We start from the raw sequence: 72,089 nt of genomic DNA, 5'->3' as shown, positions 1-72,089 counted from the left end.
TTAAAACTATTTTCCGATCTGAAATAGTCTGCTTCCCTCTCTCTGCTTATTCCTGAGTCATCATCACGGGTTATCAATCTTAAGATTGATTTACGGCAGATCTCCAATCTATATCCTGTCCCAACATGCCAATCTCTTCATTCCCTCATAGCTCCTCTTAATCTCATAGAAAATCGCGCTCCACTTATTCAAATTTAAATCTCACATTACAGTTTCATTTAACGTACAAATAAACTAAAAAGAGACACGCGCTATTAAGTTTTACGCCGTGAAATTCCCCCTTCGACGATGGGAAAGAATACCACTCTGGGACTTTCACTCTGAATTCCATAGGCACGGCATGAGTTTCAAAAAACAGATTTTCAACTCGGAATCAAAGATGAAAATATTTGGAGAAATCTGGATTGTGCCAATAAAATTCAGGGTGGAATTCAAAATATGTTTTTCTGGCTCATCTTTCATGAAGTGTTTCTTCTCATCCGAGGGTGTTGAGCAAGCAGCTTACTGTGGGCGGTCCTTCGTATGGAATGTGACCCTTGTGTGGACCGCCCAGACAATTTCATCGTTAGGATCGACTAACAAACACGGGAAACAAAGGAGAGTAAGAGACTTAAAATGAATCGTAACGTCGCATTTTCCAGATGCTTGGAGAACGAGATGAGACAATAGACGAAAATTACATATGTTTTTGAAGCAGCGCGAAAGATGAATTAAGAGGGAGAATGAAAAGTGAATAGGTGTGGGGAAGCAAAATATAGTATATTGCCGTGAAACAGTTTTCCTGAGAGATAGACGGATGGCTCAAATTTTTATCTTTTACTAAAATTGAGTGTCAGGGTTCTCAATAGCATAGACTGTTTGTTTGGTTTTCGGGTCTATACTTTTTGTATTGATTTCAACGCAAGGTCCATATTAGCCCTACTTAGTCCATATTAGCGCCCCGTATTAGCCCTACTCACTTATGAGTTGGCTGACTCTAATTCAGAGGAATCACTTTCAATTACTTCCTATAATAATCATTACCTATGAACTGAGTGGAAAATTAATCATTTGCTAATCATCCCTCATGCAGATTAAATCTCTAGCATAAATTGGAAGGATGTCTCTTTAGTATTGATGTTAAAAATGTATCATTACACCCATCGTACAAGGGCAGGTAAGATCACGTCAGTAAAATTAGAAAGATTAAGTGCAGAAGAGATAGATTTAAGATGTCATTTTTTCTACGAACGATACGGTATCGGAATGACGTTGCCCGACCGCGGTAAGGGTAAAAATATTCGGATCGAAATTATTCTGGTGTGCATTCACCCCCTGCCACACCCTAGTGGTGACTGCAGGGTACTAAAAATACTAAAATACTCATACTAACTATGAAGACCATTAACGATGCCTTTGATTTAGTGACTCCTGCAATTCAATACCAGATACGTAGTTCCGTAAAACAGTAATCCAAAAGATATGAAACTGTCTCTGACACCTTTTTGCATCAGATAAAATAACCTCGATTTAGAATGTGAGACTCCCAGCAATGCTTTTCCTCGTGTAAGATAGTCTCAAATGAGCAGTTCGGGCAGGGTTAGTCATGCGGGTAACCTGCCTGTCCACACGCTTGCTAACCCAAGACCAGTCGCGGGTCGCACGTGAACTCTAGTTGCTCAGTCTTGGGTATTTCAAAATCCTTGGGAGACACGGACTAACGGAAGAAATGGTAATGCTAAAAAATCACAACTCATTTAAGTGTAAATGATATCCTTTCATAACTTGACCATCACCGAATCTTCAACGGAATAACTTAATTGGGTAAAAGAGTATACTTCATGAAAAAAATTCACTATAGAATCTGAATGAGGCACTTTAGCATTACAATAGAGCTTTCATGACGATATTTTGCGGAATTCATTTGAATCAAATTTCGGGAATACACAAACATATGAAGGATGAGAAAAACCAGCGAGGCTAGCGGGTGGAGCAATGAGAAATGCGGTCGGAGAGGTCATGGCCTGTATTTCCTTTCCGCCAGCAGCCGTGAAACATCATTAGCGTGTGTTACAGGAAAACATAATCACTTCAGTCCCGCAGTCACCATTGTGGTTTATGCATACGCAATCCCTGGGAGAGAACGGGTCTACTTTCGACGAAAAGCTCGAAGGGGTCACGGTCTTCATCGTCCCGAGCGAGGCATCGCCGCCCTTGCCATCCGCAACGCACGCTTAAGAGTTGAGGAGAGAGGACTGCAGGAGGCGTTTTACAAATCCCAGGATTGAACCAGTGGCTTCGATAGATGGATGATCGGAAAATATGTGTACGTGTTAAACCGGGAGCCACCACAGGGGTGTGTGGCATGGGGTGTTAGGTCGCCAGCCATAAGTTCCAGCCAGCATAAAAAGATAGTATTCATTAGAAGGATACTGGAATTTTAATGAGAGGGTCAAGTAGTTTTGTTATTTCACGTTAGTTAGGCACCACCTAGAGCATGCTGTAAGTGTAAGGGGTTCTCATGAAGTAGGCTTATTTTGGAACTGGATGGAGTGTAACGTAGAGCAGTTAGGTTCGTGAAAAGTTGCTACCAACAAGGTGGCAGTGTCACGACACTATTGGAAGAATTAAGTTGGGAGCCACTAGTTGACCATAGGATTAAATACAGTTTAAATTAATTGCATACATTTGAGCAGGTCACTAATTCGAGAATGTTAAAGAAAATTACAGGCCTCGACTTATTCCGATAGATCAGGTCACCGACATAAAATTAAGGAGATAGATAGTAGAACGGATAGATTTAAAATGTCGTTTTTTCCTCGTACCATTAGAGACCACAGAAGACATGATGGAAATCATGTGGGAGATATTTAGTATTGGCAGTGCATTTATTTTGTCGATATCCTAAATGTTATTTTTTTATTTAATAGACCCATCCTTTTAACAGTTCTACGGCATGATTTGAATACACGTATCCTGTTATTGAATATTGTCGCATATAAGTACTTGATTTCGTGTGATTAACATTTTTCGGGTGCATGATCATATTAATATTTTTGTAGAGGTGGCATGAATGGGATTTTGTATAGACGGCTAGTGACCTAACACCCCCCGCCACACATCCTTGCGGCAGCTAACAGGGTATTTAGTGGATGTAGAGCAATTGACTCCAGGTGCTATTCGGGAAGTTCAAGTCGCCGAGTCTTTTTCCAGCTCTTTTGGTCTCTTTGCGCGAGCGAGATATGACTCTTATCCTCAATGCTACTACGCATATATTCCTAACGTGCTTTCCCCATGTTAGGCCCGATGTTAATGCCACGGCCAGGCATTTCACTTAGTCCGCCAATCTTATGTATACACATCCTATGATGTAGCTGTAAACTTGTAAAGTTTTATTTTCCCAAAAATTCACCATTGTATATTTTTCATATTTAATCGGAGGTCCCACTCCTGACACCAAGCACAAATATTTTTGATATCGTTTGAAAGACCCCCACAGCCCGATTTATCACATGTAGAACATATTAATTCGCCATTTAACTAATGTTGGATGGTGAGTTTACATAGCTTCAGCAACATTAACTCTAATAAAGAGCATCCTCTAGCCGTAATAATGTGAGGCTCTCTCCAGCGATCTTAGCAGTATTAGCTCTTGGTGCAAGGAGCGTGGTCTGTAACAAAATCTGAAAAAAATGCTCAGTATTACAATTCTAGGAACATGCAACTATACACCCTTACACCTAAATACTATTCGAAAAAAAATCTCAAGAAGAATTGTTATTTCGTATTGGTTAGACCTTGGTCTTGAATATTCAGTTTTTGAGGTCTTGAATATGTAGATTTTGAGGCGCTGCACAAGACACAATTTCGGAATCAGACATCATAGAGGGAAGGAAAGCTGTCCCTTTCGTGAAGAGCATTGACGAGAGACGAGGAAGCGTCACATTAGTTTTGGATAGCAAGGGTTAGGAGGCACTGGGAGCACGAAGATTATATATGTACAAAACTTTAAATAAATAATAATCATTTGAGTTTAACACTGAACCAAAATTAAACATTTTGATCCCAAATTATTCTTGAAGCCGAGTTCACAACGAAAAACTGGGGAAATTAAGTGACGAACGGAACGATTGATGGAATCATTTTCCCCATGTACCATTCGTGACAAGAGTGTAACTAAAATTAAGTTGTAAATTAACTACATACCATGTATTACGAAGCATGAATATTGATGATACTCATACAAAAGTTGCTAAATTTACCATAACCGTCAAAACAATTAGCAGCAAGTAATATAGCAAGAAATAATGAGCTCTACGGCCTCTCAATAAAGAAGAAAGGGGAAGAAAACTCCAATGGCCATCCTTACGGCCATTGGAGTTTTCTTCCCCTTTCTTCTTCAGCAAGTAATATGTATACAGTTCATAACATAATTGTAATGCCACAATATGAATCATTGCTCGGATCAAAATTAGTCTGGTGTGTACTCACTTCCTGCCACACACCTTAACGGTGGCTAGCAGGGTGCTAAAAATACAAATTATTCCATTTCATAATACCATCATGTATAGTTCTTTCTCTACAAAAAGTCAAATGATAAAAACTACTAAAATACACTAAGCTACAAATGGTGGTTTCTCTTTGTTGGAATGCTAAATGGAAGAAAAAATAACACAATATATATAAACGATGATTCTAAGGAGTGAATAATAACATCCCAAGATAAATCATTCATGAAATAAACTTCTTAAAGGATCGAAGTCTGTTTGGCGCCAGTTCTATATCACACGATAATGTAAACCCATATTTCACCCCATTACTACTTTAACCAAATAAGAACAAAACTGCATGCCATTTTCAAGTATTACTTCGCCCATGTGGAAGGATCAAAGGGAAATCTAATAAAATTCACATTGCCCCTACCATTTTCGGCATTATTACGATGCCTAAATATGGCCCAATGAGATTCCACGAGGGATGCGTTTAAGACGATGATGTCAATAGCACCGAATGAATTCAAAAGATTAATTAACAAATGGATTCCACCAATACTACCATGTGTTCGCAAACTAGCCATGGAATTTGAAATAATCCAGTGACCTCACAGTTCGACCTCGTCACAGGGCGACGACGAATGGGCGCCACGATCTGGCATGTCTTTGAGAATGTACCGGAAGACATTCCGCGGGAGCGAGTTCATGGAGACATGAATATTTTGACAAAGAGGAGAATAAGGAGAATAAAGAGGAGCCGTACGCCAATTTATTCGCAAGTAATCAAATTTGTTAAAGAAAAGCAATACTTTTATCATCAGTGCTTGAGCCACTTGGTTTAGTTATCCCCCAGGTTATCTAGTAAAATAAAAATTATGCAAAAAGTAGTTTGGTGTATAATCGCCCCCTGCCACACACTCTAGGGGAGGTTTACATGGTCTCATGTATGTACGTATGCATGCAAATTTCATTCACCAGCGATTTTAACGTCAAGCACAGAGATATTGATGTTACAGGCCGACAATGCAACTTTTCCGACAATCTCTCCTGCAGTAATATTTTGTGAACATTTCCCACGCTGTCGTGCTTAAATTCTTGTGACTTTCTTCCGGAAGATTTAGCTCTGGCAACTACTCCCAAGGATGCGAGTGCGTTTCACCGAGTTTTTTTTCAATAACGCGGTCGACTTTCTTTTATATCGTAACAACTTTTAAGCGATAAAGTGGCTCATGCTTAACTATGCACGCTTATTTGTATTCACACTAGCTTACTACTTTACTTAAAACATAATTAGAATTTTCACGAATCGGGGATTATCGTCTTACCCTTCATCGATCTAATGGTCCATTATTCGGCAAAGTAACCCTTATCTAAACTGCCGATTACTCTTTTGCCATTCTCGCTTTTGAGTGGATATACTGCAGATTTATTTCCCTGAACTTCTCTATCATAGGAACAAAATGTTTTGGGATTATCGTTTAAATTTTCAGTAATTTTTTTCCTTTCGAATTCATTTAATGCTTTCTGTGATTCCTTCTTGGAATTCACATCAGATATCTTATAATCTTAAGTGGCTAGAGATATCATCCCTTACATTTTTCAACTTAGCGTGATATAGCCTTTGACGACTTTCTAACATCCACGTTATACTATCTACGTTTCGCGTTATTTCATAAATTTACTTGGAATGAACCCGTTGACTGCTGAGGTCGCGATGCCAAGAAAGTGATTTCCAGTATCCTTCGTATTTCAGGGTTCACTATCCTTCAAAAAATTTGCAAATGAACTGTAACACGCACTTAAAGCCATTTTAGTCACCTTTTTTAAATTATTAAATTTTTCATTTGAGTTTTTGTTTAGTTTTATTTATTTTGTACACAGAGCCACCACTACGGCGTGCGGCAGCGGGTGAATATACACCAAACTAACCGTGAAGCAGAACACCTCTCCATCCTAGCGGGGTCGGACAAACGTTTTTTTATTCTGATCCCTTGCCGTTCGTAGGAATGACAGGAAAAATGACATATAAATCTATTTGTTCTGCACTTTATCTCTCGACTTTTATTGATATGATATTTCCAACCGTGAAACGATGGGGTTAATAACGCTTTTTCATCATCACTGCTAAAGAGACATCCTTCTAATTTATGCGAGAGATTTCTTTGATTTATAGCATTTTCCTGGGACGTATCCACAATATTAAGAGCAGCTAGGCTTGGAATCACTTACGGAGTGAATGTTCAAGTATAGATTAAATCTATTGAGTAAATTTGAAGGAGGTCTCTTTAGCAGTGATGTTGAAAGTGTATTATTACACCCATAGTATTACAGTGGGAGAGATCATGTCCATAAAATTATAGATATTAAGTGTAGAACAGATTTAAGATGTGATTTTTTCCGCGAGCGATTAGGGATCAGAATAATATTGCCCGACCGCGGTAGGGGGAAAAGTATTCGGGTCAAAAATAGCCTGTTCACCCTAGCGGTGGATTGAAGGGTACTATAAAATACAAAATACAAATACAAAACTCCAAAAGTTACTTCTACTGCCTTAAAGGGTACACCAGCCATGACTTCTCTTTGCACCCGACCATTCAGAAAGTCTTAAAACCAGCCCAGTATATTTTTATCTATGCCATGCGTTTCTAGCTTTGTGAGTAGTTTACTATGAGATACTTGGTCCGACCGCGGTTGGGTTGAAAATATTCGGGTCAAAATTAGTCTGGTGTGTATTCACCCCCACTCCACACACTCCAGCGGTGGCTTGCAGGGTACTAAAAAATACAAAAGACAAATACTTTGTCGAAAGACTTTTCGAAATCCAGAAAAACCGCATGCATAACCGCATAGCAAGATGCACACACACACACACATACATACATACATACATACATATATATATATTTTTTTTTTTTCGAGTTTCAGAAGCAATGCCAGCGCATACAATTTAAAATATTTATTGACCAATAATACCACCACTTATGAATTTTGAGCACAAGATAGCAAAACTTGCATGTAGTGATAATTTAAAGCCTCCCCTTAATAATGGGTGTTATGAGTGTTCGTTTTGAGGAATACGTGCATGTTCAGCGAAGAAATCAGATACACTCGTTTATCTTTGCCGATAATATCTTCCAAGATCTACTTAGATTCTTATTTTTAAAATTTAATGCCCATAACCTCAAATCTACATGTAGCACTTATGTGCTTGGAGGCCACACAGGCCGATCAATGAATAAAATTAGTGCTGCATTGACGCTGACTGATTCAGCAGTTACTTAGTTATCATATGTTTCAACTGGTTTCAACTGTCATTACGCATACACAATTAACAAGAGGCAGATCGACCCTCAGTCGTATTAAGTTATTATTGACGTTTGACATTGACAATTACTCGTCATTGTTGTACGCTGTAAGTACATTGGTTGTTCAGCGTTGTGCGCGAATATATGGAATCGCTCTGATTTGATTCCACTTGAGATAATGAAGGCATCACATAAAAAATCGCAAGACTTAAAAATAGGGTGCGGGGAGTAGAGAAAATTTAATAAGGAGACAATGTGCGAGAGAAGGCTAACAAATGGCCTTTGGCGACCCACTTCCTTACGTAATTCGAGGGATGGGTGAAGTAGTCGCGCTTGTGTATTCAATGCGGCTGAACTTTTAAAATTGCGTGCTGTGCATGGAAGAAATTGGGTTGAATTTTGACTTTCACCCCACCAGGCTGAAAGAACGCACACCTACTGGAAACCTGTCCCTACTTTCAGTCGCGTGACAAAAAAGGGGAAAGAAAGCGTCACTGTGCTTGGAGAAGACGTGGATAACGTCGCTCGGTCGCTCCATGACACCGCAAAAGCGGTTAACGACGACATGCTCAAGACGCGAGGAAAATGCGATGGATGCTGGATGCAAGTTCCAGTTATGATTCGCCTCTCTTCGTCAAACTTGGTGAGGATAGATGTATGACCATACTGCTTGAAAAATGTACATATAAGTGGTTTAATATGTCAATTTCCCAAGAAAAGTGGGAGATCAGAATAATTGTCAACATAATCACTCATAAACTCTTTTCCATGCTAAGGAACCTACCGTAAAGAAATTAATACATCATATATTTATTGAACAACTCAACTACGGGAAGATCGTCCAGCAATTGCGCAGTAGTATTTAAAAGTCAAATGGAGTAGTGCATGTAAGCTGTTTTAAAAATAATTTCATGCATTTTACTACTGCATCAGTAATTAACATATAAATAACATACAACTTTGATGCCGCATGCCAGGTTGGAGTCACCCCATACCAAACACCCTAGTAATATCCTATCCTATCTAAATCATACCTTGCAAGTCAAAGCTAGGGTGTACGGTACAGGGGGTGATTATACGAAGACCGTACAATTATCGTACAACAGGCAGGTAACATTGCAAATTAAGCTTTTCTTTCAAGTGAGCTATAATTTTCTGAGCATGCGAGAGGAGTTATAGGGAATAAAAGGACAAATGATGCGTTGCAGAGTATCACGCATATAATAATGGGTATAATAAAGTGATTCAGAGTGTGCATAATCGCTGATTGTACTAAATGCTGATGATCTAATACCATGCCACACTCCATCATGGAGACTTGCAGGGTAAAGTTAGATAACTTCTAGGGTATGCAAAGTGGATACAATTGAAGTAGCTGTCGAAATGGCTGGGCAAGTATTCGTATTCCATGACGTTTAAATCGAAAATAGGTTCAGCTCGATCTCAGAATTGAAGTCACGGAACCCAGATGCACATGTCACCACCATCAGCGGTTGACTGTTCGAGTTAAAAAGTCACATATGTTCACGCATTAATGACAAGTGATGACGAGTTTTTTTAGGTATGTGTAGATATTTGGGCCTTCAAGTCACCGCTAGGGTGTGAGGCAGGGGGTGAATACACAACAGACTAATTTTGACCCGAATATGGCCATACCGTGGTCGGACAATGTTATCCTAATCCCTTATCTTTCGTGGAAAAAATGACATTTTCTACTTAATACCCCGCAAGCCACCACAAGGGCGTGTGGCGGGGTATTAAGTAGAACAGATAGATCTTAAATCTACCTGTTCTTCACTTAATCTCTTTGATTTTATTGACATGATTTCGCCTATCGTAGCACGATGGGGGTAATAATACATTTTCAATATCCTTCCAACACCCATCCGTGCGTCGTTCGTGAACAGAGGTAGTGTGTGAAAATACGGTTTTTAAGCACTCTACGATAGGTTGTTATTAATGCTTGAAACATGCTCCGATTTTTATTTTGGATTAAATCTAAGGCGCCACTTTTTGAAAATATACAAAATCCGCTGTCTCCCGTATCATTTAAATAATGGTGGATAGGCCCTGCTATGTTAAGACGAAAACAACTCTTGTTGCCCTCGGCGTCCCTGACATGACTGCAACTCTCAAAATTGATCACCTGGGTCTTAGAAAACCTGCGCATAACGCGGGGCTTGAATCTTGTGTTTAAACAGACCCAACGGTCGAACATTAATGAGGGATCAGAATGCTACGGATGGTGGCTAACGGTCTCGGTGCTTTCTCGTACCAAACGACAAGCAGGGCTGCTGCAGCGAATTCCAGACATCCCGTGCAGGCATCGCGGTGCATCGGGCATTGTGCACGATGCCGTAGACCATCCGGTGCAGTAACTTGGGAACGACATCGATATCATCCCATGACTCCTCCTTCCCTCAACTCCCGAATTGCCATCCATCACCCACCTTGGGCCACTCACCTCCTGTGGCCTGAGGTATGTCTTAAATACAGTCGTAGGATTCCGATCACGGTCGGGTAAGAAGCTCGCAGAAATCGCTCGGCTGAATAATTGATGCCGCGAATATATTCTGTATGTGAAAAGGATGAAAAAAGGGAAAAAATATTGAGTGCAAAATTGTCAAATAACGTGCAAATTTGTATACATATTGGAGGAAGACTTAATTCAAAACAAATGTTAATTCCCCTTATAAATTAGTTATTTTTTATGCAAAAAAGGGATTAAAAATGAACAACAAACATTTATATGACAGACCTCCACCATAAAAAGACAGGCCATGTAGAATTAAAAAGTAAGAAGGGAAAATTCTACTATTTCATGATCATGCAAGTCATGGCCTCCGCCCCTAAAGTCACAGGCAGAGAATATGACATGTTATTGTTCCTATATTACTACCTCAGCTCAAATAAATTATTAAACATATTTATTGCTCTATGATAGTTGGATTTTTTAGTAATTTGAAAGTAGTCTGAGCTCAGTGATAATTTTAAAGGGTTCCATACTTCGGAATTTGATGCATTTTAATACTTTCAGCCACAACTATTACTCTTATCTGCATTCATATCTTACCATGCAAGCCATCAAGAGGGCTGGCAGGGGGCGTTAGACCACCAGCTATTAGAGGAATTGTTGATTAATGGCACGCGGTAATTTCAAATCGTCGCACGTTATGTTTCCCACCGTTATTCTATTCGCATATAGTACCCTGTAAGCCACCGCTAGGGTCTGTGTTAGGGGTAATGATTAAGAACTTTGCGAGAGGACAATACTTCCTTATGTTTTGACCGTTTCGGCAGTCAATTTTCCTTGTAATGTGTCGGTGTGATCTCACATACAATATGGTGCTAAAATTATTCTTTCAATTTCTAATTTTTATTCGTTGCTTATGTTTCCCACCATTGCCGTCACATATCACAAGAGTGATATATCATTCCGTACGTATCTATCTGTCCGGCAGTCATTTTCCCGTAGCTTCTCACAGTGTTCCCACCTTCGAACGTAAAGCGATACAAAGAATTATTCTTTCTGTGTCAGTGCTAACCTCGCATTATTTCTAGTAACCCTAAAAGCGTAATGAAAGTAGTATATATAATCACCTCAGGAATAACTCATTGTATTCGTAAACTCCCAGCATTTTTTAAATTCAGTAATTGTACACATTCTTGTGTTGCAAGTAATGAAATCACATGAAGCGAGGACGAAGGTCATTATTTCTTGGCACATCTAGGGCCTCTCAAAACAATCGCGGCTGCGAATCCGGTCACCGCGGCGTGGGCTCCGCTGTTCCGCCCCCTTTGCCGGTTGACCCCACCACCACCCCCATCCCCCAGGCGAAGGAACGACAACCCCAGGCTCTCCCTCCGCACCCCTGAGTCGGAAATGACGCCCGCAAGTTTTCATCCAAGGGAATTTCCTCGCGCGTCCAGCATTGCGAGAAAGTTCCGCCCCTCCCCCGCCCCCTTCCCGCCTGGCTACGCTACTCTCCCCTTTCCTCCTTCCCCCACCCTCCGCCGTGCGTCCCATCGAAAGTCCTTGTAAAGATTCAAAAGCGACGGTTGATACGGGAAAAAGAGAGAGAGAGAGGGAGGGAGAAAAAAACAACAAATGAAAGTCGTTTCTCATTTCCCAGCGTCCGAAAGGGAACACATTCTTGCTGTGGAAGGCAGGCGCGGCGATGGATTTGCTTTCTAAAACGGAACACTTTTGGAACAATTCCCGCGGATGTTTTTGGCCGGCGGGAGGAAAAAACACTAGCAATGGGATAAAAGGACTCAGCAGAATTTAGAAAAATGTAAGCAGACGTTTGAACGTCGCTGAGAGCTTCGCCTTTTATTTTTTTGTTAGATATAATTATTAGTTAGGTTATCATGATCTTCATTATTTGAATCGTTTTTCATTTTTATATTTTAACTAATAATTAAGAATCACTTAATTTTTTATGCTGAATGGGTGCTGTTTAATCACCCCCCGTCACACACTCCACCGTGGCTTTCAGGGTATCATGTAGGTATAAACGATAAAACCATAAACACAGTAATCAAGCCGGAGGTCGGTTTGGTAGGTGGTGGCAGAGTTCACCCAGTACTAGGCCCGGCAGCGTGTGAAATTCACACATCAGGGTAGGGGGGCCAGTTCCCTGTGCTGGTTTTGGTTTCCCATGAAGATCTGGTACCCAAAAAAATCACGTAGATGGAGCTGCAGGTGCCCAGAGAGGCTTTCCCGGGAATCGAACCCGGGCCCTCCAGTCAGTAGTCCAACGCTCTATCCTCTGGACTACCGCGACCCACCATTTAGATATAATAGAGCTTTAATTCTTCCTTGAACTGTCGAATCCGGCATGTAGTGCTTATGAGGGCCGCCACACCCTACTCTATCACGTTTCCGAACCCTATTGGAATATTTCATTTCAAGGTGTCCACACCCATCACCGCAGACTAACTTCGACACACTGTGTGAACAATTTACGCGTCCCGAAACGCGCAGCCTACTCCGCGATGCATCTATGACTGTCCAACGTTCATTTTCTCTCACCCTTAGGCTGGCACATACGATACCACAGCCAATTTAATTATTTATAACATTACATTTCATGGAGTAAGTCTGTATTGAAATTCATTATCTAGGAAATTGATTAAATTCGTGTGTTGTGAAGCAGAATAATTGATAAATTGTGTGTGCCAATGAAAAGGTAAACTTTCTCTGCTTTGCTGTAGGCGCAATAAATATTGTATACTTTCAATGGGCCTTAATCGTTAGTTCTGACTCCCGAGAATATTATAAGAGTAAGATTTGCAAGGAAGGTTATTTATAAAATTTGTATATTGGATTCATCAACCTTCATTTTTAGCACTAAGCAGCAACATAACCTTTACGATTTATTTATTCAATTACTTGGATTGCCTTCGTTAGATAAATTTGAATTTCACTCTAGCTAGAGATATAGAGATAAACCGTCGTTCGATATAATAAACAAATATATGCATGATCTATAATATACACAAATCAGCATTATTTATAGTATTACGAACACCAAACTGTAAAGTTTACGTGATACTAAGATAAAGTGCACCGATGCACTGATTACTCTTCTGTGCACACCGCTCTCCTTCGTTCAGGAGCCTCTTAAGCATTTCATATGATGAATCCTTTGATCAGAAAATTTAATCTCTGGATTCAAAAGGCCGCACCAGTTTTGCAAAACTAAACTCAAACAATAATGTAAGTCAGTGATTAGTGTACGATATAGTTGTTTTGAATGCAACTAATGCACAAAAGAACCTTCCGTTCCTGTTTAAAATCGTTACTGATTTTCCGCCCTTTAATGACCAAATATTTTTTATAAAACAGCGATAAGTTACTTTTAGTTATTTAGTGACCTGCAAGCCAACGCTAGCGTGTGTGGCAGGGCGTGGTTACACACCAGACTAATTTTGACCCGAAACACTTTTTCACCCTAGCATGGATATTTTTACGAATATTTTTACCCCTACCGCAGTCGGACAACGTTATTCTGATCCCTTTTCGTCCGTGGAAAAAATGACATCACAAACATATCTGGTCTACTCTTAATCTCTCTAAATTTTACTGACAAGATCTAGCCTACCGTAATACGATGGGGTCATTAATACATTTTCAACATCAAAGTTAAATAATAGGCTCATGGTCTAGTCTTAACGGATAAGTAGTGAAAACTTGACATTGAAAACTGGTGAGCTAGTAATTAACTAAACATCATGTCTTCAGCGGCTTGAACATTTCCCTGATAATAAATAATTCTTTCCATAGGATTTCATCCCACTATGACTTAAAATTTGATTAAACAGTGAGTCATAGGTCACAATCGTGACGATAATAAAAGCAACTCTTTAGATAAATCCGCATAAAAGATCTAGTATCAATGCTGATTAAATTGATAGCAATTGAAATATCTTACAGTAGAAAGTACATTTTCTACAATTACTTTGGTGAAAAAGTAAGGAATGAAGATGACACTCCCTTAGCAACGCCCCCCGGTGGCTCAAAACCCTTCCACTCCAGGGTCACCCCGATCCCGTGATCGAGGAAACCTTGTGCGCCTTGATCAGTGAATTGGAATCAGGCACGTGCTGCTTGGAGTGCAATGACCTCCATCGCGAGCGAAAACAAGCTTCGGAGGTTTTTCCGCCACGTTATTGAATGACTACTGAAATTGGAACGAAACCCAACGACGTTTTTAAAGCCGATCGGCACGATTTTATTGTCCGCCTGTTCTGGCCTTTCGCTCCAATGGCTGCGTGGTTTCCCTTTTATCGAGAGATGATAATGTGCTCTAAAGAGGGAAACTTCACGTTAGTCATCTCGAAGAAAAGAGGAATTTAAATGAGTTTAAGATTGAGAATTGATGATTTTTCATCAAAAATTCCGTATTAAATTTTGTAGGAGGAATGCAATAACTTTGAAGCATACCTCCCTCACGATCCCTAACTCAAAACCTCTCCAGGCTGAAACATACTACCTTGATCAAAACGTTCCCGGAATAACCACCGTGTGGCGCTCCCATCGTTCCGAATTGAGTTCTGTTTTTTTTGTTAAATTGGTACATCTGTTGTTGATATTCCCTTTAAATCTTAGTGTCATAACTTGACATTTGCAAAAGTTACGTAGCCAAGAGTACATCTATCTCTGTGTGTGTTGGCGATTTTTTACAATTGCAGAAATGGATTTAAATTTGCAACAACGAACTTGTATTAAATTTTGCGTAAAAAACGGATTTAGTGGCGCACGGACGTTGGAAATGTTGGAAAAGTGTTTCGGCAACGATTCTCTAAAAAAAACGGTCGTTTACCAGTGGCACGAGCGGTTCAGAAGTGGTCGTGAGTCAATCGAAGATGATGAACGCAGTGGCAGACCATCGACATCGAAAGTCGGTGAAAAAATTGATAAAGTAAAAGAAATGTTGGTCAATAACCGCAAATTAACCATCAGAGAAATAGCGGAGGACTTGAACATTGCCTATGGATCCGCCCAAGACATTGTGGTTAATGATTTGGGTTTCCGTCGTGTAGCAGCAAAGTTGGTGCCAAAAGACCTCAATTTCATGCAAAAAAGAGACCGTGTTGACGTCGCAAAAGACATGATTTGCGAGGCTGAATCCGATCCCACATTCATCAAAAGGATCATTACTGGAGACGAGACGTGGGTTTATGAGTACGACACGCAATCCAGACATCAGGCAAGTGAATGGCGTTCACCAAATGAGCCGAGACCAAAAAAACCACGTCGTTTTCAGTCAAAAAAGAAGGCAATGCTGACGGTTTTCATGGATTACAACGGTGTAGTGCATCATGAATTTTTGCCAGAAGGCCAGACAGTAAACAAAGAGTATTATTTGGGCGTTATGAGACGTTTACGTGAAGCAATTCGCCGAAAGAGACCAGAAATGTGGGCAGAAAACTCGTGGATTTTGCACCATGATAACGCACCGTCGCACAGTGCTATCATTATTCGTAATTTTTTGACGAAAAATGCAACAAATACCATCCAACAGCCACCGAATTCACCTGATTTGGCTCCCTGTGACTTCTTTCTGTTCAATCGAGTTAAAAAACCATTACGGGGAACGCGTTTTAGCAGCCGAGAGGAAGTAATGGAAAAATCGCAGGAAGCACTGATGGACATACCGAAAACCGAATATAAAAAATGTTTCGAGGATTGGATCAAGCGCTGGCATAAGTGTGTTGCAGTCGATGGGGATTACTTTGAAGGGGACAATATAGATTTAGATGAATAAACTTGTATTTTTAATTTTCTGAATAAATTCCGGGAAATTTTTGATCAAGGTAGTATTATACCAGGAATATAGATTTGTAAAACGTTGTTATGATAAACTGAATAGCGTATCAAAAATATCAGAGGAGCTAGGATTACTCATAAAGCGAATGTTAAAGTATAGATTAAATCTATTGCATAAATTGGAAGGATATCTCTTTAACAGTGATGCTGAAAATGTATTATTACCCCCTTCGTAATATAGTAGGCGAGATCATGTCAATAAAATTAGAGAGATTAAGTGTAGAACAGATAGATTTAAGATGTTATTTTTTCCAAGAACGATAAGGGATCGGAATAACGTTGTCCGACCGCTGTAGGGGTAAAAATATTCGGGTCAAAATTCGTCTGGTGTGTTTTTACCCCCTGCCACACACCCTAGCGGTAGCTTGCAGGGTACCAAAAATACTTCAGTAACCAAAAGTCTTTTCTTTCGCAATTATGATTTCCTGAGCAGGCTTACTGAAGTCAGTCGACCCACCCATTAGGACTGATTTAAGAAGGATACGAGAAGTGCTAGGTTGAGGATAAACGACACATTTTCGCTATTTTTATCAAGAAAATCACAGTCACGATACCTACATTAACAAAAATGTTTTTAAACAAGCCAGACTTGTGAAGGGAATTTTAATAAATTAAAAATTGAAGGATTATTGGCTCGCTAATACGATTCACCCGCCGGGAATATATCACTTTACTTTTTACATACATTTGTTAATGACATTGCCAAGCGCCACTGTAGTGTAAAAATAGACATGATAAAAAATATGTGGCAGATGTCCTATTGAATCCAAGAATTTTGAGGTCTTCATCGCCACCAATATATTCGAGTTGAAAATGTAGTGATATGTATATGAGATTTTTAAAGCACAACCACTTCCTTTCTGAATATAAACCAGACCCAGTTTTTTCGTATGTAATCGAAGGGTTTTTACTCAAGAGTTGATTGAACGCATACCATAGAGTAACTTATATTTACCCCATTGGATACATTTTTCACAGCTGATCATCTAAATATCAAAATGCTGACGTATTTATTTCAATACAAGATGCATCCCTTTGATTCTCCCTGTCCTTTACAATGGTGAAATTCCTCTTGTAAACGTTCCACAATATTCAGCAGGCGAAGACATGAGTCTCTCGAGGAGAGTAGTTAAAGGGTTTTTGCCCCGATAAATGAAAATAAGCTAATACTTTACGGTCTCCTCTTATAGAAATGACACCGAATCAAGTGTTCAGTGATGTATTTATACACGTATGAACCAACTTCTGCACCTCCGCAAAAGAAAAATTCTTCAACTTTTTCAATCGTTTTCAGCATTACTTTTATTTTTAATATCATCTTTATTTGCTTCGTCTGCTACACTATCTCCGTTTTTTTCTCTGTTAAATTTAACTCCTATCCCCTTCTCTAGATGGGTTAGGATCACCTTTCAGAATGTTTTTCCCAAGTCGATGAATAGTCCTCAAAGAATACCTACCGTCTTCGCCCACTCTGGGGGATTTTATTGATTCACTCCCAGTTGCGGTACTTTTAACTTGAGCTGAGGAAGTAAACGTTAAAAGTTAACTCCGTGAAGTTTAAAGTATTATATTTGTAACAGCGTAACGTGCTTTCAAGCCTGATAAAATAAATTTAAGAAATTTTAATTGTTTGAATTAACTTTTATGTTCATCCTAAACTTTATCGAAATATGGCTTTTTAAATTTTCCATTTCCCAAAGAAAAATTGGACCAGTAGAGAATCTCACGAAAGGTTATATTTCACTAAATAAGGTGGAAGTACAGGAATTTCACGGAGTAAAAATAATTTGCCTTGTCCGGGATGATCCTGGTCAAAATAAAAATTTTCACCGTGAAATTTCTGCATCTGGGTGCCAATCATCTAATGACGCCGTTAAAGTGATTGTCGCGGCACATCCCACGCAGTTCTTAAAAAGACAGAAGTGAATTGTTGAAGTCTTTTGACTTCCTCTATTCCTGCCTCACATCGGTATCAACCTACAATTATTCTAATGACGACCTCTTTACTTCTTTTCGAATTAGCTTATATTGAGTCACATTTTACGTTATTTTTCTGATACTACATACACATCACACAAAAAAGTTTTGCGAAAGATAATCTATCAAATAAGGAGAAACTCAAAAATCAACTTTTATTTAACTTAGCGCATATCGTTGTAATCCAAGGTTAATTCCAACATGACCATATTCATTAAACGTATCTTCCGAACTCAAAGACGCGCGCGCCTCTCCTGGCCATTGGCGAGGAGGAAAGAGAGAGTCTCCTTCCGACGCTGGATGGCTATCCGATCGATCCCTGAAGTACGCCTCACCGTCTTCGGCCTCCGGAACGAATCCTCAGATTGGACACACTGCGCTGCGCTTCGACACTGCCCCCTCCTCTCGAACGAATAACCCCCTCCCTGTGTCCCTCCTTTCCCTCCCCCCGCTCGACGATGCCCCCACGGGCGCCGTCCGATTCCCAAGGATCGAGGGCGAAAACGGGGAAAAAGCAACAACTCCTTCCACTCACTTTCTTGCAGCCTCTCACCGTTTCCCAGCGCTTGGCTTTCACAGAGAGCTGATCTCAGTCGCAGGAAGTTGTTGTGAATCCCTGGGCACAGGGGTCCATCAAAGTGGCAAATAATGAAAGGAGGTCGCGAATCCGCACCCCCACTCCTCCCCTCTCACCCCCTCCTCACCTTCCGCCACTTCACCCCCGCAATTGAAGTTTAATAACGGCGCCAACGCCGACTTTCCTGATGACTCACTGTCGCTCCTATGGCTGCCAACAATGAGACAGAATCCGCTCTTTTTGCTCCTCGCGAAATGACGTTCTACTCATAACGTAGAGGTCATGAATTGCAGCATTTCAATTCTGCAGCACTGCATCAGTACTGAGCGTATTGCAGAATCAGTGTGGAATTTATTGATTCAAAATAATTCAAATAAAATGAATGCTAAGTTATGACACAAAGATAAAAATTAATTTTGGTGGGCATAAACTAGATCAGAAAAAACGGTTTGCTTACGTAGGAAGTGTATCGTAAAAGAAAAGAGTAGGAAAAGTGGCTAGGAAATTAAAATAATAATCGCATGTTTAAAGAAGCTTAGACAGCAGTAGACTGCGAAGGAAGAGAGAATTCTGGGTAAGCGTGGTGGGGGTTGGGTAAGAGTAGCCAAGCTTGATGGAATTAAAGTAGGCAAAAAGTACGTGGTATCTTGGGCTACTGTAATAATTTAAGTACTTCAGGGCGGCACTATCGACGTGTCGCCCTGAAGAATTAGAAATAGTCTTAACAGAAAAAGTTCCGAATGAATATGGACAACAGCGGTGAGTTTGTACTCAATTTATGTGGGCTTTTCCGTTCGAGTAGTTTGAAAATCCACCACATGTGATTAGACTGAGGTCATTTGAATTGCTTCATTTGTGACTTTTCCATCCGTTAACTTCACTTCCTCCAATCTACCACAGCTATGACCTTCCTCGATATCCTAGTGCATGCATGTAGACACACATCACTTTGAAAATGATCAAAAAGTGTTCAGGGAACCTCAAAACATCCGTTGAAATCCCGCAGTAGAATATTTTTTCATGAAAACAACACTTCTCCCTGGAGACTCTACGTGAGGGGAAAGTAAAATTCAGATTTTAGTTTGCTACAAAATACGGCGGTGGAAGGGAATGGAGAGGTGTGGCGGTCCACTCGGCTCTCTGGCGGTGGCCGGCATCTCCGGTAGAAGGGGCCAGCCGGGTGGGGGGGGGCGTGAGAGAAGGGCAAAAGGGGAGGGAAGGGCGGGTGGGAAGAGAGGAGTCCATTAGCAGAGCACAGAGGCCGGTAGCGCGCGTTGAAGTCTCCGACGGAATTCCCAGTTTTCTCCTGCGTCTCCCCCTCCACTCCTCTCTACACCCTTTATCTCTCGACTCTCTGGCGCGACGCCGATTTGGCTGACTCCCAGGCGCTGCGTGATGGGGTCCCCTCGGCCCGTGTCTTATCTTCCACGGTCTTCTTTTTCGCCTCCAGAAAGGCACGGGTGAGATCACCCTAGGGAGCTGCGTTGGAGGGAATTCGGAATCGAGATCCATTGATCGCACCTGAAGAAACGCAACATCGACGATGACCACTCCAAGTGGAGCGTAGGAAATCACAGGAAGGGATCTATATCTACATCTGACCCGCAAGTTACTACGAGGCGTGTGATAGGGGTAGTTAGGTCAACAGCCATCATAGTGGGGTTTTGGGATTTTCGATAATTACAAATTGTCAGTCATTAGGTATGTTTAGCACTATTGTAGTCGTGAATTGAGAGAGTGATTTTGATTCTTTACGCAACCCTCTGTTAAGCAGTCGATTTCCCTTAGCGCCTCACGGAGGTCTCGCCTACGAAAGTAGTGCTGCACTAGGATCATTTTATATGTGCCAATGCTAAACTGGAATGACATATATTTATCTAAAACTTTAAGAGATGCATATAATCTTTTTTATTCTAGAGTCTCCAACACAAAAGTTTAGTTAAAGGGTTAAAACATCCTCCCAGCCCAGGAATTTCAGGTTCAGGGTAAAGTTCAGGAATTGGTCGTTCATTGCATTTGGTCGTCATTCCATTGGTGCAGTCACCAGTGGATTGATTTAAACACGCCGATGGCCCGGCTCGAGATTCCAAAGATGTCCTATTTGACAATGTTCATACTTGGATGTCACGTGGAACATCCAATAACATCAAGTGCATATTCTGTCGTCGTTAGAAAGAAACGCTGAATTATACGCCACTCAGCGCCGTTCTTAGACACGATAGACTGTTTTTAACGCTAATATTCTCTCCATTCTAACGTCAACCCTTAAAAAAATTCAACAACATCATAGTGAGTTAATAGTGCTAGGAGATTTTTGGATGCTCTCCAAGGTTCCCAAGCTTAAGTCTCTTACCTATCCCCCTGAATTCTAATGCGTGAATTCTCACACCACGGCGTTCAGTACTAGGAGAACTATGCTCTCTCCAATTACTCTAACGTTCGGGTTGCTTGCGACATAGTATTTGCCATATATTCGCTACAAATATTGCTAATATTCCTATTTGAAATAATAATAATGTTTTAATCCACTCGTTAGTCTGTAGTATTTCTTCTTTTTTTCTTTATTTTACTCGAACTTCGTGGCGACATCTTCTTTCCTTCTTATTTAGCTTCGTGTTAATTCCTGAATATCTACTCTAATGACAAAGGATACTAACTAATCTTCTAATTAATTTTCTAATGCTTCTAGTTCATGTATGAAGTAATTGTTCATATCTGCAACCAAATGTGACTTTGATATCAGGCTTATATGCTTAATAACGGGGCTGTATAACCTTTTTAACACTCTCTTTTACAGTTTTACGAACTGACACGCAAGTTTGGAGTCAATATTGCCACGTCTATAAGAAATAGTTACAAATCTTGTCAGTTGTAAGGAGATATACAATTAAAGCGAGTATTATAACCATTAGTCAGAAATGATCAATCATTTCTTTAATTCGATGCACTTCAGGGACATATTGCAAGACGTAACACATTCCTAAATTTCCAATTCCAGGAAGCCTTCCAAGACCTTATTCTTTTGTCTCTAAGAAAATGAATTTTCTCGTACACGGGAATGGGGCCTAGCTGACTGAAGGCTATTGCCAAAAGCGGCGAAAATTGAAGAGATATAATCACTCCCTGAAATGAAACTCAACGATGCGCGATCTGCACGCAAAGCTGCTATCACCCATCCCATCTCGTGCCAGACCAGCAAGAACTTTCGAAATCTACAGGTGCATTTATTAATTTTCAATAACTTTGAAAATTGTCAGTCAGGTTCATTTCTGGCGTATGAGGAACATTCAACTAGGCCAAAATATCTATCATTTTCATCACGGGAACATAATGGTTCATTATGTCAGGTGTCTGGTCAACTTTTAAATTCTTCTTTAAATTTTAATACAATTTTGGAAATCCTATTTATATAGTTTAGTAGTTGAATCAATGCATTAGTTTTACTTATGTTTTTATAAACAAGAAACATGATACTGAACATTACCAGGCTTTCTTGCTTTAAAGTGCATTATCAAATACGCATCAGAATATAACATTAGAACAAGGATGAAAAAGTGCTGGAGTGTATGAAACTTCGTGCGATTCCTAAATTAGTTCCTTCAATTCCTTTAATGGCATAAAAAATAATCAATTGAGGCAATGGATCTTTCTGTTTTCTCACACAGCACACAAACTCCTGATACACATTCTACTCTGTGTGGCAAATCTGAGAATTTACCAGCTCGTACGAGACATATCGTAATTGAAACATTATATTATAACAATACTAACAATAATAAGCGGCCCAAGACTGACTGTAAAGCGGTTTTTTATTCCCCTCCTAGATAATGAGTCCAGATTTGCCCAAAAATAGTATGCGATTTTTCGGGTACCAGGTCTTTCTGGGAAACCATAACCGGCACGGAAAGGAACTGGCCCCCCTACCCTGCTGTGTGAATTTCACATGCCATCGGGCTTAGCACTGGGTGAACTTTACCATCACCTACCAAACCGGCCTTCGGGTTGATTACTGTGTTTATGGTTTATGTAGTTTCAATGTATAATCTCTTCTGCCTATGATCAAAACTTTTACTTGTGCACTAGGCATTCGAGAGAATAATCCAGGACTATGCATTGGAAACTAATATTGAATAAGAATCAGTTTTTGTGACGAAAATAGCCAAAAATTAGTGCCTACTTTAATTATTCACTTAAGTAGCCACATTTCTTCAATCACACGATTCAATGGGTTCAAATTATTCCATGAATTCTCGAGGCAGTCAATGACCACAAAAAATGTTCTCACTTTCCCCTTACTTTCACCGAATCATCGCCCAATATAACTATTAGGCTTCATACTCGTGATCCAGGAAATTCACGCTTGTTCCTTGTAATTGTAAAACCTGTTCACAAAATCATTAGTGCGCTCATTATAGGAAAGGCTTGAAGAAAATAATAGGACGATTGCTAAGATGAGAAGCACATTTTGTGTGTGAACGTGACTGGCGCGAAAGACATGCAATGACGTGGTGGTTATGACAAAAGGGAGCGGGTCCTTGAAATAACTTCAAAATAGGGTTTTTTGACCTTGTGCGCCCAGATAAGGAACGGTGTGAAGGTTATACATTCAATTATTGTGGAAAAATACCGAGAGAAAAATGTATAGAGAGCGAAACTGAAAAAAAAACAAATTTTGCATCTCTTTACGTCTCTCCGGTTGAAGATCTCAATATAGAGTCAACTGTCATAAATGCATTCGCCTTAAGTGCTCTGTGAATAGATTATCGATCCAGCGCACCGTACGCAGTACCTACAGAGTCAATGACGTTTATTTCGGCATTACTATGGAAACCCATGATCCAGTCATTGAATTCGAACGTAGGGGTTTTACTTCTTACTTTGAAGCGTTATAATGTGCCTGCAGTGAATCCAACCCTTGGTCTCCCGATTGACTTTCCTCCGCATGGCCAATACTTATGTATTATCTTTGGTAATCATAGCCCATCCATTTCAGTATTCATTAATTTTATCATCCAAGTAACTGGACATAAGAAACGATTCAAATTCAGAGATTTGTATTTTTTGTAATGCAAATTTTCTACTAGCAGAAAAACTGCAAGTAGAAAAGAGTGTTTGCAATAGATATGGGGTGTTGCATGTGACCTCCTCATGTTTTCCAACACGTGATATTTTGGATTCCACTTTCATTAGCCTGGAAAGGAGAAATGCTTGGCAAGGTGTGAAATCTATTCCGTCTGGTTGGACAGCGCACTCCTCAGACGAAAGTAAAATCCGCCCGTTATAATCGGTGGATATAATTAAGCCATAACACTTCTCGGAAATCGGGCCAGAAAATCTTTTCGCGTGGAATAATCGCGATGCTCCTTTTTCTCTCCGTTGCCCTTTAAACATCCTCGCCTTCGGAAGCGCTCTCTCGAGTCCAATTCGCGAGCACTGCTCACCCAGGTGCGAACTTATCGTTATTTTACAGCGTGACCGGATTCACAATACTATGGGCCACATATTTGCGAATAATATGTACGTCTATTCATTTAATCTGTCCCTTCGCAACCACCTGCTGCAATCCCTTGGCTCTCTGACTTACTGCCGATTATTCATCAAACCTGATATGATCACCTTCCGGTTGGTTATATCTACTAAAATTACTTTTATTAAGCAAAGTGACAACCTCAGAAGAAGGGAAAACCCTATAAAATTGGAGGAAGAGTTAGAAATATTGAAATAGGGTTAAATTCCCTCAAGTAAAAAATGTGACGCGAAACTATTACGGCACTAATCTTATTTTTTCAAGATAATTTCCAAGAGAACACAAACGTCTAAAACCTATCAATTTATTGGACTTTGAAGTCTTCGTCTCCGTTCCATTAATTTGAGAGTATAATTTGAAATTAATTGTCAAGGAGCTGTGAAATGTAGTTTCGTTATCGTTTAACAAGGGAGGGGTGAGAGTCTGGGTAGCGAGGGCACTCAAATTTCGGGACTCCCTTTTATCTCTCAAGGTCGTAAAGGTTACGAATATTTACGAAATTCCCTTCTGGCCACTTAACTTGCTCCATTCTCCAAGAAGAGGTAGCCATTATAAGGATCAGGTTTCGAAACTACGAATTTAAAATATATAGCTCATATTTATATGTGAATTAAACAGTTTTTGCCCCCGGCATAGCTACCGCTTCGGTCGGTCTGCCCCTGGCCGCCCCTCCCCTTCCCCGCGTAACTTTGGTCACTTCGCCGCACCAGGGCTCTCGGCATGAATGAAACGTCAGTCACTTATTCTTGGCACTTGCATTTCTTGAACCGTTTCCCTCACTCTACCGGATTCCATGAATGGAGCGACCACAGGTACCTACGCTCATCGACATCTACCCTGCCATCGCAGGGTATTCCACAAAATAGAATAGCTGTGTTTAGAAGTTTTGAAATAATTGAAAATTCATGCAATACAGGCAATACCAGTAAAAATTATGAATATAGCACAAGCAATCTAAGGAAATCACGTACCCCATATGGACATACCCTATGCTATAAAGACTTCAAGAGTCGCCTAAATTATAATTTCACGCCATTCAAGTTTAAAGTAGCGGGTATACAATTAGATTAGGGTGCCTAACAACTAATTTACGATTTATTTCCTGGTTGACTTCGATAACAACAATCTTGATTCCTCATCTTTCGCGAGAAAAACGGCATTTAAACTCTAACAACTTTACAGTTTCCACATGCTCTTTGTTGCCATTCCGCCCTCGAAATGAGAGCGCGGAAGACAGAGGTCAGCCATAAGACTTGCGTACTGCCTTTCTGGTTTTAATACGGCCATCTGCATCAAATTTCGCTATTTCTTTGCTCGAGGTTTTTCGATTTATCACCTCATTTTTTTTGGATGCGGTCTATTCGTCAAAAGATGGTGAAGAGGACTCTTGGGTCATCTCCGACCTCGAGTGAAGAATAAGGAATAGTTTTGGACAACGACTTATTATGTATATTATAGTCGTCATTGCATCTAACCTTGGCCTGAGGTACTTAATCAATAATAAATTCAATACATACGAGGGGTGTTCACCAAAAAATTGATCATGCACGTACAATATTTCTTCGCATAATTTATTCCGAAAAAATATAATTTAATGTTATTTTGTCAACTTAATTTTGTAATACATATGAGGTGAAATGTGCTTAAAAATTGGTGTCAAATGTGTTGACGCACATCAAGGGTAGCCGTTACAAATTGAAAATTGTTCAGTTCTCCCAAAATAACGATGGAGATAGCACGCGACGAGCAATGCGTTGCATTGAACGTTTTCTTTCGCATTAATAATTCCTCTGCGGAGGCTCATGGCAATTAGTAGACGCATGGATATGATGTTATTTCCTACAGCACACTTAGAAGATGGTTTTAAATGCTTAAAAATGGGGTAAATGAATTTCAGAGGAAGGTGGACCCGGAGCTGCAGCCAATTCTCTTGCGGAAGTAAACATTAACGCCGCTGCTGCCATTGCGAGATAAGGTCGTCCAATAGCGTTAAGAGCACTCTCGGAAATGTTGAAAACGTCATTGGATACCATCCGCATGTTGGTAATAGGAAAATTTCACATGTGGGCGATAGGGTCCACGCCTGTTCATAAGAGAACAACGGGACGTTCACGTAGAAAGAAAGCGATGTGGAGAAATCTACGGCTTCAATGACATCAAAAAAATTCGAAGTAGTGGCTTCTGCTGGGTGGGTAAGTTATGGTCATATTTTTCGAAGCTCAGGAAATGGTATATCAGCATGTCGTATCAGCACTCACAACTCTAAAAGGAGCATATTCTATGGATTTACCGACACTTATCCGAAGAGCATATCAATCGCAGGAGGCCACATATCTAAAAGCAAGAGGCTAGATTTTGCACCACGATATTGCATAGGCGCCTGCATCGCGAATGATGTTGCTGAATGCCTCGCGAAAATCAATGTGAAGTGGTCACCTAATCGCCTCCATTGCCTGGCCACATTTGACTTTTTCCTGATTCCCAACGCCAAGATACATCTCGCCATCAGAAGCAGTTTTGAATGCGGCTGAGGTAATTTTTTAGAACATCAAAAAATGGCTTCCAGCTTGTTTGCGAAGACGTAAAATGGCGAGAAAAGTATATTGCATCCAATGGGGATTAACTTGTAAAGGATTTCCAAAATTTGAAGGATGAGGAAAGGTTTGTTGTTGAAGAAGTTATGAATATTTGTTGTTGAACTGACTTAGTAATAACTATACCTCCCCCTCACCTCTCCTGTAGAAAAAGCTTCTAAGTGTTAATGCCTCTCCGGCAGAATGGCGCCCATTAACTATTATCAGCGTTCCTATGGAAACCAGGTCGCGGTGAGAGTTATTTCCCTCTTGGGAGGTGCAAGCATGTCTGCGGTAGAGTGAGGGAGGCCCGCGCCGCTCTCCCCACCCCCATTCCCCCTCACGCCCTCCCTCCGTTCCATCTCCCTCTCTTCTTCTACTACTCATTCTCGACCTCTCACAACAATATTTACTTTTGATCGATTAAATAAAAAACTTAGAGAAAAGAAAATTTTTAAAATGAATTCTCCTATGTGAACAGCGCGTAATGGCCGAAGGTAATAGGGGTTAATGAGGGAAACTAACGAAAATCTAAGCCTGAATTATACTTGCGTTAAAACCTACGCACATTAACACATATGGTCACCGAATTGGTACCATGGAGTGCAGTTCGCTTCGAAAGCAGGGCAATATCTATCCTATGGACGGTTTGAAGTTCAACCAAGAAACATTTAGGTTTTTAAAATGTCGTTAATAAATAAAGTAACTGGAAAGCATGGATACTAGCGATGATATAATACAATATCACATTCCGCTGATTACCTTCGGCGTAATTATCTGCCAATTTCACTTTAAGGAGACTGCAATTTCGGAATTTAATATTGGAATGAAGAAATATTCAATACAATATGAAAACTTTGACATATTTACTTCAGGCTAAATATGTTAATTCCCGATAGCACGTGGCGCTGTGAGAAGGAAATTTTCAGTTTGACGGCCTTGAGGAAATTAGCGATTTTGGAAATCCATTCTTGTGACAGAAACTAAAATACAAAGAACTGACACATTTCCCTCTTTCGCGAGCAGTAAGAAAAAACAATCGGGAGCAAGTCTGGATACGCATTCGTTCTTTCTAATCCGAAACTTGTTTTCGAGAAATGTTTTCCAGTTCCCAAATGGGAAATGCCCGAGGGGAGAGGACATGCATGCACTCGCTCACTTCCCGGCTCTCGTCCACAGATAACATTCGACGGCAGCCACGGCTAGGAAGAAGGGGGGGGGGGCGCACGGAATACGTTTTCCAAGAAGCTACGTCGAATTCGGTTTCGCCAAGTTCCTTGGTGGGAGCTTGGATGACGTCACCCGCACCTCAGCTCGTTCTAACCCGGCACGCGCGAGCGGTTACTCCGCAGGCATCGCCCGGTTTCCGCGAAGTCCAGCTGAGTGAGACTCCCATTTCCCCTTCTGAACAGAGATATCCAAAATAAGATATCGAACCCTCGTACACCTTATTTTCCCAGAATGTTGACTTTGCATTTTTTTCTGATATACAATTCAGAATTTCCATCCTGTTTTCTGAAAATAATAATATTATTTGGAGATTTTAAATCCATCAGTAGTTTTGTTTTCATCCGAAGCTTTAACTTTGGAAAAACATTAACGTTCGCCGTGATGTAGTAGATAATTATTAAGGACGATAATCGAGTCAATAGTTAGGCATAGCGAATAGAATATTAACCTGTGAACACTTCAGACTTTTATCTGGATGCTGCTGAGTTAGAGCTTGTGTTCCTGGGTGAGTCAATATTTACATTGATTGTTTCTGTTGAGTTTACCTTTCTTCTAAAAAGGGTAAATTTTAGAGAATGAAAATATTTTTCTGAAAATTAAATAACTTTGGATATATTTCATAAGCATAAAGGCTACCTTTAACATTTTTCTCAAACTAAGGAAGCCGATAGTAATTTTAAAATGTTGATTAAAAAATAAATACCATTTTATATGGAGTGACGATATATTTCCCTCATACTTTGTGAAATACGCTTCAGAAAAATGCCTTAATTAAGGAAATAACACAATTTCTACGGCGTTATTTGGCGAAAATCCTTCATGAAGACACTTCGTTTTTCTCCATTAAAAAGTTTTATTTACGATCTAAGTTAGGAGAACTAGTAAACGGTTTAAATTTAAACGGTGAACATACGAAAAGAACTCTTACAGAATTACTAGATAAGATAATGATAAGTCAAAGGAAACTATTGAAAACTATTACGGAAATTCATTTGTAAATAATATTTCCTCTCCGGATTGTACGTTGCCCCCAGTTTAATCAAGCACAATTTAAGTACGTCTAAGCAGAATTCGTCGACTGCAACCACCATCCCTGGAAAATCGAGAATAGTAAATTCAAGAGTTTTTAATGAATCACATTAAAATCACTCTACGATGGAATTTTTAAAAGCTCAGTAATTTTTAGGATTGATACATTTCATCCATACAAAATTCCATCATTCTGGAAATTACGTTTCCCAATGGAATCTCTACGTGTTACACCGTTTGTCACTGCGAATGAGCATGCGCCATTTTTATAATGACAAGTACAGAAAACTACCAACTATGTCTCCTACATATGATCGTATTCATTCAGATCAAATCAAATTTAAATCCTCCTGTTTCGTGTTTCAGTTCGTGTTTCAAATTGTTCTCTCTCAGTTCTACGTGGCCGAGATACTGGCTATTTGAAGCAATTAGCAACTTTCCCTTCGGTAGAAATCTTTTAAATTCAGTCCAACTTACGAAGTTAATTCAACCTCCCCTCGATAGTACCCGAGGGAATTCGAAATCAGCCACCTCACGCAAACACACGCAGAGATAATTCTTCGGAATCTTCTCTCTGTTTTTGCCTCCGACCCAGACACCGTCTACCACAGGCACGCCCGCCTCTCGACTCCACAGAGCTCAAAAATATCCCCACAGGATAACATCCCTCTTGGCCTGAGAGGAGTTGGATATGGGTGGGCCACTAATGTACGCATAATTAGCCCTCGGGTCTACGGAAGTGGGAACGGAACCTTTGCAACACAACAAAAGTCAACTTCAGAGACAGTAATCAGGGCTCAACCATTGGATTAAACGTATGTACCAGAGACCTGAGCACCCTCTTCGCCCCTGCCGCGACTACCACCCCTTTCAAGTAGTCATTAGAGCGTTGGACAACTGACCGGAGGGCCCGGGTTCGATTACCGGCACAGGGAAAATAACTGGCCCCCATTCCCTGACGTGTGAATTTCACACGCCGTCAGGCTTAATACTGAGTTAACTCTATCATCACCTATCAAACCGACCTTCGGGCTGATTACTGCGATATACATATTATATTTATCATATATATATATGTATACTCGTATACATTTTATATACAAGTACACATAATAAACCTCTACATATATATATATATATATATATATATATATATATATATATATATATATATGTACAGGGGTTGGTTGGGAGAAATTCTATGGAGGCAGGAAAAGTGGATGAAGGGGGTATTGACCGGCAGTGGGATGTTGAAGACTGTAATTGAGGGGAGAATGTTGGGCAAACGAGGCAAGGGAAGGAGCGGGATACGGGATTGGAGCAGTTGGACGGGATGAAGGGAGGAAGAAAGTACTCAGGGATGAAGAGGGACCTGATATAGAGTAGGATGCTGGATTTTGTGTTTTGTTAGGAGTCACACAATATATATTTAGGATGTGTCCATCCAAAAACCTACCTTAACCGGTAGATAACCTAATAATAATATATATATATGTGTATATACATATGCACATATGCATGTGTATATCTTTTCACAATTTTCCCAATGAAGCGTTTATTTTATTTATCATTATTATTTTTCAATATTTTATATTTTCCTATAATTACTGGAAAAATTTTTACCCTCCCGTTTCTTTTCCAAAGCCATTCCCACAGAACCATTATTTTCACTCTACCCCTCGCTATGTAAAAATTATTTCCGCCTTTCGAATTATTCAACATATTATACTGTATACCTGGTTCAACAATCCTTGAACCTGAATTGGGTGCTTCATGCCGACTCGAATTCTAGGAACTGGGGTGAGAGGATTCATTATCTTTTTATGATAATTATTTCAGCATTTCTTTTCTAACATTTACAATAAAAATGTCTCACATATATGAGTATTCGGCTTAAATTTTGCCATAGATGCCGATCCACCACCGATATGAGGTGCTGTGATCAAGTCTGCCTTTTGTTTACAAGTCGCGACAAACTAAAAACAAGATGCATGCAAAATGCTCGTACTTGTTTTTTGCAATCCATTCCCCCAAAGGTCTTACCGAGAGTGGGCAAAATGGACTTTAACAGACGTAAAAATCGTAAAATGAGGCGAAAATAACACAACCTAGAGCAATACGAAAAAATCTCATCCTCTGGATATCACGGGTTGATTAGACCAGGAAACGGATCCACCAGGGCACAAACCTCTGAGCAACAACGGACCAGGTGAGATACTGAATCATCTTTTTGGACTACAGCAACAAAACAATCATCAACATTAACGATAAACTTAAAGCCAAAGATAACTTCTTTCCTGTCGCTCCTCCCCTCGAACCCTCCTCCCGATTCGCCCCTCGTTCCTCGCTCCCTTTCCCTCCACTCCCCCTCTCCCTGCTCGGCCACCCACCCCATAAATCTATTCCCTAACCGTCCCACGACCCCGACATCTCCCCTCTCCCATTCCCCGTAGCCTCAACACCTTCAACTGACGACGGAGAGTCGAAGTGAAGCAGTCGCATCCAATTCCCATTAGACAATCTTCTTACCGGAGCCACCAAGTATACAAATCATACATCATACAAAACTCATTTCCGATTCACTATTTTTTCTCCCTCACCCCAATAATGGAATCTAAAATCATAGTTATAATTTGATTATTTCCTAGAGGCCAGAATGAATCCTAATAAAGGATAAATTTCGTCAGGGCAAGCTTCGACTCGCATGCCTATAATCCTCATGCATCGAGCGGAGCGTCACCCCCGTCTTCCTAATAAATGAGATAATAATTGCATGCACCAGTGAAAAGTACTCCCAATTCACTTGAGATGCGATGGTGATATAATAAATGGCACCGCACATACACCGGTATGCCTTAAATGGTGGGCAGAAGACAATGGTGTTGTTTGCTATTTGGTGGTATCAATCTGGACAATCAAAATTAGAAAATGAACCATGAATGCACTGCTGAAATCTCTCGTTCCTCTCCAATTCAGCAGTTAAATGATGTTCACTGAGATAATAATAAATGAATGTTTTATTCTAAATGAAGATTAAAATGAAAAGTTTTCTTTTTTCTTGTTTCCCTTTGCCATGTTTAAAATCGCTCCACGGAAGTTGGCGTTCATGGGAGTCGCCGAAGGCAGTTGGCATTGACCGGTGGGCGTGCGCCCCCAATATCCCGGCATCTGATGAAATGAACGATATAGCTTCCCCGAACGAGACTTCCTGCAAAGCGGATTTCAATTTATGTGGTTTTCGAATGTAGACCGTGCTTCGTCGAAAGCGAGTGTGATTCCATTTCATACGGTTGCCTTGAATTGCCATTTTATCGGATTGTTTCCCTGAGAAGATAATCAAGAATTAAAAAAATAGAATGAAAATATATGATATTTTGCCCACTCTGTTGGCTCCTAACGAAAATCATTATGCGGTTTCAAATGCTTCGTTTAATTTACACCTGGAGGTTTGGTTTAATTTCGTTTAGTTTTTGCGTGACGTGAGACTTGAGATTCAACTAATGCCGTTCAAAGGAATGCATCGCATTCGCAACTTCGACGGATCTCTTGGCAACAGGAATATTCCCAATGGAAGACATTTTTTCCCACCAAGGACGAAACCATAATGGCACACCTCACGACCTTTCTTTACGGAGTCGAGGGGGTCTGACGTGCTAGATGAATGGCGTCACAAGACCAAATATTTGTGGTTTGATTACTGATTTTATCTATTGCAACAAAAATATTTGTTAGGCATTTTAAATCTTTTATTCCACTTTTAAACATTTCATAGTTGGTGGATAACTTCATCGAAAACTAGACATTTCACTTAAATCAGTTTAAGTCAGCGTGTTCCAATGGAAATTAATAAAAACAGAACATATTCTCCACAATGGGGAATTCTTGTCACCATTATCGCATTGATTAAAAAAGGCATGAGAAAACTTGTTATGCTGAAAGCCTATGTTATCTCGAATGGGAATAAGATGAGCAAGTACTTGGGGTCCCAGCCACTGTAGAGTTCACCTCATCTTGGCCCTCCTTCCCCCCTCCCTCTATTTCCCCCCCATCCCCTATCGCAACCCAATCCCTCAACTTATATTATCATTAGTCCCCAGGTGATTTAATGGGACCGTTAACCAAGACTTTGGTATTCCCTCTCATCCACATACGCGGTACAACCGAGCCAGCTGCGAGTAAAGTAAAACTCTTACAGCTTTCGAGCGACAATGCAAGAGCGAAAACAATTTCTTTTTAATCTTTAATGAAACGCGCACGACACAATAAGGAGGCTGCTTAAGTCGAGTCGAGATGAGTTCTGGATGGCCTGCACTTGCAATATCTCGTGTGTTGACTCACTGCTATAGTCATAGCAAACCCATTTTCCCTACCCTCATTTATTTCATAGAGATGGAAGCAGCAAGAGAAGAAGAATAGCACACAAAATCCCTAAACCTTGGCTTTGACGTAGTAGATCTCGTAGCTTAGGCTAGGGAAGAACGTTTGCCTCTGGATTTTTCCAAGTGATTCGCATTGATTTCCATTATAAATGTCAATATAGGCCAAGAAGACCTACTAGAAGTTCCACAAGAGACCCTAAAAAGAAAAGTAGGTAGGTGCTGTCCTTTCAAGATAATCTGACAATTATTTTAAACAAGCATCATGAATGAAATTCAGCTGCATCAACAACAGCTAGATAGCTCCGCAACATGACGTAAATGAATCTACGATAAGAATATTATGAAGGTGGACGAAAAAATTCAGTATATTGATTTGTACCGTTGCATCTGCTTACTTTCTACATTATCGAATAAGATCTTTTACAAGTTTCTCGATATGTTTCACTGCAAGAAACAAGATTGCCTCCCTGAGAGCTCCTATTTGCCCGGTCAGTCTATACGTACGGGTTGACGAGCACATAGAGAGTTGCACTCGAAACATTATTTGCGCATGTCACGCACATGAAGGGAAAACAATGAAATTGAAATTCGACCTCGTGGAAATTACGTGAAATTTTTATTTTTAATAGTTTTTAAAGGTTGTTTAAAAAAGTTAGTAATTTTATACTAATAGCAAACCCAGGAAAAATTAAGTTATTCCATTATTTTTCAAACCTCTAGGATTCCTACTTTTTCCAAAAATGGAACGCAATCCATTCATGTCCATGAGGCTTATGATTCCTCCAACGCGCCCATTCGCAATGCGGTACACAAGCCCCGTGTTCGGGGGAGTTCCACTGTACATACTCACCAGGTACGACACAAGGGGCATAATGATGGAATGCAGCGACGAATGCGAGCTACGGCCTCTTCTCAATTCCAGACCTTCCGGGCGGTCGAAGGGCACGAGGGCAGAAACCCAGTCACCTGTTGCGTTCTCTCTAGAATACACAGAAATCATTGAATCAGAGGACTTACATGAATATACGTAGACGCCGTGTGCATTATTCATTTATAGATTTTTGGAAGAGACATTACTCTCGGATATGTTTACAAAAGGAATTTCCATTCCAATCAACACTGACTTAAACGCGGCCAATAGGTTGGATCGATTCCACTTCGAATGATTTGCTCCCAGAACCCGAAGTTCTCACCGAGGGAGAGAGGGGAGGGATTAAGATCTTGCTCTGGCATTAAGGTGAAGGTCTCCTTATATTCTCAGACATTTTATAAGTCAACGAGCAAGGTGAATCATTGATTAAATATAATTTATTATTTTTACGATTCATTGCAATTATTTGTGCAATTCATTATAGTTATTAGTTATATTTAGCATTGATTATTGATTGAGTGGACTCATAATTATTCATTGTAAAAATGATAATTCACCATATTAAAAATGGGCGTAGGAGTCCAGTGAGTAGAGTGCCTGCTGGACAACTAATCAGAGGTCCCAGGTTCGATTCCATGTGTCGCCTTTCAGTATCCTTACCTTACCCCAAATTATTTTATTCTTGATGTAATAACAGATCTTCCCGTTCTAAGTTCAAGTCTGCAATTGAAATACACCGTAGTCCATTTGAAATTCTGGAACGTATTTTCGACTGGTGGAATGGTGAAGCAATCAAAAACAACCTTTCCGTTCAACCTTGTGCAGCCTACCATTATTTGGCAACTTCCTTCCCTTTTTGCCAAGAAAAATTTCAGTCTAAAGCAACTGTGATTTTGAAATCACCCCTTGAATCAAAATGGCCCTTACGGAAGTCCATTTTCGGCGGTACAATCTGGAGTCAGTACATCAGAAGAAGGGCTGACTGAATCCCTTAATTTCGGGCCTTCATTACTGCGCCTGTCTGTAATTGCCCTTTCCTCCCACGGGAACCCTGTTGAGGCAAATATTCTTCCAGTGGTATCAAAATTAAAACGGCACGATTACTCCACGAAATTCAGACGCATACCACTTCTGCTGATGAAATCCTCTCCTAAAATAATTGGAACAGCTAACATTGGTGATATTAGGAATTCATGATTTCGGGTAAAATATACCACCTTTTCTCGTAAGACGGCCTTCATGAGCACTTCGAGAGATGCCGCGGTCGCCGTCTCACAAATCACTCAGGTGTCTTGGCGAGAAGTGATGTCCCCAAGTTGTTGGGTCGCATGAAGAACCTCGTTGTCCCAGAATCCACTGGCGCCAAACGCTTCACCCACTCTACGAGACGACGAATCCAGGGAGCCACGCAGTTGCTCGGACGTAGTAGTAGACCTGGGCCTGAGTCTTCCTTACAATAGGCGACCCAGGTTGGCCATACAGGGATCGCCACGCTCGTCTTACCCTTGGCTTCCTCTTCCTCCAGTGGGGTACTTCCTGGACACATGGCCTCTGCCGTGGTACTGAAGCACTCAGCTCCGAAGCTTGGACAAATGCGATGGTTCCTCCCCGGAATTCGCTGCTGCCCCTCGTCTTTTCACTCCCTGAACCCCGACATTTTCCACTCGTGGCACGGATCGACTTCATCCATTGTATCTTGTGATTGGCCGACAGCAAGTGGTCTGATGCCTCGCCTACTAGTCGATATAACTCTAGGAAAGAAATACGTTTCCTCTGAAAAATAAAAAGACTTCGTACCTGTGGGTTAATATTTTGCCGTCTCACTTCGATTCCATGTCCACCCATCATTTCCAAAATGAAGCACTTCTGCATATGTTTCGATCTCGTCAGTAAATGCCCCTTCATCCCTCCTTTGTAAATGTTGTAGGGGTGTCTGCGAACAAACTCTTCTCTCAAGCGTTGTGGGAAGAAATTGCGTGGTACGTTTCCCTTTACCTCATCCAAGGACCCAAAAATAACAGATTCCACCAATATCATCAAAAATATTCCTTTCTTTTTCGGAATAAAGCGCAAGAATCAACGGAAACATTCCCAATGTATTTGACCCTTTGCCTTCACAAATAAGAAAGTCCATAACGTCGAAGATGGTAAGATCAGAGACGAAGTCCAATTTTCTTTCGGATTTTCTCAACTCAAGCGACCACGTTCTGACTCAAGTGACTGGTTGCTGCTCTCACCCTTCGCCACGGAAGCAATTGAAAAGGAACCACATATCTCCACCATTCGGATAACAGGAAATCTTTAAAAATTGAAGTAAGAGTATCCAGTGGTTCGTTCATTTCATACTCATAGAACCCTTTGCCCTCCATGACCCCAATAACATCTTCTTTCTTCAGTGCATAAATCCACGCAGTTCCTGTTTTCTCTCACATCATCAATAATTACGTACGTAGAGTCTCCATTCTCACTCTGCTATGACTTGCGCCAGGTTTTTTTGTAATAACACCACCTTCATTCTCTTTCAATTTGTATTATCTGCCGTTATGCATTCAGAACAACAATGCCACAGTATTAAACCCGAAGGTCACTTTGAGGGATGAGGGTAGAGCCCACATAGTACTAAGACCAACGACGTGCGGAATTCACACGTCAGGGTATTTCTTCTTCCTCGGCCGTCTATGGTCTTCCAGGAAGATCTGCTGTCCAAAGAATCGCACAGGTTGGCTACCCAGAGGCGTCACCGGGAATCGAATCTGAGCTATCTGGTCGGTAGTACAACGCTTTACCCATTGGACTACCGCGTCTCCACATAAAATACGTATTCCTTAAAAAGAGAATGCAATTTGGTTGATGCTATTTGCTATGCGATTCAGTCAAAATCGAGCACTCCGAGTGCATACATGAATTCTAAAAATCATCTCTAATTTCACTGAAATTTTAAGTTCATGCAAAAAAGGATCATCATGAATGCATTTCAATATATACATGCCTGGAACGACTGACAAGGATTACGATTCATGAAAACTATAAGCAACCTTACCAAATACTATCACGTTACCAGAGGAAAATATGCATTGGTTACAAGGGTCATTAAGTGTAATTAAAGAAAATTTATACAGTACTGATTTTAGATTAGGCAAATGGGAAATTCGCAAATTCAGACCTCTATCAGCGATTATCCTGGCTGGGTGTTGGTAGTGATGCATTGAAACTGGCAAGACAAATATGGGGAGTGCGAAACTAGGGATTGTCCAACAGTACAATCCTTAGTTTCGTCAGCGAGACCCCTCAGCGAGGTGTTCCACCAAGTCTCGGATCTTACTTTGTTTGCAAAATAGGGTGAATCCTTGAACCCCATATAATCACCAACACAGTCGCGAATAGCGAAAAGGAACGAAGCAGCCACGAACCTCCACAGCTATTACCACTATTCGTGTTCCACGACAAAACTCACCTACTGACATCTCAAATTGGCCAACCGTGAGAGGGCTGAAAAAAACTTGGCCACGGGGCGTGCCACTCCCTCCAAAAAAAGGAATAAATCATCCCCATCCCCTTCCTCCCCCCCCATCGTCACGGCCCACGCGCACCCCCTCAGCCACCCCTCCCCCGCCCTTCCTCTCACCAAGCGGCAGAGATTGGAGGGTGGGAGGGGTCCGGGAGGAAGATGCACTCAACGGTGGAGGGGGAGGTGGGAGAGGGGCGGGGGGGAGGGAGATGGCGCGGGGAGATAACCCAATTACCCACTCCAGAACGAGTGTCAAGGTCGACGGAGGGGGAGAGTGAAAGGGGATGGGGAGAGGGGAAGGGGGGAGAGAAGAGAGAGTGATGGGCCAATTTCGGAAATGTATCGATGCTGCACGCGCGGCACGATCGCCAGTCGAGGAAAAGTTGGCTCTGGACAACCAGTTCAACACTTCCGCCGAAACAGAGCGGCGGCACTCGTTAGCTGGGCGTCGTGGAGCTGGCCGCAGTCGTCCAGGCACCACTTAAGGGGCCCGGCCTCTTTGCCCCTTACGGCGCCAGGAGGGCGTGTGGCAGCGGGGGCGTTTGCTCACCACACATCCGACGCAATTGAGGAACGTTAACATTTCGTAAATTCTATTTTCGCGTAGTAGTTCTAATTGTCGCCGGTGTATTCCCACTGTTTTAGTCATGAATCGCGCGAGGGAGGAATGATTTCTTAAGTGTTTTTGGCAGTTAATTTCCCTCATAAATATTTGTTGTGGCCTCACATAACAATACAATTTAAGGATTATGTTGTTCAGCGTCAGAGTTAAAATTGCATGCTTTTATTCACTAAATATATTGATCATTCTCGTATTGATTGTTTGATCAAATTGATAAAATTGAGCAAACGTTTCTTGCTAAGTATTGAATAAAACAAGTGAAATTATATTATCAAATTGAAGGCAAGCCTAAGAAATCAACAACCTTGGTTTCCAAACTCTTCACACTGTACATCGAGGTGAAGATGAAATAACACGATAACTTGCTTTCTTTAGCAATTAATACCTTCGTTTTTTTCTCCACATTGGTCCTTATTTCCATAAGGATGGCATTGCGACGCAGATAACTGTTTATAGTCTTCCCACGGTCACACATGCACGTGTCATGGATGAAATATGGCCGAGCACCCGAATAGAGAAGTTGCAAGTGATGATAGCACTCAGTGATGCTGTGTAAGTTAAAAAGAATTATTTTTCTATTTTAACAAACTAATTGGCGCCATATTAAGAGTATTTTCCCGGGAAGGAATAGAAAAAAACAGCTCAGAAATACAAAAAATAAAGCCTCGGGCCCAAGAGAAATCCGCGACACATAGAATACTGAAGGAACTTAACACCTAAATACTACGTATCACAATGCAACAATTTCAAAGTGTAAAAATCATTCGCCTTGACTGGGATCCCAGTCAGGGCGAATGATTTTTACACTCTGAAATTGTTGCATCGAAATGCACATTAGCGGATGACTCCGATAAAAGTTACAGTTGCGGCATCTCCCGCAGTTTCTTTGGAGACTACGTATCACACCTAACCAAAAAACTGTTTTCATTTGTCGATTGAAGAAGGTTCAGTACCTTGGCATTAGAAACTGGCTCACGTCATCCATTCTACATGAGCGACGAATAGGAGGATCCCAGCCACTACAGAAACGATATTCCAAAAAACATTAAAATTAATCCTGGTTAACTACATGTACAATGTCATCTCGCAACTTTAATACCATGCTCTGACAAACCAGCATATATTTTGGAAAACCAAATAGTGTGATAGGCATCCATTAAAATCTGGCGTCGGGAGAGGGTGAAACACGAGTGAATTTTGCATTTCTATATTTCAAGAAAACATTCGATAGGGTCCCTCAGAAGAAATTGATACTCTAACTTATGATATTATGGTATAATTGAGAAAGTAACCAACTGGATCAGGGACTTATTATCTCATCGTGAACAAAAAAATGATCATCGATGAGTTGAGTTTATTAGAGGCTGATGTAAATCTACGCAATGGCCCGAAAGCATCCGCAAGGGCGGGTGGCAGGGGGTGCTGGGCAACCACCATTCACTCAGGCGTGTTGCTGCTGGCATGACACGACTACTTAGCATTACAGTTGTTTCCTCGAGTAATGGCCGTAATATAGTATCGTTTTCAGAATCGAAAATTACTTAAATAATTGAGTTAGGGAAGTGTACATTATTTCTTATGCAGCCAAGAATTCGAATATTTAAAACTGCTTGAAATTAATTCGATAGATCATCTACATTACTGATGGAAATAAATGTTATTAATGTAATATAACATTAGGCGTGGCCAGCATATAACACGCTCAGTACAATCTTCAATTAGCCCGGTCACGCCGTCGTCGCAAACGGAAAAAGAGCTATATTCGTAAAATTTTACATTTTATTTCTATTTTTAGAAAAGGTTATAAAGTTTTATTATCATAATTTATTCATTCTGAAAGCTTCAATGTAATTCATAATTGTTGCATTTGCATAAAAAAACACAGAAGAATGATTTTTAGCTGAGAAATCAAAAGATATATTTGTTATTCCAACTGAAATGGGTTACATTTTTCAAGTCCCCCTACGATGCTACATGTGTGAATTCCTTCGCTGTGATTCTCTTTTTACATAACACAATGAGAGAAAATAAAAAAAGTAATTATCAGCTCCACGGTGTGATGGGACTACGAGTGGAGAGGGCTACTAACTCGGCCTACAGCAGTAATCACGCACAAGGTGAGTGAAATAAACCCACTTGGTTTTCCCCAATTGTGTTGTTCCATGTACCCAATTTTCCAAAGCCAATGTCTTCACAATGTTTCACATAGGTGAAAATTTAGCTCGTGTAGCACAACTTTGATATTGTACGACAAGGTATACATAAAAAATTCAATGTGAATGACTTTCACAAACTTGGAAACTACCTCAATCAGCGAGGGGTGTAATATTATGGATATGAAAATTCTGCGGTGAATACTCCCACACTTAAGGGTGATAGAGGCGGATGCTACTATTGATTTGGACGGATGAAGACTTGAAGAAGTACACTGAAGAGGAATTAATGACAATTTGACACGCTACAAGGAAGGAAATAATTACCTACATCTATATATTGATAAATACCCCGCGGGCCATCATCATTATCACCATCATCCCCTGCCACACACCATAAAGGTGTGTAGCAGGGGATGATGATTCACCAAGTAGGCTGGGTGAGGCATAATGGATCGGGCACACCTTAAGAATGCATGGATTTTGTGGAGGGACAGAAGAGATGACCAAGGGAGAATTATATAACCTTCACGCTGTTCCCTTTCGGGGTGGGCAAGCTCAAAAAAATAAACCTTATTTGAAGCTATTCTAGGGATTTAGCCCTTCCTTTCGCCAATGTTCTTCCTATGACCTGTCCTTGCATGCCCCGCCTCTGTCAAAGCAATGCTTTGTATTTTTTACATACAAGTGCCAATATTCCTTGTCCTGGGGACCTCTTATGTCACATTCATCCCTAACTTTATCCGTTTCCTGTTTTCTCTCGTACAATTTACTTACCCCCCATTTTATATCTGTTAGTCGACCCAATTCACACCCATTCTGACAGCCCGACCATAATAACGTGGCACACTTCTTCCATATCTGCCTACCACAGGTGCATTCAATTCACATTATTTCATGACCCACTTATTCCTCACACCCCATTTTTGCCGCGGAGGTACCCTTCAAGTTCCCTACACACAAACCCGCCGCATTAACGCGACATTTAGGCCGAAGCTAACATAAAGTACTAGCGTCGCTCCAAAACCATAATGTGGCCAGGAGTACCTTATACGCATGGCCAATTGCTTTCTTAGACAAAAATTGATTTTTCGCATTGCTCCTAATTCCGGATAACATTTCTGTCCAACATCCACGCTTCAATTAACAAGCACTGCGACCGGTTTCGGCGCGATTACACCCGGCGACTCTTGCATTCCAACACCCGTATGTGAATGCGTTTGCCGCGCAAAATGTTTTGGCTTCCCTCAGAACCCTCGGGGGTTTCGGCGGAAAGGGCTTCTTCCACTCGTAAAGGAATGCATTCGTCAACAAATGTCCAGGATTAACTTCCTCTCGGATGCCCTTTAATCTCCTCATTAGTCCCTCCATCTTTAATTTCATCTCAACATTAGTATTTTTCCACGTTACATAAAATAATCGTCATAATTTAGATCCAGCACAGAGAAGAGAGCTGTGAGAGTGCGCAAGCGATTCAGGATTGGATAAGGGATGAGAGGAGAGTAGCAGCCATCCGATTTAAGGGCTCAAGTATTGATGATGATTTCCATCGGGTAAAATGCTGGGCCACCGATCAGAGGGCCCGGGTTCGATTCGGGAAGATGCATCGGTTCCCACTTTGCTTCACCCCAGTAACGTGATTTTTCGCGTTTGTCAGATAACCGTGAGTAATCATAGGTGGTGAGAAAGAGATTATGAACCCAGGCATTAATAGGGTTCTATTTGGTGAGCTCCTCTACCCTCATCTGTGAGAGCACCCACCCTTCGGAGGTGATTGCTGTGGTTTGTCTCAGGTGTTAAAGGCAGCAACTCTCGCGCGACCACCCGGAGCGAACCAGGAGCAATCAATCGCCCTTCGCTTTCCCCCTTGCTTCACTTGGCGGTCCCTTCCCGGATGTTTGCGACCCCCGAAGACGAGACCCGCCATCGGGGGAGGGCGAGCGAGCAAGGCGCGAAAGTCACACTACCGGCGATCCGTCGCGAAATGTCCCGAGCCGGCACGACGGCCGAGTCGTTGCTAAATTCCTGCACAAACAGAAGAGACTCGGGAAGGCTCATGTGGCGCAAATCTTGTTGGCCCCACTGCAGGATGTGAAAGTAAAGTGGAGGACCCTTATCTTTCGCGATGAGGGGGGGGGGTGCGGGAGGAGGAGGGGATAGGCGAGGGAGGGATTGGAAAGGTCCTTTCGATGCCCGCTGCTGCTTATCGCCGCTTGGGATTTCGCAAGAGCCTCAAGCGTGTGGGCGCGCGCATTGTTCGGCAAGCGGTACCTGTGCGGAGTTTGCGGTCAGTGGCCAAATAAAGAGAATCATTATGATGCGGACGCTGGCGAAATCAGATTTTGGGAAAAATGCTCCTGGTCAGGAAGGCGGCGGCAAAGCAGGCGTTCAGCATTTCGGTTTAGAGAACAATGACCATTGAATTGAAGGCCTACGAATTTTTCCACGTATCAATTAACATGCGCTGGGACCGGTTTCGCAGCGAAATACACCCGGTGACTTATTGGCTCCGGCATTCCAGCATAATTGAAGGCCCCCTTCACGCAAAATGTGTTGGACTTGCCTCGGAAGCCCTGGGGCCACAGTTGGAAAAGCCCCCACACATGAAGGAATGCAAGAGTCCATAAATGTCTATATGTTATGTTGCTATGGTGAAAGCCCTCGAACCGTCTGTCAATGGTTAATGGGTAGAATCAAAGCCAGAAGAAGAAGAAAACGAACCACATTGGCCATATACACTTTCAAACACGAATACCCGCAAAATAGCGAACACTTATTTATTCACTTGGAAATTGATTTAAGGCCATGGAAATAGATGGGTGATATTATACACACTGTTCCTACCCTTTATACCATTGTATGATTGCTTTCCGTACTATCCTTTCCTCATGTGTCCTCGTCCATTTCTCCTTTGGTGGGTGAAATTCTCTAGTAGAAATCATCTAGCTAGCGAGCTAGCTCCCTAATGTCATCTCCTCGCCAAAGAATCGGAGCACTTGGTTTCATGAACCCTTCGCAGATTTTAGTGTAGTTTACGTTTCCTTGATAGCGAAAGCGGTTAAGAGTATCGGCCCTGAAATTCGAAGATACGTGGTTCAACTCCCCCCGGTCGAGGAAAGTTTTTGCACTAATGATATACTCGATTCCGCCTTCCCTACCATTCCTGTGTTCGTCTTTCATTTGTGCTGTTATCCCTTTCCCTTATATTTCTATGTAAATGAATATATGTTCGCAAGTTGGTGGTTTTTCGTGTTTGAATAGGTGTGTTTACGTACCTGTGGGTGTGTTAAGCCCGACGGCGTGTGAAATTCACACATCAGGGTAGGGGGGTCAGTTCCTTTCCCTGTGCCGGTTATGGTTTCCCAGGAAGACCTGGTACCCGAAAAATCACATAGCTTGGGTGGAGCTGCAGGTTCCCAGAGGCTTGCCCGGGAATCGAACCCGGGATTCTCCGGTCAGTAGTCCAACGCTCTACCCCCTGGACTATCGCGACCCATACATATATGTATATATGTGTGTGTATATATATATATATATATATATATATATATATATATATATATATATATATATATATATGTGTGTGTATATATATATTTATTTATTTTAGGGTGGCCCTTATTTTTCAACTTTCAAAAAGTGGCTTAGCTCCCTCCCAGCTATCTTGTTTTAATCAATAAAAAAACGATACGTGCAAACGTTTAGCTCAATGGAATAACTGCATGGCAACCCATAGTGACCATGAAGTTTTGAAATTTTCGCTCAGAAGGTCATATTTTTATATAATGTTTTGTAGTTATCTTATTTCTTGGAAGATTTGCTTTGTCACTTGTTATTTCGTCAGTTTATAATAATCAATTAGTAAAGAAAATTAATGCGGATCGGGGTATAGCATGCAATTTTTTCCATATGATGTGATTTTCTATTACCAAGTTAATATAAAAAATCACTAAATATTAGCCGTATGAATTATGTCACATGGTTTATCATTAAAGATAAATTTATACTAAATATTATTTTTAGTGTGTTTCGTTTATTTACTTTGGACGAAGTAAGATAATTATTTTTTTAATTATCGTTTCAGAATTGTTTGCGCTGCTGGTGTAAGGTGACATTTATGAAGTGTTCTTCCTTAGACTTTTAAAATGGCATCAACGTCTTCAGATCGTTCGGCACACAAGTTAAGAAAAGGATTTTAGGTCACACTTGCTGGCTACATTTCCAATCAAATCGCTGGAGCCAAACTTCCTTCAAACAGACAAGTTTTAAGCGTCTTTTTCTACAATCTAATAGTTGTAAATATTACAACGAGATAAATTGCAGCATTGGTGATTCAAGAAGTTTGTGTTTTTTGGCAAAAAGTACGAATTCCTACTAGAAGAACTGACCACTGCATTGATAAGTTAGTTAAATTCTATGATGAATGGAAACATTTACAGAAAAATTGATAGGGCTCATTCAGATGCTTTTGGACAAATGAAAAATGAAGAGGGCAAAAATTTCTTAGTGCTTCATCGCCAACAAGGACGACCGGGCTCCATGGTTGGTGAAGATCGAAAACTAAAACACAAGGAATAAAGAGCACTAAAGGACACTGCAAGAAGCTGCCAGGAAAAAAGAGCTTATGAAGAAATGGAACGACATTTTGAGATATCAAAAACTGACGATTCTACATCAGTTTGCAGCGAAAGCAGTGATGGTGATGATGACAGTGAAAGTTCTTCTGCCATCGATAAGCAAATAACAGCAACAACTAGAGCAGCAGCAACAGTTGAAACTCGAGGTACATTGCAGTTTTCTACTCCCCGTCTCTCTGAGGTTTTTGATAGGTGCAAAGTCACTGATAGAAATGGGGTTTGTATATTGATGGCTGCTGCAGAAGCTTTCGGGCGTGATACTAAAAACCTGGTAATAAATCGCTAAAGCTTAAGTTTTAGAAAGTTGAAAAATAAGGGCCACCCTAGTACACACACACCCTTCGGGATCAGGAACCTGCTATCAACAATAGACGCCAACCGATGCACAATTTTAAGTCCCGTCGATGGACAGCTCACCGAGGCATATAAGAAAAGTAAGGGAAAAGTAAGTTTTCCCATGTTTTTATACTGGCGTGTCGGAAAAAAGTTCTACGCAAGCTTTGATTGATTTCGAAGCCACTGGAGTTATTGCTTTGATTCCGAAGTCGTTTGTCTGATGGTAAATGCAAATAACAATCACCGCGAAAATCGTTACTCCTGCCAGTTCCGAGGTGCGTGTGCTGTGATTCCATTTTTTGGTGTAAAAGGGTGATCAGCGGTTCAAATTCATGTGGAATGGCGTCTACTTTGTGGATCTGCAGTACTGATTGAAGGAAAGGCTAGTCAACGGCGTCGAGACTTCAAAAATGTCCGCAGAACTGCACATGATGAAGAGCGGAGTGGCAGACCCAAATATTCAGGCGGATGAAATCGTTTAACAAGTGGACCAAGAACTGCGATCTGATTGACGATTAGTGCTCTGAATGATAGATGTCCTCTTGTTGAGCGCACCACTATTTATCTACACGACTGTCAAGAAAAAACTCGGATATCACAGATTACGAGCAAGATGGGTACCGGAAATTCTTACCGACCAACACAAGAGCAAAGAATTTTGAGCGGACAAGCGTTTTTGGGCCACTATCGATAGTTCAAAGCGACCACTAATTCTCCTCTTGCACTTAAAACAGTGGCTTGGTGTAAAACAGTTTGAAGACGAAGAGGAACGGATGACCACCGAACCCGATCGCCTGGGAGTCGTTTTCCATCATTATTTCCCCATGTGGTCTTGCTTCCCTATGCAATGGGGCGCTCTCATATTCACTCTCTTCATCAGGGTTCAACTCGGATGAATTGTATTTTTTCATAAGGTTAAGTTGTAGATGTACCTTCGGGTGAAATCTGTTATAAAGCTCTCGTCACGCCCCTTCCTCTTCTTTCAATCGATGAATGAATTCATAACTTTAATCGAGGGCCAATGATACATGTGGAAGGTTTTTAACTCTCCCCAAATTTACTCTGAAAGTCGGTTGAGTGATCTGGTAAAATGTTGTATCAAGCAACTAGTAAAAGATAGCCTATTGTCTTGATCATTTGACCACGGTATAATCATATATTGAATCTGAATTCTTAAAATGTATTATTAGCACAATCGTACAGTAGCAGGATTGATCATGTTAGTAAAATTAGAGAGATTAAGTGTAGAACAGATAAATTGAGGATACCATTTTTTCCATGAACGATAAGGGATCAGAATAACATTGTCCGACCACGCTAGGAGGGGAACATATTTTGGCACAAAGGTAATCCGGCGTGATCACCCCCTCCCACAGCCACACACCCTAGCAGTAGCTTGCACGGTACGTATATAGAAAAATAGAATCGCTTAATCATATCAACGCAGTGTTGCAAGTGTACATAGCAATGCAGAGTTGCAACAGTTCTGTGATTGAATTATATCTAATTACGTGTACTGAAGGAAGTTTTAGTAAAGCAAAATTATTTTTATTGTAAAATTTTTGTTCTTTAATAAAAAAGGTAAACATCTCTTAGGTATATATTTTTGCAAAGGCAAAAATATTAGAAGTACTGAAAGTACTGACGCGGAATGACTCAATTGAGATGTAAATTTATCTTCCAATAAAATGCAGTCACAGAAAATATGATATGACGTCCCTTTCGAAAGCACACATATCCTTGTAGGGAAAATTTTTTTTCGGAAAATTTAAATACTATTCTACTACTAGAAAACAGAAGCAATCCTTTACTGAGGAGAATCCGTGAATTTTTGACTCGGCAAATATGGCTATTCCGAAAAATATTGAATATATAAATCACTTTTTAGGATTTCCTCTCGATATTCGCTCAAGATAATATGTGTAAAGGTGAGTGAATGTCGACGGAAATCAACAGCAATCAAAATAATACCCTAATAAAAGGCGGTGTTGTCAAACCCTTAAATTGATTGGAAGGCCATTTTTTGATGGAAAGAGGGGGTTTTCATATTCAAAGGACTTCCCGTGGTGGAAATTTCTGCTCCTCTATTGCTACCTAATAATAAAGCTGACCATTAAAAACTTAGTGTTGCATGGGCTCTTGATTTTATAATAAGACTTCTTTACGGATTTTAAACAAGTTTTTCGACATCATTTCTTGTTTTGCGAAAGGCATTAACAATGGTGGAACTATAAAAAAAACATCAGGATACCGTCACCATATTATCTGCCCCCATGATTATATTTTACTTGGAAAACATGAGACGCGCGCACACGTTGGCTTCTTGCTGAGGACGTGTTTATGTACGCCTTATCGACGTAAACAAGGAAGCAACGTGATGTCAGTAAACCACTACTGTAGGTATATTCCAATGAAGATAGCAACACTATTCAGGGAAAAGCTATCTTTCGTAGAAGCCATCAGCCAAGGTGGGAAAATGGGAAGTCCGTTCATTCATGGATAAACCCAATACGAGTTGCCCAAAAGTACTGCGCAGTTACTCTTACTCCCACTTGTTAGCTGACGTGAGCACAAACGTGCTGACGCCGTCGTCACGCTCTGTCTTGCTCCGTCACGCTCTGTCTTGCTCCGGATATGTCGCACGAAGAACCATATGAGAAAGGCACTGCGTGTCGATTACTCGCTACTCCGAACATACTAATCTAACTATTTCAAGTGGATCCAGAATTTAAATTAATTGAATATCCTGGATTTCTCATACATATCTCTGGTGGGAAACAATTAAGCACGGCATAGCAGTTACCTGGTTAGAAATCTGTACAACGGCCGACAGCAAAAAATAATCGACTGTATGTTAATCGGATGAATTTCGTATTTTTCTTACTCCAAGGTCATAGGTGTACCTGAAAAATTTATCCATTTGTTAATCGTGTTTTTGCCGTTAGACGCTACATTAACGAATCGACACCGAAGCTAAGATGTATCGCAATGTCGTCGTCGTATTTGCGAAACGAATCCAGTAAAAACTTCGATTTCCATTTCGAAATGCGATGACTCTTCACCCCAAGGTGGGAGGGGTGAGGGTGGTGGTCGGACTCTGTCGAACCGACTTCCTTCCCCGTGACGAAAGACGGAATTTAGGGGCTATGATAAATTTCACTTTCAAGCATCCAGGAAATCGGTCAGTTAAGTGACGGTAGCCAGGAGCAACAAGGAGAGAATGCGGGGATGTTTCTGGGCTATCCTTAATTATCTATTGAATATAAGGAAGGAGTTGCACGTAAACACATGAGGGTGTGACCATGCATGCAGTGGCAAAATACGTTGGTAAAATACACACACGGTGTGCTCCACGACTTGTAGGAACGCCGCTACCCAAATAATATTGAACTCAATGCAATAATTTCAGAGTGTAAAAATCATTCGCCTTGACCGGGATTTTTTTGATTTTTGCACTCTGAAATTGTTGCATTGAAATGCATATTAGCCGATGACTCCGTTAAAAGTTACCGTTGCGGCATCTCCTGCAGTTTCAAATATTGACCTCAATTGATCTTAAAAGAAAATCGAAATCAAGCTATCATAAACTGTTACCAAAGGGTATGAATGCTAATGCACTCATAAAACACTTTCTCTCGAAGCGATCTCCAATACGCCTCATATTCTCCTCGGATAGAAATGCTTGGTGTGTGGAGTGGGAGAATTAAATTTGAAACAATGGGCAATGACGACTTTGTGGGAAAAGAAATCTCTGTACACTAACTACCTATGGCATCAAAGCTGTGACATAAGAACAGCGGGTCAAGTAAAATACCTGGGAGTCCCTATCCTCGGAACCAATCTTGTGAAAGAGCGTTCGAAATATGCGGGGAAGTAGGGTGAAAAAATTAGGATTCATCGAGAAAAGCAGAAACTTTTTCGTTTTAAAAAGTGCAGAAGAATAGCATTTGAATTCTTTGTATTTCAGGTTGCTTAGACCTCAACTTGATTAATTGTAGAATACCTGGAAGTCTGTTCAAATGGACTTGAATTAGAGCTATAGAGGACACATACGTACTTATAGAGAAACTGCCCGTTTCGTGAAAAAATTTCATGAAGAAATACATAGAGGGTGGCACATTATTACCGCATAGCCCAAGTTGTAAGATTCCTCGTATGTAGAAGACCAAAGCCTCTAAGAGGACAAGTTAAAGCGCAGTATATGAATGTGTCTGGTGACTGTGATCAAGTGAAAAGCCAATAAAGTTTTAACATTAGTTTCCTGATTTCATAGCGATGAAACTATTTCACGGCTTCAAGCTCCACGGCTTGGGTGGAGCTGCGGGTGCCCAGAGAGGCTTGCCTGGGAATCGAACCCGGGCCAACGCTACCGGACTACCGCGACCCACAGCATTCTTCATAAACTTGCAAATATTCACGTGGTATATTATTCCTGCACAATGCATTGCTTATATGTGGAACACAGGTACCTTGAGGCCATCCTGTGGGGAACCGCAAATATTCCAAGGAACACCCGCGGAGGCTATTTACACACTGACACGAGAAGCCGACCGAACTCACGCGAATTAAGTCAATAAAAGAGAGTCATCATAAAGGCAATAAAATGGTTTTGTTAAGCATAATTTTGTGCCGCGCCATGTTCTTGTGTTTGATAGCGAATCTGCAGGTTGCGGTTTCGAGATTTCGAGAAGAATCTTGCCCCGAATACCAGCTTCGCATTGGCACGAAATTGATTTCCTTGAGGAATTTTACTGAGTGACATGACTTAAAACCCTCAGGTCAATTAAAGAATCAACCTTAACTACTTATAAAATCCATGACAGGCTCTAAATATTTCAAGTATAATAATATTCAATAATAATTCGATTCAATAATGTAAGAGATTTCATATTCTTCAATTTTGGAGTACCGTATCAGTATTGATGGTGTATAATGTCATATTATAGTTTCTATTTCCCACTAAAATATCCGTCAGACTTTGGTATGTGACGTTGTATTATAAATTACGTTGTCTGCTTGTTCCTACTGCTACTACCCTGGAATCACTTTCAAACGGGAGAGTCACTATATTCACTTTTCTTGTGGCCAATAAATAAAATTTTTCAACATATTTTTAAAAGTAATAGACAAGTGTAATTATTATCCATTTAAAAATACCCCCATTTACCTCGGCTTATCCTACTCACTATGCAGAACTGAATAATTTGTTATTATAATACGACGTATGGGGTTTCAGGATATTTTGTGTCGTGTAATTTAGACCTTAGGGGCAGATTAGTGTCTAGTTCCAAGTTCATCGAAATCTACCCCATTCCGATGGAATACTCCTCGAAAAACCTCAAAAAAGAGCGGCGTGGAAGGTCGGTAGGAACCTGTGAAATGTTTATTTCAATTTTATCATCGTTCATTGAGAATGTTTTCCTCGAAATATGTGAGATTTTTCGATAAGACACGATTCTTATTATTTGCATATAATATGAATGTTATCTCAGATTTTGAATAAAGATTTATTTTAATATATATTACAGTCATGAGGGACATTTTGTGCTATGTTTGTCAGGCCCTAGGAGGATATGAGTATACGGTGAAAGGTCTGTCGAAAACCGACTCAAACCTGGTCAACTACTGCCAATATATTTGTGGGAATTTGAATGGTATTGTCCGATGCTAAATCGGAATGGAGGTCACTTTGCTGCTTTAGCCGTGCTGAAATACAAAAATCAGCCGGCAGATACGTGAAGAAAGAACTCAAGTTATGACAGGAAAAAGTAAACATTCTGGTGGATGAATGTTGTTGAAGAGACAATGTAGTCTCGGGGATGAATTGGGGAAAATTAAAATTAAGTGAGCACTTTGTCATAGAAAATGACAAGAAAACCAAGGAAACCATGGATCACGGATAGGATCATTAGGAAGATAGAGGAGAGAAGGAAATGATTGAATAGAAACACAAAGTTAGGCAGAAGGTAGCTCAAATAATCAAATAATAAATTGAGACAAGTAACAAATAAAGCTAAAGAAGCATGGTGGAGGAGGCAGTGCGAGGATATGGAAAATTTGTAGAGGAAAGGTGAAATTGGTGCGCTATACAAGATGGTTAAACTAAATTCGAGTACAATCGGGAAGTAAGAAGAGAAGATCGGCGTTAACAGTTGAAGATAGGTCGGGTAAGATAATAGTAGAAACAGAAAAGATCCAAGAGAGGTGGAGGGAATATACGAGTAGGAATACGTGTAGAAGAACTCTATGGTAAATAACTTAGGCCAAGAAGCTCAGGCATAGAAAGAGAACATGACGTAGAGGAAGATAGCTTAGGTCCAGGTATACTCGACGATGAGAAAGACAGGTCATTAAGGGAGATGAAACTAAATTAGCCCGTGGGGGTAGACAACATTCCTGCGGAACTACTGAAATGTATAGGAAAACGTGGGAGGAAGAGTGTATATGAACTGATTCATAGTGTCTATGAGGAAGGAATCTGGCCGGAAGAATTTGTGAGATCAGTGTGAGTTCCTAATCCAAAAAAGGTAAAAGCTACCTCATGTGAGGACTACAGAACAATCATTTTGATTTCACACGTAGCTAAAGTGGGTTCAGAAAGGGGAGAGGCACGCGTGATGCCATAGCAATAATGAGATATGAATCGAGAGGATTATAGAATATAATCAGCACGTATTTGCTTGTTTCGTAGATTTCGAAAAGGCAATTGTAAGAGTGAATTGGGAAAAACTAATGAGTTTATTGCAGAAAATATGAATAGAGATTGGAGAAAAAGGAGGCTAATCCTCAACCTGTACATGTCACAGACTGATCACGAGGGAGTGGTGGACGGAGAGTCCGTATGGGCAGTGTAAGGCCGGGTTGTCCATTATCACCGGTGCTATTCAACGTATACTATGTGGAGGAAATTATTAAAGGGGCATGGAAAGAAATGGAGAAAGGAATGAAAGTCGGCTGGGAAGTGGTGAAAATAGTTAGGTTTGCTGATGACCAAGCTCTAGTTTGTCAGTTAGCCAAGGGGTTGCAAGCGTTTCTGAGTGAATTGGAAATTCAGTGCGACAGGTATGGGTGGTGAATCAATATTAATGAAACAAAGGTTATGCGATTTTCTAGAAAGAAAAGGGCTAAGCTAAACATTAAAATAGGATGGTAAAAACTAGAGCAGGCATAACAGTTTACATATCTTGGAAGTGTTTTGGACCAAAATGGTCAAAGTAGTAGGGACGAAAGGAGAAGAATTGAACTGGGAAAAGAGGATTTAACTAGGAGAAAGGGAACTGATGACAGGGACATTGAGAAAGGATGTTAAGAAAAGACTCGTCAACAATTTGATATGGAACGTAGTTATGTACGGTGCGGAAACGTGATCACTGAAGCAGCATGATAGAAGTAGACTGGAGGCTTTTGAAATGTGGGTATGGAGGATGGAGTAGATGAAATAAACCGAATGGAAAGCAAATGAGGAAGGGCTAGGTATGGTGGGCGAGGAGAGGGTATTGTTGTAAGAAATCATAAGGAGGCAGGAAAAATGTATGCTGAGCATATTAATCGGCAGTGGGTTGTTGAAGGATGTACTATAGGGGAGAAGGTTAGGCAAACAAGGAAAGGACAGGAATAGGACAGGGATTTGGACGGGATGAAGGGAGGAAGGAAGTACACAAAGATGAAGAGGGACTACTTGTAGAGTGGGAAGTTGGGATGAGTTTTGTTAGGAGAAACAAAATATTTATTTAGTTGTGGTGCCCATCCAAAACCTACCTTAACCGGTAGATTACCTAGCAATAATTCTGTCATAATATGAAATCAGGCTTTTTTGCTCCGCCTACCCAAATATCTACGACCTAAAGGGTCGAACATAACTTTATGCAGTACATTTTTTTCTATATTTCATGTGATAACACATCACCATCCCTGGTCATCATCAATCCTGGGATTGGAACCACTCAGCGCCCATCACAATTCTTCATCTCTCGACTAACCACTTAATACGTCCGACTAATGAATTCTATGGTTCTCGGCTATATATATGTATATATTATAAATGTATATATATATATGTATATACAAATATATACACACATATATATAGTTATATACATATTTATATTATATATATATATATATATATATATATATATATATATATGTATGTATATATATATATATATATATATATATGTAGTGGGAGCAGAATTGGGAAGAGAGGCGTGGGTGAGGATTGAAGGGGGTGAAGGATTGAAGGGGAGTATGTTATTTGAGTAGTTAGTATTAGGATGTGGGAGAAGGGAGAAAAGGCATTTTTTGAACGTTGCATCATCACTAAAATGGCCTTATTAATGGAAGTAATGGGGTCGGAATCATTTGCGACCGCCTCCCTGGAGAACAGACGCTGCACGGAATACCTTTCCTCTGGCTCCTGCCCTTCATCCTATCTGGAATGGGTGACACTACGAGGATCAATCATCATTACTCCCACCAGCACATCTCTATGGGCCATAGGAACACGCTATCCCTTCCATCACGTCAAGCTGTCAGCCCATATGTACGCCTTTCGGGGCAAGTGAATTAAAAAACCTCATTGTAAGTGATTTCGAAGACTTAACCCTATCCTTGAATACTAATTTAGGATCTCTCACACACACATACGTCATAGACTCCTGAGAATTCCAATTTGACTTGGCTTGAATTCTCTTCGAAAATATTAAACCTTGAGATTCCATGCTCCATCCCCTCTAAAATCATTTACTCTTCTCTCAGAGCTACATCGTTTTGATTATTCAAATTCCATCCATTTAGGAAACCTTCTGTAACATACTTCCTTCATATTTAACTACTACAGGGGTCACATTCTTGGAATACCCGCACATTCCTCCCTCTCCTAATTTCACCACCTCGCGCCTTCGCTTACCCTGCATATATCCTCCGTATTTTGTATGCTTATCTTGACAAACTGAAACTTTGCTTCATTGCAAAAATGTAGGGAGAGTAATTTTTTACTTGGTTAAAATGGTTAATTTTGCGGATGCCAGAGTGCCAGGTGCCATTTTGTGGGTAGCCACAGGTGGCACAGGGAAAGGAACTGGTACCCCGTTTTGCCCCGACAATGAGGGAATCACGCATTGCTGGGCTTGGGTAGCCTCTGACCTTCTGGTTAACTGTTAATAACTACGATAACTGTTTTTGGTAGCATAGTGTAAGAGACTAAAAGATATAATTTCATAACATCACTATTTCAAAATATTAATGTGAAAATACAAGGCTAGGCAAGACATTGTATATCAGGCGACGAGAATTTGTTAAAACTCGGTGATGAAATGAACAATATCGACTTTTCTCAGGGACGAAGATATCTGCGGGAAGATGGAGTTCGTGCGTGGGAGGCTAGCGGGTGGGGGAGGGGAAGGGGGGGGGGGAGGCGTTAGCACGAGAGCTCCGAGGAGACACCCTCCAGAGTCACGTCCGCGGCGACGCGAGAGTGGAGCGGAGGATCTGGCCTCTGGAGGGGCGGCCAAGAGCGATAATGGACGGAGAGAATGCGCAGAAGCAACACGCTCCCAGCAGCTCCCACTTGCACTGGAATCAGCACGCGCAACAGAATGTGACAGGGGCTGGGGTTCGACAACGTTTACTGTCGTTCTGCCAAGGTCTAAGGATGTGCAAGGGGCGAAACACAACTCGTAATTACGATTACCACGCTCTAAGAAGAAGCGTCGAAGTTGAGCATGCACATATGTACTAATGATCCCAAGGGTGTGGGGTTGTCGTTTAATCATTTTCGGACTTTTTCCTGTCCATCCCGGTTGTTAGGTTCCATAAGATATGAACGCCCCCTCTCCAACTCCCACGCATTCATCGGCGTCTTCATTAATTCCAAAAAAAGACAGCTTTTCAAAAAGAGAAATAAGACAAAAACGCGTATTTACGCGAAAACTTTCATCACGGTGATTACGGATCATTTCACTTCCTTGACATTAAGTCTCGCGCGCCCTTGGCATTAAGACGCGATTGCAATCTTTTTTTTCAGTATTAGAAGGTGAAATGAAACACATTTTTCGAGACCAACATAATGGTCACGAAAATGGGCTGGTAAATACTCAAGCATATCTTAAAGGACAGTTTCATCAGAGAACTTTTGCGCAATGTACTCTTTAGTGATCAAGGGTATTTTGAAAAATACCCAAAAACAATGTCGGGAATAATTAATGATAAACGTTATTTAAGATTCCTTCTGAACACTCTCCTCTGCGAAATGAAATGGTACACGCCCTCCTCCCCCCCCACTCCCCCAAAGCCTTCGCCTCATTTAAGGAGGGAGCCGGAGTTCGCATTCGATGCCCGGAGTTCCAATACAGCCCGGCAGATCGAATTGGAACTACGGATCAACATTCCGCGCCTTTTGTCCGCCGCTTTGTTGCGTGCAGTGCACCCTAATCGCTCGCTCTTCTTGAGCGATGCGCTCGTATTTAAGTACCCAATATCAGACATCAGACCTGGAACTACAATCATATACGACAAACGGTGAACCACATTGCTCATATACCTGGACAAACTGGAATTGTCCTTCAAAATTTCTTGATTTTGAAGATATTTTGGGTCGAGAAATATCCTGGAAAATTGCAAGTATATCATGTAATTTTTTCATATTGTATCTTATGGTTTTTCGTCGTGCAGATGCTAACAATAATATAAAGAAATTTCTCGAAACCAAAGAGGTGTTTAATGATTCGTTTTGTGAAAAAAAATGTGTTTTCTGTATAATCTAGCATATTTATTATCAAATGAAACGTTTTTCATGCGATCCAATGGGAGCCATTATTTATGAATTGCTGCTGACAGAAACAATCCGGAAAAAATTACAACCGATATTTTGTTCTGGAAAACCCGGAAACGTGCCGGAATGCTGTTTTTACTTTTTTCCCGATTTCCGAGTATGAAGCCGTCTATTTGATGAAACGTATTTACTTATTGAAATTTTATGCAAATTCCATAAAGTTACGCCTGAGACAACAAACGTATTTACATTTACGCATAAATTACTCACTGTAATTAGTAAATTAGTCAGGAAAGGTGACAATTAAGACTAATATATGTACGATTGGGCATTCAGAGGAGTCTTTTGTATTCACATCTCTCCGCACAAATCAATGCGACAGAAAAGGTTTGGCAATGATTACGAATCATTTCCACAAATTCTTGAGAGCAAATAAAAGCCTTATGGCCCCTAGGGTGTAATTGCTACCTAATTTGTTGGTATTTTTTCATCCAATGCTACACGCATATAAGTTTTTTCGTAATTATTTCTATGTATGTTGTCAATGGAATGAAAATGTAAACGCGACCTGTGTATACCAATGAAAACCCAGTAAATAGGGCTGGACAGATGATTGAATGGGTCAAGAGCTCGATCCGAACCCTCTCACGTCCGCCAATTGGCCCGTGGTTGCTGGGGCACCCACCCTTAGAAGAATGGACGAGGAAAATTTGATGTATAACTTAGAGAGTAAAAAAAATTTCCTAAATTTCTCAGTGGTAATGATAATTGATCAAAATAAATAAATGGTTACTACTCTAGTATAATGGTGTTATAAGAGGTTCCTAAGATAATGGTTTTTTTAATGAACAAATATTTAGAGAATAATAATTAAGGAGATCACCGGAAAACATTTAGCTGAAATATCCGATGCGACTACAGAAGGCGACTCGTCGCCTGAGATAAGCGTTTCCACGGATGGCAGTGATAGAGATTTCAACACGGCACTAATGCTAAATTTGCAGTCTTTAGTGAGTGTGTGCATGAGTATAGATGTGCATGTATGAGGCTTGTATTGGCTTGGGTGCTGACGCGAGAGCCTTCCGAAAAAGAGACGCTCTTCATAAGTGACCCCATTTCCGCTGTCCCTAGCTCTCCGTCCCCTGCTACTCCCGTGTCCGTCGCCCCCGGGCGATAAAAGGGGTCGGAATAATCAGGAGCCGTGTCCAGTTTCACGGGGTCGCTGTAATGCGCGGAAAATGCGCGTCGTGGATCAGTTTTCAGACGGCTGCGAGGGTGCGGCTGGCGGGGAGGCCTGGAGGTGCGGGAAGGGAGTGGTGCGAACGTGCCTCGGGGCGCTCACTTCGGCACGTTTCGGGGATTCCGGTCTCGCGCGCGCCGACGCCTCGGAGCTCTTCCACTTAAAGCGTTCCCTGTGCAATGAATTTTCGCTGGAGCATGTCGTGAGACGAAGGGGAGAGTGCTTCATGCATACTCAGAGGGATGGAGCCGAAAATGGTTACGTCTATATGTACACAATAGCCCGAAGGCCGCCGCAAGGGCGTGTGGCGGGGGATGTTAGGTCGCCAGCCATGCATGCACAATCCCAATCGTATCGCTTCTACACAAATATTAGTTTGATCATGCACTCGAAAAATTTTAATAACACGACAGAAAGTACTTACAAGAGCAACAATATTCAATAACAGGATACGTATATTCAAATCATGCTGAAAAACTATTCAAAAGATGGGTCTATTAAATGAAAAAAATAACGTGCAGGATATGGACAAAATATATACTCTGCCAAATCTAATTTTCGCCTACGGGATTGCTGTCATATCTATTTTGATCTCTAATGGTACAAGGACAAAACGACATTTTAAATATGTCCGTTCTACTATATATCTCCCTGATTTTACGTACATGAGCTCATCTACCATGGTGAATCGAGGGCTGTAATATGTCTTGAACATCCTCAGATAAGTAACCTGCCGCAAATGTACGCAGTAAATTTAACCTATATTCAAACCTTCCGTCAACTGGAGGCTCCCATCCTAATTCTTCCAATAGTGTCGTGACACTGCTACCTTGTTCATAAGAACTTTTCATCAGGACTAGCCGAAGATGTAGTTATTATTTATTGGCAGTGCTATACCTGGTTAGGGTCAGTTTTCCATGGATCTAGGAACTATGCACTGCTACACTTCTAAGCTCTGACCAACACAACATGCAGTCATTCAAATGGGTGAAATGCTCATTCGAATAAGACTTGGACGTAACGGATCGAGGTTGGCCGTGTAACTCGCGCTGGTAGTGATTCCAATGATTTGTGGCTATTCTGTGTGGACGGTGTTCGAGATTGCATCATTGAGATTGTCCTGGCTCTGATGGTACCTCTGTTTTCACGTATGAATTATGCAGATAGATATACACATTTTAAGAGATAATGTAGAAATTTTACGAAGTGTATGATAAATTCCCATTCAAAAATGGAGTTTGATGTCGTAGGAGCTATTGTACACGGAAGTTTAGTATTTAAGAATTTCCTACAAGTTTTTCAGATCTATTTTAAGTTTCACTAAGAAATAATTTCCTTATTTGATTTTGGTTTTCAGAAAAATGTTGGTATATATTTCCCTTTCACGTATGGCACCGTGCATTATAATCTCTAGACATGAGTTAATGCCCTGCTTTACACAATTTTAAAATTTTTTAAGAGGAAAAATATTGGAAAACCTGCTAAAAATGAGAACTTACGTTGTAAAGACAACATGGGTTCATTCAGCTGAAAAAATCCCTGAAAATGCGATTTCATTGAGCATAAAAAATAATGTACCCTATAATGAGCGTAATTTCCTCATCTTCTCCTAATACCAAGTTCATACCATGTACATTTATAGAGGAGATCACGGAACCTAAAGGGTACAACGCGGAAGTTAGGAAATCGTTTAGGCGTCAAAGGCTAGGTCACGCCAAGATGAAAAATACACGGAATGAGGTCTCTAGTGACGAACTGAATGAGACTATTCACGGTTGCAAGATATCTAGGGCGAATGCCAAGAAGGGATTTCGAAAAGCCTTAAGCGAATTCAAAAGAAAAAATAGCATAAAATTCAAACGAAAAGCCAAAAGAATCTTGGTCCTATGTCAGGGAGGTTTAGAGAAATAAGTCAACAGTTCAAAAACTCATTCAAAAACGATATGGGCGAAACAATAACCAGTAGTTTAGAAAACGAGTTCCTAGAGTTCTCAGCAAGTACTCACCGAGTGTCTCCCAACTCACCTAATCAGTACTTTCATAAGATTCCTGAAGTTGAAATTTTACGTAGCTGGATAGAGAATTTGCTAAAAGAATTAACTCAAATAAATACTCCGGGCCTGATCAATTATCAGGTCCCATATTTAATCCACTAGCGTTGAAAACAGCTTCACATCTAGAAATCATATTTGAGAATTCCCTAAAAGATCACAAAGATCCCCAATCACTGGAAATTACGCGGCTAATATAACACGTATATTTAAAAGCGGGGACCGGGAGAAACTGAGTGATTACAGACCTATCTCCCTCACTCCCTAATCATGCAAGGTCATGGAAAATATTATTGTAAGTTCGATGATGAGGGCTCTCGATTTATTGATGAAGAATCGGCACTGTTTCCGCTAGGGTAGACAATGAGAGACACAGCTTGCTGTTTTTTTTCGTAATTTGCGTTCAGAAAAAAATAATTTTCCAGTTACCTCCGTTTTCCTAAATTTTTACCAAAGCATTGAACAAAGTGTCTCATTTCAAACTACTTTCAAAGATAGAAGCCAATGCCATTGAAAAAATACCCTAGGTGAATTAAAAACTTTTCAAATAGTTACGCACACTATTTTGTTTCATTTTCAATGATATGTTTAACACACCACTGGCAATTCTTCATCAACATCAGAAAATACGAGTACGGCAAATATGCAGCGGAGCAAACCGAAAAACAGATTTAATTAAGAGGGTTTCCGGTGCACCATTTTTGGTTGGGTTTTAGAGGGTTGAGGGTTTATTGACCAAGTTTTCGAGGGAGAATTTATTCGAAATCGTTTACTATTACGTCAAAAATTGTTGAGGATAGAACTTAAATTAGATGTGCAAGACTGTTGTGGAACAAAAAACTGCCAAAATACCTCAGAACTTCAAGAAAATCATATAAATACCTGTATGATCCCATTCACAATCAGAAGTGTGTATAAGTACATAAATATAAAATTTTATTACCGAAATTCTGGCGATATGAATTTAAGATATAAAACAGAGTCGTACACATAACGATGAAGCATTTTGAAAAGGAAATACTGGGTGAATATATCTACATAATACCCCGCAAGCCACCGCAAGGGTGTGTGGCGGGGGTGTTAGGTCACCAACCGTAAAAAGGACACATGCAAAACAAAAACATGGAAAATTACACCCAGAGCAGCGCACACACTCATGCAAAAATCCCTTCATCCAACACTCATGAAAACACATACCGCAAACCAACAAAAAACTGCTTGAATATTAATTTGCATTTGGTAAAATAGGTACAGGAGAGGTTATTTTGGCTTTCAAGCTACACGAAGAGAATGGATCATGACAAGCACACTTTGGTTAAGTTTGTACATCGAAGATAAGCCTTCGACAGTCTGGAATGCTTTTTAGAATGCTTTCCATTCTGAAGGGCGTTAAGAGTGTTCAATAATGATAGAAGCGTCGCCCACAAGCATCGATGTATAAAAAAATAAGGTGTTTTGAAGGAAGAGCAAGCTAATTTATTGATATGTGATTCAGAGCTGCAAACTGAAGATTAACAAAGCCAAAATAAATACTAAGGCGGAAGAACAGACGAAGCGCCTATTAAAAACTATGGAATTAAGAGCCGTAAGATACAAAAAGTTTGATTTTATAGGAAGCTGAATCAGCCGGATGGAATAGGAGGAGAGATAGATGGTCGTCTTTATTTTTGGGCGTAATTGGGACTAAGGAGTCTCTTCTACCACAAACCCCGTCTTCACACATTCACTAGATTAAACTAATAGATAAATGTCACAAAGTTTACATAAATAGCAATAAAATAGTGCATGCAATATCTTAGGAATAACATACAACACAATATATTAATTGCTTGGCTAAATTACTAACTATAAAACAATACATACAACATACACACATACAATACATACACATACTAAACATACATATGCCAATACATGAAAACAATGCTTCAATATTCCAGGTTATATTTACAAACGCCAATACACTTTATTGATACTCCTGCGAAAGAAAAAGGGAGGATATCGAATTCTATTTACATCTGGATAATTATATTAACTAGTTGGTTTGCTGAGAAATTAGTGATTTATAAAGCGCGCGCTTGAATGATGGGAGAGAAAAAGGAAAGAAGAGATTTCGTCGAGTGTCCCTGGCAAGAGCATTCTTCCTGAAGAGAGTTAAATGGACAGTCAGAAACAAAAGTCTGGAAGATAGGCAGCCCATCATTTAACACACATTCTATCTGGAGCCTAATGGTTCTGCATAGCAGCGAGATACCGACAGTAAAGACAGAGGAAATTTGAAGTTTGGGATCATTGTCAATTTGGTTGTCCTCTGCTGGGCAGATTGACATGAAGACCAAATGAACGCATCCATATACCAACAAAGAGTCTCTATGAAGATCAGAAGAGGAGAGGAGCTTCGATGAAAACTATTAAAGACGAAAATGATTCATCTCATCGGGCGAATATCGAGGAGCGATGGTTTCATGAAGGGACGTGAAAGGGAGTGGAATGTGAAGGAAAAAGTGAATAGTGGAGACTTTTAGTGGAAAACTGAAGTGAATGGAACAAATTATGATGCAATGTAAAGCATTCGAAGATCGCAAGAGGTTATTGTCTCATTTATAGGTTTTCTTGTTCCACGGTGTCTGGCCACTCGATGGTGCAGGGCTTTCGGCGATCCATTTCGTCCGTTGTGTTCATTCGACGCAGGAATGAAGACCGCGTAGGACCCAAGTGGATAGCGGAGAGGAGAACTGAATCGATGATTACTTGTCATGAATTGATATCTAACGGCACAACATTAATAATGGTTGAATTTTTTTTATGGTTTGCGACATTCATGGAAAAAACGAATTAGTAGCCTAATGGTCAAAAATATAATAATGACCACAAGCGAATTACGAGTGTAATGCTTTTCAATTTAAATTGCAGATTACGTGATGATGATTTGTATCGGTTTTGCCATACGACCCGAAAAAACCTCAACATTATCCTGTTTTTCGGATGCCTGCATCTTCTAGAGCAGGATGTTCGAACTGAATTGCATCTTTCGGTAAATCGAGGTCAGTGGAGGTTAATTGGAACGGTCCGCGCGTTCAGTTAAGTGTTTATAGTCAGGAACAGCCCGTGATGCTATCAGGTAACATTATGCACGTAAGCGCTTCGCTTTCCCGTGTTCCCCTGGAACGTAAACCTCTCCCCACGACCCCACCCAGAGTGTCTTTTGCGGAAATCGGGCAGCACCTGTTGCCGGGAGTCGGCCTCTTGAACCTTCGGGTGGGGGGGGGAGAGTAGGGGGGAGGAGGCAATCCTCCCTCCCCTCTCGGACGAAGCAGTGAAGAGATGCCGGACAGATCGAACGCTGAAGCCGCGGAATTTAAAATTACATATTAATAAATAGTGCGCCTATTTTGCATACATTCCTAGATTTATCCAATTCTAAATTTCATTACCATTCTTTAAGGATTGCCATTTCTGGCGTGTTATTATAAGCGTCTTATAAAACTCGAAAGTCGTGTTTAAATATATTGAGGGCCGGATGTGCATATCTTCCCGAGATCAAGCTAATTTATCTCTGTGGTCGTTAGGAGTGCGTCGCTGATCTTCTTCTCCGCTGATATCAATCCCGACCTTACATATCAATAGACTGGCATTAGGCATAAATGCATGTATGATGTCAATAAAGAGGCGTCATTGGTATGGTGAAGTGGTAGCCTAATTGGGAATAATCAGTGAGAGAAAAGAGAATGGCCATAGCAGGTGAAATAATTAAATTTTCCATTAATGTCAACTCGGAACTTTTTTGAATTTTTAAATCAATCATTACTTATGCACTAGTCAGATCCCATATTGGACATCTAATTGTTTCTCTGTGGATTGGATGAGGGATTTAAAGTTTTTAATTCATTCAAACTAAATTGAACGTTTTCGCGCGTCATATCGACGACATATTGAATTCCTTAGTGGGCTGCAATCAAGATGAACCGGAAAATCAAGCAAAAAATATTCTAATTATTTTGAGGTTTTGAGATGGATGGAGATCTTTAAGGAATGCTTCGGTGGAGCGTACTTGGGGACTTAATTTCGGCTGTGTTCAAATAGAGAGCTCTGCTGAGGCGGAGGTAGTTCATTAGAGAATGGTAATGATCAGTGCATATCGAATCTCACCAGCCCGATTTAGACATTACCACGTTTCCTTCGTCTCTCCTTAAGCACTACCGTCTCTCATCGTTCGATTCCCATCTTTTCAGCGGTGAAATATACCCGAGGAAATTATGGCAACGGTCACAAGAGTTGCACTCAATATTGAGAGCTTCAGAGTGCACCAGTGAGTATGCATCACACGACTGGATGCTTTCTCCTTGCGTAGGGACGAAGATGGCAAAGACGTTGATTAGGCAATCACCTCCGCTCTTTCGGCTCAGTCGTTTTCCTCGATGATTAAGACGTATTTGTAGAAACGAGAGGGCTCGAGTTGCCGAGAGCCTTGACTAGAAACTTATTTCCGTAAATTCATAACTGAATGACAATAATGACTGCAACTTTTCTCATTTCTATTTAAAAATCCTTTTCAGCAAAATGGCTAAATGCATCAAACTAAATATTAAAGCAATGGAGAGGAGTAAAGATGCAACTCACAAAAGGGTACGTCCCCACATCCGGGAACATTTAGTTAGATTAGCGTAATGTCCTGCACACTGTAACTGCATCCATTCGACACAAATAATGAAGAAGACGAAAGCTTCAATTATGAGAAGATTGAGTAAATACTTTAAAAGAAATTTTGAAAAGTCAATTTTATTCATTGGTCAACCAGCGGCCGTGATGATGACGTATTAGAAATCAATTTATTTTGCTAAGCAATGGATTTCCAGTTGTACAGGGGGAGTCATTGCTGTCAAAAGATTGCAACCAGAGATTAAATGTCCTTAGTTTCTGAAGGTGTCAGAGAGAGGAGACCTTGGATAATATTCCGTAGGTAAAGTGCAAATCATCCTCATGGTGGTGGAAGATTTATGCAAAGAGTTGTTACAACGATATTCAAGAAAACATTAATAATATATGTATTTTACTGCACCTTGCGTTGACAAACAATCACTGCGATATTGGAAAACACCATTTAAACTTACTTTATAAAACATACAGGTGTTTTCTTTCAATACTGACATTAACGTCGCCTGGATATCGTCTTAAAAAGACAACATTGATAGGTAAATTGAAAGGACGTCTCTTTGGCAGTGATGTTAAATATGTATTATTACTCCCATCGAACTACGATTGGAGAGCACATGCCAATAAAATTAGAGAGTTAAGTGTAGAACGGATAGATTTAAGATGTCATTTTTTCCACGAACAATTTGGGATCAGGCGTTGTCCGACCGCGGTACCCACAGACTGAATTTGACCCGGACCGAGGGTCATATTCGGGTCAAATTCAGTCTGGTGTGTATTCACCCCCTGCCACATACTTTAGCGGTGGCTAGTAGGGTACTAAAATATAAAAAAATACATTTAAAATATAACACTCCAAGCTCCATTTAAGTTTTTTCAAATCTTTAAGAATACTATCTCTGAACATTCCGTCGAACTTTTCCTCCGTCTAACTCATCTACCTAACTGCTCCCCTCTATCAAACACTTCAACATTAACAAAAATTGCCAATCAAAATGCTTTGTATCCATCTTTCCTGGTTGGCTTCTCCCACCAACGATCACAATTTGAAGAAATTGGGTGAATACATGTAGAATGGCTGGTGACCTACCAGCCATTAGGTCATGTGGCTGGTGACCCTGCCACATGTCCTAACGACGGCTTGCAGAGTATTGGTTAGATGGAGACTCCTTCCCCACCAAGCATGTCTAGGACTTCCAGACTCATTTTCCTTTCTGTAAATTTCACCTTCTCCACACCCACATTTAAGAAACCTCCAATTTACGCTTATCATACTGCTTCAGTGACCATGTTTCCGCGCCGTACGTGACTACTACGGTCCATATGAAAGTTTGATGAGTCTTTTCTTAACTTTCTCGTCCGAAGTCCACCTCATCAACCCCATCATCCTTGTACTTGCTTCTTTGCCTAATTCTACTTCTGATGTCCAAACTACTTTGGCCATCTTGGTCCAAAGAAATTCCAAAATAGATAAAGTATTTTACCCCGTCTAGTGTTTTCCCTCCAATTTTAAGTTTAACCTAGGATTCTTCCTTCTCTAAATCCTTACATAAGCCTTAGATGACCTTAGTTTTGTTTGCATTATTCTCATCCCATACCTATTAAACTAATTTTCCAAAGCCCTCAAAAATGATTGACCCAATAACTTACTAACTAAAATTTGATCATCCAAAGCCTACCTGATTTCTATAAATTCTATGCCGTATTTCATTCCGACGTCCAGTACTTCTCATTCCACTTTCCAATATTTCTTCTACATGTATTTTGAAAAACACGGGTGATGATTGACACCACGGGCCATCCCGACTCTCCATCCGCCGTTCGTACCTGAACAACCTGGGATATTGTTGTCAAACCCCTTCCCGCATGACCACATAGGACTGCCATTCAATCGCTGTATTGCCCGGTACAGTGTTGCCTGCCTTTCTTTGTTTATCAAAACTCTCCTTCCACCCCTCGTCTCTCTCTGTGGGGAAGGGGACTCCGCACGCCGTCCGCAGCCGACAGCGGTGTGTCACATTCCCCACCTGGGACTTAGGGGCAGGGTCAATGAATTGCATGTTCACGTGATAGCAGATTTCCCTTCCTTACTATTCAATTCTGCATTACCTGTATTGTTATGGAGGAGGCCTGACGTATAATTAGTCGTGGTTCTTTTTTATTCCCTCTTTCCGTGCAGCAAATAACTATTTTATTAGGTGAATTAACCACTTTTTAAAAATTAAGTCATCTTCCAGCATGAATTAAAAATTTGCGCGTTATTCGATAGATTTTTACCATATATCTTTCCCTTACCCCTTCCTCTCTCATATCCTCCCTTTATCACTCACCCTTCCCACCTGGTGCTTCCACCCCTTATTACAAACCTTTTTGGTGGATCGCGAGGTATTTATGTCGATGACATGTACAACACACGAATAAGTCTATCATCCCTCCAACCTATTTTCTCCAATACATTAATTTATTCTACCCAATTTACTCCATCAAGCGCCGTCTCGAAAATGACGGGACAGAAAAATACATTCTGATTGTATTCTATGTTCTTCTATTTTATTGATCTCATTAAAGCTGTGACATCTTGCGTGCCTCTCCCCTTCTTGAACCCAAATTGATTATCCCCCAAGTAATAATTCGCCCACCTCTCCATTCTCTAATTGATGATCCAGGAATACCACTTCAGCTGCGTGTGAAATCAAATTTATTGTTCTAGAGTGCTCACATCCGGCTGCCTTATCCTTCTGCATAGAAACTAACACTGAACTCAGAAATCTTCCGGTTGAATTCGTCCCTCATAAAGCCAATTAATTTCCCGACAAAAACTACGTAAAGCAGTTCCTCAGGGAATATATCTACCCTCAAGACCTTAAATGATTTCAATATCTGTAATGGTCTTTCTATTTTGCAATAAATCAAGAATTAACAAATCAATTAATTGTTCCCATAATTTCATTTGCAGCTTTCGATATGACTTTTTTTTTTAGATATTCCCACCTTTCTTCTAAATGACCCGTCTCACTCTCTTCACTTTTAAATTTTTCCACTGCCTCCTGTCACTCATTCCTATTCGCCTTGGTTTATGCTCCTACAATATATTTCCTCATCCTTATTTTCTACGTTATCCCATTCTATCTGACCATACTTATTTTCACTTCATTGGCACGAAATTAGAAACTGAATCCGCATCAGCTTCCGGGTAAATGTGCATTTTATTCACCCTATTCCTAAACGAGTGCCTCGCCATAATATAATTTAACTTTTATCTTTATGAGTCCCTGGTTATTTTCTACGTCTATTGTGGCGTTTAAACCAGCCAAACTTTAAGATAAAACTATTTATACTGCAGAGTTCATTCGTTTTTTCCCCGCAGTCTTCCACGCTGTTTAAAGCCGTATTTCACCACCATCTCTCCCTCATCATCCAGCACCACGTTCAAACCTCTCTGATTAATCAAAGGTTTCCTCACAGGGACAATCATTTCCTCTTAATTGATCGCATGCCTCATTTATTCCAAACTATGATTACCTTTTGGCATACTAACATGAGCAATGGCCAATTCATTGGTCCTACTTATTTTGTGACTTCTCCACATAATATTTTATCACCCACATTCTCTATGTTTACTACACTTCACCCTACCTTTTTGCTCAGTATTATTGCCACTATACAGTTGCTCCTCCCCCCTTCCCCGCGGTATATATTACTCTATACATCAAGCTCCAGTAGACCTATCCCTTCATCTTTCAATCTTACCTCGCGCAGTCCTAAAATAACTATACTACCTCTCTATTTCCACCTCTTTATATTTCTTAGCATTTAATTGGATATTTTAGTGCCCTGCAAGCCACCGCTAGGGTGTGTGGCAGGGCGTGAATGCACATCAGACTAAATTTGACCCAAAAATGACTCTAGCGCGGTCGGTCAATGTTATTCTGAACCCTTATTTTTCATGGAAAAAATGAAATCTTGAATCTATCTGTTCAACACTTAATGTCTCCAAATTTATTTACATGATCTATCCTATTGTAGTACGATGAGGTAATAATACATTTCCAACATCACCGCTAAAGAGGCGTCCTTCCAATTTTTGCAAGAAATTTAATCTGTAATTCAACCTTCACTCCATGGCTGATTCCCAGCCTAGCTGCTCTAATATTTTGGATACGCCACTAAATTTATCATAGCAACATTTTACAAAGCTAGCTCTTCTATTCTGCACGCGATCCATTTCGACAACCAAGCTAACTTCGTGAGGGTCTCATAGTAGTATTTAGGGGAGGCGACCGACTGCTGAGGTCATTTGCGCCATAGGGGATGGACCGGAATGGTTGAAGGGTGGCGAGAAACCCGGCGTCGGCATTAGCCTACTCTTAACGAAAGGCTCCAAGGGGTCCGCAGCTTAACTTTCCAACCGACGGACGACGTACTCACTCAAAGTGCCCTCCACAAAGCTCCTCAAGTAGGCATCGAGATACCTCTGAAAATTATTCAACACCGCCGGGATTTGAACCCGGGCCCTCTAGGTGGGAAGCCAGTACGAAAGCCACCGCACCATCTCGACCCCCATTCCATATGCTGGCAGCATATTCTAAATGAGGTCTAACTGGTGAAATATAACATTTCTCTTTGACCTTTTCAACTGATTAACTCAGTATTCTTCTATTAAACGCTAGTTTTTTGTTAGCTTGTCCAAATAATCCCCGGATGTTTTTCACCCAGGAGAGGTCATGAGCGAGGGTAACGCCTAAGTATTAAGTACTAATGCTTACTTAACCTGTCCACAACACCATACTGACATTCCAGGTCCATTTGGAACTAATTCGGTCGTCGTGTTCGTGCAATTTTCTCTGCTGTTGTTGTCGACTCTGCTCAGTAAGGATTCCGTGCGAGGACGACCGCGGAAGTCTTGCCTCTCAAGCTATTGGGCGTGATACAGGGGGCATCAGCCCGAGTCCCACAGTTGCAAGGACTGCTTTTTGTTATAATATCCATCGTGTTTGATGAGATAAATAATTGAATTGGTTTCCCGTTGCCTTCTTTTTTATGTTGTTTCCAATGTGATATTACCACGCACCAGAGGCGGAAAGATGTCGACCACTGTCAGACGCCTTCACCGCCGCCTCATTGAGGGACATACGCTGCGAGGGGTACCTTAGGTATATCTTTCTGGCTCTTACCCTCCTCCACGTTATGATTTTTGTCCATAGGGACAAAATAATAATGAATAAATTAATCAATTAAACAGATAAAAATTCCACACACCGCGTGCCCCTCAAAAGCCTGGCGTAATTTTGAGACAGCTCACTCAATTGCCTCATTCACCCCGAAAATACCTTGGGAACGCAAAAAGCATCACAGGGTCTTAGGTTGATGGGTTGGTGGGAGAGGCGGAGGGATGGCAGAGGCCTCGACGGGGTATGGGCGGTCGCTCGGGCACCTGCCGGAAAGAGAAGAGATGAGCACCGTTTCCAAAACGCAAGCCTCGCCCTCACCCCCCCCCCCCTTTCAAGACGTCTCGGAACTGGTAACAAAAAGGGCCGTTGACCCTTAGCGGTGGCGACGGACGGGTGCATGAGGCGGTAGGAAAGGGGAACTGCCTAATTCCCTAAAGGGGCAAGTGGCGACGGGTGTTGGGACTCATAAGTGATGAGGGGAAAAGCTTACAGGGGTTTAGAAATGAAAAATATATTCAATAGATTCCAACGGGAATCGTCAGCGTGTTCAATCGTTAAAATTGGTCTTCAACCTTGCTCTACATATCCACCTGAGGAACAGAGTTACTGAATATTGCCCTTAAGTAAATCAAATGAAGGTGGCTTCAAGCGAGTTGATCAGTTTGATAGGTGACAGAAGTGCTCCCCTACAACGGTGCATGAAATCCACACGCTATATGTAGGCACACGGGGGTTCGCGCCCTTTCTGCGAAGCTTTCCAGGTAGGTCTGGTATCTAAAAATCACACGGATATGTTTTCGAATGGAGTGACGATAAAAATACCGAGACTAAAACTTGGTGCCTTCCGTTAGTGGCCGAATAATCTCCCCACTCATTACTAACTAACTTGAAGTTCCTTTAGCTAGTGGAAACAACAAACCATGAATGCATTAATTCGCTTATCACATTCGCCAACGAATGCATACATTTGCCTCTGAACATTTGGCGTGAAACAGCACGATTCTTTTCCAAACTACGATTTAGTTAATCGCGCAGTTGAAACTTACGTAAATTTTGGGATAAAAAGCCAATTGAAAAAAAAAAACCCTTTGAAGAATAACGATATCCTTTTTATTTATCTTTGGCGGCATGAATTTCCTTTAAGATGCTTAACAATTTACGAAGAATCCGCATTCAAGATTCCGAAATTGACATAAAGCAAGCTGATTAGTCTATTATGTTGTTCATGTTGTCATTCGCTGAAAATTCACCCATTCTGCAATCAGACATACATCCGGAAGGTTGGCGTGATATGGCGCGAGGACTCACTCATGTGACTTAAAAAACATTTGATGAGCGAAAAGGGAGAAGTTGGTGTGAGTCGATGTTTACTCCTTCGGTGGCGGGAGCAAGAAAACAGTTGGCGAAGTGACCCACCCCAATGAGTCAGCAAATAATCTTCAGAGCTTCTATTTGAACCATTGAGAACGAATATCCTGACATGCAGAATATGGTAAAAACCACCCAGAGTGTGAAGAAACAAGCATCAACTCTTCTGTCATTGGTCAATTGACATCGGATGAAAGAGGTAGAGGAAAGACTTATTCTTTATGGCGGGAGGGGGGGGGGGAATTAGGGTTATAGACACCTTGGTTACGATATACAGCATGCACCTATTTAATAATATCTATGCGTGACCACCTCAGGGAAACATTGCATCGCTAGATCAGGATATCAAACGCTTAGAGGTAAATAACCTCTCGCGGGGCGCATTCTGCTAGCCAATATAGTTTAACGCCCCCCCCCTTACATTTCCAGCACATCTTACCCTGATGTACACCGTTATATACGAGGCATGAGATTCATATTAAATAGCAATTAGTAATTATAGCCATTGAATAGAATGTTATTTTCGGGAAGTCCGAATTTTCATTCGTAATGTCACCTATTGTGGTGGTCGCGGATTTCGCATATGAAATATCATTCCTTATACTCAAGTCAACTTCCATTTTACTTCCATTATGCTTCGTAACTTGCGGTTCGATTGTAATTTCAAAGCGGCCCTGAAATTCATTATAATCCCTCTTCTTTCGCGTTTAACTCGAATGAATCGTATTTCTCTCTAGCCTTTACAGTCGCGCATGTAATCTTCGTGCCTCCTTTGCCTCCAAACTCAGGCTATCCGAAGACGGTTCCTGATCGCCCATAGCGATGGAAGGAATGACCACTCTTTCTTATTTATAAGCTAACACCAACTAGAAAACGGACTAGGGAATACGTGTAAACATCATTATAAGGGAGTATAGACTTAATTGAATTATTTGTAACATTTTAGTGCACCTGCTAGTTTCTAACCCCTATTAACTGTTTTCGAAGGTGTTATTATTTTTATTTGATTTGCTTTCGTTACGTGGTTCACATTGGTTTTCTTCCTGCTCAATATTTACAAGTCATATTTTTTTAGATATGAAATTTTTTTTCGCTTGGGAGATCTCTCTCTCTCTCTCTACTATGGTAACGGTCCTTCGTTCCTTAATTTGAAAGATAGTGAATTAAATACAACTGTTGCGTCTAAACTACTAAATGAACACTTATTGCGATAATGAGTGCATGTGCGCTAACTGGTCGCTGAAATAGAAACGGGTATGGCCCTATTTTTATTTATTAATTTATCTAGCGCAAATCCAAAAACA

The sequence above is a fragment of the Hetaerina americana genome, unplaced genomic scaffold (assembly GCF_022747635.1).
Source record: "Hetaerina americana unplaced genomic scaffold, ioHetAmer1.1.p SCAF_2, whole genome shotgun sequence".
NCBI classification, from domain to species: Eukaryota; Metazoa; Arthropoda; class Insecta; order Odonata; family Calopterygidae; genus Hetaerina; species Hetaerina americana.
This window is presented reverse-complemented; position numbering follows the sequence as displayed.